At 48.9% G+C, this 59,144-nt stretch overlaps 3 protein-coding genes and 1 long non-coding RNA gene across 7 annotated transcripts; 3 read left to right on the top strand and 1 right to left on the bottom strand.

Annotated features, from left to right (window-relative positions):
- The first annotated feature begins 336 nt into the window (after window positions 1-336).
- On the top strand, window positions 337-789 carry LOC147363764 (histone H3.3A-like). The gene has a single exon (XM_086328210.1). It carries the CDS (start codon window positions 352-354, stop codon window positions 760-762), a length of 411 nt encoding a protein of 136 aa, XP_086184336.1. The 5' UTR covers window positions 337-351; the 3' UTR covers window positions 763-789.
- Window positions 790-3,420: 2,631 nt separating this feature from the next.
- On the top strand, window positions 3,421-7,979 carry ITPRIPL1 (ITPRIP like 1). Of its 3 annotated transcripts, XM_086328208.1 has the most exons (3): window positions 3,421-3,624; window positions 3,813-3,916; window positions 4,760-7,979. In XM_086328208.1, the coding sequence occupies exon 3, from the start codon at window positions 4,774-4,776 to the stop codon at window positions 6,415-6,417; it is 1,644 nt and encodes a 547-aa protein (XP_086184334.1). In that variant the 5' UTR covers window positions 3,421-3,624; window positions 3,813-3,916; window positions 4,760-4,773; the 3' UTR covers window positions 6,418-7,979. The 3 variants fall into 3 exon arrangements, with proteins under 3 accessions (XP_086184334.1, XP_086184335.1, XP_086184333.1); XM_086328209.1 differs by lacking the exon at window positions 3,813-3,916; XM_086328207.1 differs by lacking the exon at window positions 3,421-3,624 and having other exon boundaries at window positions 3,639-3,916.
- A 3,621-nt stretch (window positions 7,980-11,600) lies between these two features.
- On the top strand, window positions 11,601-45,220 carry NCAPH (non-SMC condensin I complex subunit H). 2 transcript variants are annotated; one of them, XM_086328206.1, is made up of 18 exons: window positions 11,601-11,688; window positions 19,819-20,038; window positions 20,172-20,262; window positions 20,954-21,046; window positions 21,371-21,509; window positions 21,995-22,119; window positions 29,085-29,274; window positions 30,677-30,768; window positions 31,560-31,765; window positions 35,794-35,942; window positions 36,469-36,572; window positions 36,881-37,003; window positions 39,676-39,786; window positions 41,005-41,178; window positions 41,835-41,948; window positions 42,283-42,371; window positions 42,810-42,885; window positions 44,724-45,220. In XM_086328206.1, exons 1-18 carry the CDS (start codon window positions 11,670-11,672, stop codon window positions 44,781-44,783), a joined length of 2,175 nt encoding a protein of 724 aa, XP_086184332.1. In that variant the 5' UTR covers window positions 11,601-11,669; the 3' UTR covers window positions 44,784-45,220. The 2 variants fall into 2 exon arrangements, with proteins under 2 accessions (XP_086184332.1, XP_086184331.1); XM_086328205.1 differs by having other exon boundaries at window positions 19,795-20,038.
- Window positions 45,221-53,405: 8,185 nt separating this feature from the next.
- LOC147363761 (uncharacterized) lies at window positions 53,406-56,715 on the bottom strand. Its single transcript, XR_015137419.1, has 3 exons — window positions 56,546-56,715; window positions 55,380-55,513; window positions 53,406-53,954 (listed from the first exon to the last, which is right to left on the bottom strand). It is a non-coding gene; the product is annotated as an uncharacterized LOC147363761 (long non-coding RNA).
- Between the last annotated feature and the right edge of the window lie 2,429 nt (window positions 56,716-59,144).

Here is a 59,144-nt window from a genome sequence, read left to right as displayed (position 1 = left end):
ATCTATGGAATTCTCCAGGCAAGAATACTGGAGTGGGTTGCTATTCACTTCTCCAGGGGATCTTCCCAAAATAGGGATCAAACATGCATGTCTTGCATTGGCAGGGACTTCTTTACCATCTGAGCTACCAGGGAAGCTCTTAAATGGATTAGTAGGTCTCTAATTTGGAGTCTCTAATTTGGTATAACATCTAACTTCATTTCTGTGCAGACCATCAATTAGCAAATGTCTTCTAACCTGACAATCATTTTAAAAACAAACCCTGGCCGTCGCTCTCCAACACCAGCGCCGCCTCTACTCGCCGAGCTCCAGCCGAAGGAGAAGGGGGGTAAGTAAGGAGGTCTCTATATCATGGCTCGTACAAAGCAGACTGCCCGAAAATCGACCGGTGGTAAAGCACCGAGGAAGCAAGCAGCTACAAAAGCCACTCGCAAGAGTGCGCCCTCTACTGGAGGGGTGAAGAAACCTCATCGTTTCAGGCCTGGTACTGTGGCACTCCGTGAAATTAGTTGTTATCAGAAGTCCACTGAACTTCTGATTCGCAAACTTCCCTTCCAGCGTCTGGTGCGGGAAATTGCTCAGGACTTCAAAACAGATCTGCGCTTCCAGAGTGCAGCTATTGGTGCTTTGCAGGAGGCAAGTGAGGCTTATCTGGTTGGCCTTTTTGAAGACACCAACCTGTGTGCTATCCATGCCAAACGTGTAACAATTATGCCAAAAGACATCCAGCTAGCACGCCGCATACGTGGAGAACGTGCTTAAGAATCCACTATGATGGGAAACATTTCATTCTTTGAAAGAAAAAAAAATTATCTTCTTCCTGTTATTGGTAGTTCTGAACGTTAGATATTTTTTTTCTCATGGGGTCAAAAGGTACCTAAGTATATGACTGCAAGTGGAAAATAGGGGACAGAAATCAGGTATTGGCAGTTTTTCCATTTTCATTTGTGTGTGAATTTTTAATATAAATGTGGGGGCATAAAGCATTAAGGAAAGTCAAAATGTTTCAGTGAACAAGTTTCAGCAGTTCAACTTTATAACAATTATAAATAAACCTGTTAAATTTTTCTGGACAATGCCAGCATTTGGATTTTTTTAAAACAAGTAAATTTCTTATTGACTGCAACTAAGTGGTGTTTGTAGCATTTTTATCATACAGTAGATTCCACCCACTCACTATACTTTTCTGAGTTGCCCTACGTGCAAGTACATGTTTTTCATATTGTCTGTCTTCTGTGCTGTTCCTGTAAGTTTGCTATTAAAATACATTAAACTATAAAAAAAAAAAAACCCTTAGTTGATCATGAAAACACACCTTTAAACACATGACTTTAAAACCCATTGTTTTGCCCACTTTGAAATGTATTTTTTTTCACCCTGACATTGTCATGGCATCAGTTTTAAAATAATAATTTCATTATCACTGATTGATTGCACTGATGCTTAGTAGCAGGAGCCTGTGGTCTATTCTTCATCATGAAAGTTTGTAAAGAGTAACTTTGGAACTTCACTAATGGCCAGTGAGAAGAATCTTTCCCCCTCCACCATAAGTCAGTATTTTTGGAAGTACCGTCCAAGTTGTTTGACATCCCTTCTGCATAGGGACATTCTGCATCCCTAACCACTGGCTGCTGCTGCTGCTGCTGCTGCTAAGTCGCTTCAGTCGTGTCCGACTCTGTGCGACCCCCATAGATGGCAGCCCACCAGGCTTCCCCGTCCCTGGGATTCTCCAGCCAAGAACACTGGAGTGGGTTGCCATTTCCTTCTCTTTCCTCACTTTCCTGCGTGAAAGTGAAAAGTGAAAGTGAAGTTGCTCATTTGTGTCCGGCTCTTCGCAACCCCATGGACTGCAGCCTACCAGGCTCCTCCGTCCATGGGATTTTCTAGGCAAAAGTACTGGAGTGGGGTGCCATTGCCTTCTCCGAACCACTGGCTAGGAGGTGTGAAATTTATCCTTCAGCAGAAGGATTTCAATTGGTAATTATGGAGAGATTGTGAAATCTTCCTTTTCTCCTCGGACAGCCAACACAAGACAGAAAGGCTAAGATTCCTTCTTAGTCTCTAAAGATCCTTTTCTTTATTTTTAAAGAATTTTGGCCATGCTGTGAAGCATACAGGATCTAACCCCAACCAGGTATTGAACCTGTATCCCCTGCAGTGGAAGCGCAGAATCTCAACCACTGGACCACCCAGAAAGCCCCTAAAGATCCTTTCTAAAAAGCACATTCCGTTGGCATTTCTTAGCGAATCATAAGCTCGTCTGGTCTTGACACTTTGTAAAGTTCTCTTTCACCCACTCATCTCACCAGCTGAACTACCTGGTAGATTTAGGATACTTATTCCCAAGTGGCTAGTGAGTGGTGAGTAAGGCCTCCAGCCAAGTCTTTGGGTGAGGTCCGGGCCTTTCATGAGAGCTACTTTGATAAGAGAAAGGAGTTGTGGAAAGACACGCGAGTCTGGGTGTTGGCTGGGAGTGAGGCATATTAAGGAGGTTGACAACAAACCTCAGGTGCTGTACTGACTCAGGCTAGGAGCTGGGACCCCTTGCTGCAGTGCTTGCATCAACATCTCCTCTGGCAACAGAATACAAAGAAACTGTAAGTGACTAAAAATAACTACATGCATGTTGCAGTTGGGACAAATTACAAACAGCAAGACACAAAAAGACCAACAACCCAGCTGCCACTTCTGAGGTTCCCCAGCAAGTGCAGTGTCCTGGGCATGATTCCTGCACATGGTGCCACCAAGGGGATGGGCAGACCACCGGGCCACTACTCTCCCCAGAGCCCTGGACCTGCCCCTACCCTCATCCATTTAAAGAACCAGCTTGCCGCCACCCGCGCCGCTACCCCCTACCCCCATGGAAGGAGTAAGGGAACCTGTTACTTTTCTCTCTCCTGCTGCAGCAGAAGTCCCAATACAGCCTTGCCTAAATTTCTCATCTGGCCTCATCAATTTCTATTGATTAGAGTTCAAGGACCCAGGTTGGTAGCTACCATTTTGCGCAGAGCCAGCCGCAAGTGGAAATGCCAGACCCGCCCACCTTTCTTGCTTATGCCACCATCATCCTTACTGTAAGCATATTCTGAATTCCCATTAAGTATATTCTCCATTGAACCCCGCTGAGTGGGGTTGACAGCCGGCCCTGCAGTGCCCCCTAGCGCCACCTTAGGGAGGCTGACCGGCCAAGACGTGAGTGCCCCTCAGCAGCGAGTCTGGGGCCACAGCCCCTCCGCAGGGCCTGAGGAGCGGAGGCGGCGGACACAAAGCTCCGGTTTCGACGGCAAGGAGGATCCCTGGGCCCCACTCCCGCCGCAAGGTCGCTGGGCGGCCAGCCACTGGGTGGGCGGGGCTGGGCGGGGCTGGGCGGAGCCTGGACGGCGGGAGCGCCTAGTCGGGCTGGCGCCCTCGGAGCCGCCCGGGGCACGCTGGGGTCTCGAGGCCTGCGGCTCACGGGCGATCGGACACTCGGGCGAACACGATGCGCTCCCCGGGAGAGGGCAGCGGGACCACTCCTGCGGGCGGACTCGGCGAGGAACCCGGCGCCCCCGCCGCGCGGGGAAGAGGGCGGGGACCGTCAGGCCGCGCGGGCTCTTTAAGACCGTATCCGTGCTAACACCGACTGTGAGTAACCTGGCCCCGGGTCCCTGGAGAAACCGTGAGTTGGCTTGGAAAAAATAGACGGATGAGAGTTCAGATCTCTGGGCGTGGAATTTGGGGAAGTTATGAATGGCGGCCCGGGGCGGGGAAGGGGTGTGGGTGGTGGTGTACGACTTTGATCCAGACCCCAGGTACCTTGTAAATGTTAACAGGGCTCCTGGAGAGGGCGGTGAGACTAAGCAAGGACAAGTTCCAAAGGGAGGAGAGCCCACCACCTGGCTTCAGGGCCCACACGTTGTAGTCCTTCATGATCTCGGTAAGGCCTATAGCTTGTGAACAGGTGGGGTGGATTCAAGATCCAGGAAGCTTTAGGCCACTGCGGTGGGTGGAGAGCCAGAGGAATCCACCACTGTGGGCTCTTAGGAGGCCTAGGGCTTCTGGTTCTTCAGGAAGTTTCCTGGGCTGAGAGATGTAGCTGCGCCTGCCTTTGGGCCTGGCTCACCAATGGGGCATCCCGCAGCCCCCTAAGGATCTCAGAGAGCACAAGGGCAGGGCTGGAGAGGTGACTGGTGGCTCTGTGTCTCCTTGGCTCCCACTGGGGTTTGGTCTACCGGGCACTGGGGAAGAGGAGAGGCTGAGTGGTCTGATGACACAGGGTGTGCCGAATGAGGATTGTGAAGTCACAGAGGAAGTGGGGTGCTACAGCCGGGCCTGGGGCTGACCTGGGGCAAGAGGAGAAAAGGTGTTGCTCAGGCAGACCTGTGGAAGGGAGCCTCTGGGATCAGCGGGGCACACCTGGTGCCCACAGTGGACTGATGAGTCGGGTGAGGCCACCCTGGCCCAAGGGTCCCCCACCCCCTCCTCCTCAGGAACGCAGACAGTTCTGTGGTCCACATCCTGGAAACCTTAAACACCACCCACACCATGTGGAAGGAAAGCAGTTGAGACTGGGTGGCACATCTGGTTGCTCCCCGTTCCCCCCCCAGCCTCCTCCCGGGCTCACCGCCCTTGCTCTGCCTAGCCCCAGCTCTGTGAGCTTTCTGTTCCTCCTGAGTAGCTGGCCTCCAGGACGTGGGGTTCCGGGACTCCGGGGAGTGTGCGCCGGAGAGCAGAGGCGTCCTGAAGAGCACCACTGACTCCCACCCTCCTACTTCTCCAGATGCAGGGGCCTCCATGGCTGTGATAAGCCTTCTGTTCTTGGCAGTGATGTACGTTGTCCACCACCCCTTGCTGGTCAGTGACCGGATGGACTTGGACACACTAGCCAGAAGCCGGCAGCTGGAAAAGCGGATGAGCGAGGAGATGCGCCAGTTGGAGCTGGAGTTTGAAGAAAGGAAGCGAGCAGCAGAGGAGAAGCAGAAGGCGGAGAACTTCTGGAGAGGGGACACCTCCGGTGACCAGCTAGTGCTGGGGAAGAAGGACAGGGGGTGGCCATTCCAGGTGGACGGCCAGGAGGGCCCCCTGGGCTGGATGCTAGGAAATCTGTGGAATGCTGGCCTCTTTTGCATTTTTCTCATTTTTGAGCTCCTGCGACAGAACATGCAGCACGAGCCAGCCTTTGATTCCAGCAGCGACGACGATGAGGAGGAGGTCCGGGTGGTGCCCATCACCTCCTACAATTGGCTCACTGACTTCCCCTCCAGGGAGGCCCTGGAGTCCTTCCACAAACACCACGTCCAGAACGTCACCCGGGACCTGCCCTGCACCTGCGAGTTTGTGGAGAGCTTTGTGGATGACCTCATCGAGGCCTGTCGGGTGCTCAGCCGCCGAGAGGCTCACCCACAGCTGGAGGACTGCCTGGGCATCGGGGCAGCTTTCGAGAAATGGGGAACCCTTCATGAGACCCAGAAGTTTGACATCCTGGTGCCCATCATCCCCCCACAGGGCACAATGTTTGTGCTGGAGATGAGGGATCCGGCCCTCGGCCGCCGCTGTGGCTGCGTGCTGGTGGAGTCAGAATGCGTGTGCAAGCGCGAGAAGCTGCTGGGGGACGTGCTGTGCCTGGTGCACCACCACAGGGACCACTCGGCCCTTGTGGGTAAGTCTAACAGCTCCATCAAGGCGGCGCTCTGCACCGGCTCCCACCTGGATGTGTACAAGACTGTACAATGGTTCCGGAACATGGTGGGCAATGCCTGGGCCCTCGTGGCCCACAAGTATGACTTCAAGCTCAGCTTGCCACTGTCCACCACCTGCTGCAAGCTCAGGCTGGACTACCGCTCGGGCCGCTTCCTCTCCATCCGCCTGGTCCTGGGGGTGCAACGGGAAGACACCTTGGTCTACCTGGTGAGTCAGGCCCCTGACCAGGAACAGGTCACCAGTGTGGACTGGCCCGAGTCCTTTGCAGCCTGTGAGCACCTGTTCCTCAAGCTGGTCGGGCGTTTTGCTCCCGAGAACACCTGTCACCTCAAGTGCCTCCAGATCATTTTGAGTCTCCGGGACCTTCAGAGTTTACCCCAGGGAGCGTCCCGCCCCATCCTCACCTCTTACCACTTCAAGACAGCCCTCATGCACCTGTTACTGCGGCTCCCCCTCACAGACTGGCAACACGACATGCTCTCCCAGCGACTCCAGGACATCCTCTGGTTCCTGGGCCGAGGCCTCCAGCAGAGGTCTCTCCATCACTTCCTCATCGGTAACACCTTCCTGCCCCTGACCATCCCGATTCCCAAGACATTTCGGAATGCTGAGCCCGTCAATCTCTTCCAACACCTGGTGCTAAACCCCATGGCACATTCACAGGCGGTGGAAGAGTTCCACAACCTTCTGGCCCAGGTGAAAGCTCTGCCCTGTTCCTCGCTGGCCGGGGCACGTTGACTTGTATTCAGGCCATTAAAAAGGGGGAGACGGTATTTCTGATTCCTCAGGCAGCAAAAAGAGTTTTATTTCTCAGACACATCAGCAGTATATGTGACCTTCACCTTGCCAGTAGGGGGTTATGATCGATTAAGACACTTACGTATACATGAAGCGGTTATGAGGAGGGGTCCAGCCTGCAGGGGCTAATCTAGGGTGGATCTTTGAAGTTTTCTTCTCCTGACTTAACTTTCATCATGACCCAAAGAAGGCCCAGGGAAATGGATGTTATGGGATTGCCTTGCTGCTGAAGAGTTGAGATCTGGAGGGGACCTGTGAAGTTGGGGTGTGTAGCAACACTGGATGTGAAAGAACCAGAGAATACCTCCATTCCAGCTTATTCTGTGTGTGTGTGAATGACTCCACACACATCCCTTGTAAACTGGCTTCCTTACTGAACTCAGCCCAATTCACAGCCAAGCTGGTAGCACCCCATTTTACCCCAAATACTGTTATGGCAGCTTCTCGTTATTTTAGGATCAGAGTTTTCAGACCTTCATTATTTTAAGATGTTTATTTGCCATTTTCTTCATTTAGCCCTTTCTTCATGTTATGTGAAATATAATATAGCTGTTTTATGCATCTGAAAAAAACTCCAATGCTACCCAAATAACTTATTAGCATTGATTCACAAACAAATATTAAGTCGACAATGGCCTGTCCCATAATTGAGATGATGTGTATTCTAAAGTTAATGACATTGCCAACATCCGATGGCCAACTTCGGGCCTGGAAACATCAAAAAACCCTTAAGGACAGTCTCTTGGGAGGCTTGGAGATGAACAATTACTGTTTCTGAGGGGAGTCACTTATTTGTTAAATGGAAAGAAGGTTTAGCTACCACATGTAGCTGTGCTTCTTTTCAGTCTGGTAATGCCTTTGTATTCTCTCTTCAAAGATGACAAGGTATTATTTGAACTATGTTTGTGGGTTTGCAAAGTGGGGTCATTGCAATCCAGGCCCATTGCCAGGGCTGGACAGGAAGGGGCTCTGAAGCTGATCAGCTCTAACAAAGCCATGATTCCGGAGATGTGATTGGTATATTTCCCCGTCTTTCAAAACCCTGGGTATCCTGGGGAGGAGCATTAAGAAATGTGAGACTCTAGCTGTGGGTGTGGTTGTTTTGGAAATACCAGTGCTATTCCTAGCCAGCACGCCAGCACTGCCAGAACCGGGCCCCACGTTTACCTTGACCTTGGGTGGGGGGAGCTCTGGGAGGGTTAGATGCTGGCCACAGAGGCTTTGGTTATAGAATCCACACCCTCCTTTCCACAAAAATAAATGACAAGGGTCCCAGATGCTGATGCCAGCCAATATTTAGGGCCCCCACTGCTGCACAATAGCTGCTAGGTTCTGACGTTGTCTGTAGGTATCGGCCAGGTGCTGCTTTCAAGTTCAGATGCAGTGATGCTGGTTCTCTGCTGGTGGGATTCTGGTGTTTTAAAAACATCTATACGCTTTTGTTTAGAAAGTAATTTGCTGATGTTTTACTTCCAAATCAATAAAGGAGACTATTTTCTGTATCAACTGGAATCTGGTGCAGTAGCACACAGCAGATCAGCCTGTTTCTTTCATCCAGGGCCTCCTGGTCTTTCTCAGTGTATGTTGAGCCAGTCTGCCCTGTGGTTTCCCATCAGCGTGGCCAGTAGCCAGGAAAAAATAATTCAGAATCTTAAGGAACACCCAAGTTATATACTTTCAGGATGCCCACACCAAAATATTCAGCCACATTGAAAGGTCTTAATGTCTACAAGTAATATATATAAACTCCATAAGGCTTATGTCTGTCAGGTAGAAAGAAGGTGGATCTAGGACTGGGTGGTTTCTAGTCTAGGAGGAGACAAGGAAGAAAATGTGAAGTTACGAGTGGGCAGAAGAATACAAAGGGAATAGTCAGCAAAGCTTGGGTGCGGCAGAGTGTGTAAGAAAGAGTATAGGAAAAACAAGTAGTAATGAGAAGAGCAGAGCTGTTGTGCTCTGGGAATATTTCTACAATAAAAGGGGAAACTTCCAGATATTTAGGAAGCTACGTTTTATTCTCAAACAATATCTGGCTAGTACCCAGGATACAACAGCAGTTATAATAATGGGAATACTTAGTGTTCATTGAGCATTGCCAATGGCCCAGACACATCTGGTAATTCATTTAATCCTCACACTATAACCCCGTGAAGTGGGTGCTTTAACCCCCCGTCTTACCTAGGAGGAAGCTGAGACTCAGAAGGAATACACAGGGACTTTCCTGGTGGTCCAGTGAAGACCCAACGCTTTCAATGCAGGGGGCCTAGGTTCGATCCCTTGTCAGGGAACTAGATCCCACGTGCTGTGCCTAAGAGTTCACGTGCCACAACTAAAGATCGTGCATGCCACAACGAAGAACCCAAGTGCCACAGCCAAGTACATTTTTTTTTTTAAGAGGATACAACTTCTCCCAGTAACATAGCTCGTAAGTGGCAGAGGCTAAAGAAAGTACCCATCCTACCACCTTCCAGCATAGTCTTGGGAATAAATCAAGATGTAGGGTTTACAGAGTTTTGAAAAGCAAAAAGCACTATACTAATTTTAAGATAAAAGGTGGTATATTATTGTCTGGGAATTCTGGAAAATAGAAATTGTTGGTTCTTCGTTCAGTCTTTAGGTCAGGAATTTCATTCCACATAGAAAAAGGCATTTGCTCAGAGCCACTTCAGCTACGTGTTGAACCCCAGTGACTTGGTTTATATCAGGAAGTACATTATGTACATTATGATATGAGCCAGCTGCAGGCTGGAAGATCTGGGCAAATTTAAGCTGAAAGATTGCTTGTACAGGTAGCCAACTGACAACACTATTATTCCTCACCTAAACTAAGGCTGTTTGGCATTCGGTTTGAGGAAGCAGAATCTGGGTGAGGAGTGAAAAATAGGAAAGGGGAAATGGCTCCAGCACGGCTCTGGCCATGAGGGGTGGGGGAGGGGCCCCGGGACTTTCACTCTTGGAGACAGCAGAGCTGAGTTTTGCACACCACTGATGAATCCATCTCTTGGCACCCGCTGTAGTCCTAATGCCCCCAAACAAAGAAGGCATTCACAATGGGAGGTGCAAAGACCTGTCTGCAGCAGGCGGGCCTGGCTCAGAGATGCAGGGGGTGGAGTTGGCATTGCCTCCCTGCAAGTGGAGCCCCACGCAGTCTGCTTAGGAGGCTGCATTATAACCAGCGAACAGCTTTATGGGTCTGCTAGGAGCCTTCCTGCCACACATTCCAAGCCAGTTCTTCAGAGGCTCTAGGTTCAGTGTCACCTGCCAGCCTCCCAACCCCCCTGCTCTTAGATGTGCATGCACGGAATCCAGAGAATCACACTCATTCCCACTTCCTGTCACAAATGCACATAGAGAACGATAGCTGGGACCCTAGTGTAACCTGAGTCCATGTGCTCACAGGATCTTTTATCTAATTCCTCATAAAGCCTAGTGAAAGGGGGGTATTAGCATCACTGCTTTATAAATGGGGAAGAACATGTAGCCCAGAGGTTAAGATGCCCACCCCAGGATTTAAACTTGTCTTCCAACTTTGCTCATTCAATATGTATTTAAGCACTTGCTGTGTCCAGGGCTAGCACCAAGCTCTGGGAAAACAATGGTGAACAAAGGTATGCTTTGACCTCATGGAGATGACAGTCTATGGAGGAGACAGATACAAAAGAGTCACCCCAGCAGATGTAAAATTAACAAAGGTAGGGACTTCCCGGAAGTCCAGTGAATAAGAATCCGTGCCTTCACTGCAGGGGGCACGGGGTTCCATCCCTGGTCAGGGAACTAAGATCCTGCACATGGCACAGTGCAGCCGAAGAAAAACACGAAAACAAAATCCACAAGGGTGACAAGTTCTACTGATGCCTCCGGTAAGGACACTTGAGTGTATCAGGGAAGGCCTCCCTGAGGACGTGAGCTGAAACATGATGGGAGTTAACTGGGTGAAGATGAAGAAGAAAAGGATCCTGAACTTAGGAAACACCACCCTGGGCCCCAGGAGAAGGGGGTCTGAGCAGGTTTGTGGCTGCTGTGGACCAGCAGGAAGGAAACACGGATGGAAAGAGATGTAGTTTTGAAGAGACTTTTAGCAACTAAAGAGAGTCCAGCAATGGATTGAGCAGATAGAGTGAGGGAGAGGGAGGTGTCCAGGATGGCTCCTGGGTGCTGATTTGGGTTCCTGGGTAAACTTCTTTTCTTTGTTCTATCGAACACTGCCTTATACGAAAGATTTGAAGGTGGTCACTGGGAGCACAAGTTTGTGCAAAAGGTAAATCGGCCTAAAAAGTCGTTTTCAACGGGTAGTACTTTTTTTGGTTACCAAAATGACTGAAGGGCATTCAGTGTCAGGGACACTGAACAGTCCTACAGAGAGGGCAAGAGTGTCACATGCTAAGAACTGTTTCACCCTGAATGCCAATAGCACCCTTGCGAAGAGGCACTGTATAAAATGCAATGTGTTAAGAAATTATAGGATGCTCTAGGAACACTTGGGGGAACAGTCTTTTCTCCCATAATACAATTCTTTGGATGCAATGATGGAATGAACAGACAGGCAGCACAAAAACACCTGTCTCACTTCCAATCTTAACCTTACTTTTTTGACAGGGGATAAGATATCTAGGAATCTTTTCGCAAGAATATATATTAACGACAGTCTTCATTAAAGTACACACAATATTTTGCATCAGTTCTTCCCCCGCCTGTTAACGCTCTTCATTCCGGTGTCCGCTCCCTCTCACCTCCATCCCACATCCAGTCCATCACTTCCCGCCTCCTTAGTGGGTGTTCTGCTGCCCTCACAGCACAGGTCTCAATGGGAAAATCAACCTTCGTTTCCTTGGTCACCTGCCTCCTCCGTTAGTGAATTTCGTGAAATCAGAAGTGCCGCCCGCTCAGCTCCACGCTCGGTTCTTAGGACCCAGTTTCGCGTCTAGCGCTTGAAAGGATGGAGTCTCCATACTATTTCGGGGGGATGGCGTGCTCCACAGATCCACTACGGTCCACCCTCACGACTCGAGCCGCGAGCCCTCAACCCTGATTTCTCACTTCCACGCGCTGGGCGAACTCTCCGCGCGGAGGACTAAAGCGGTCTGCGCAGGCGCGCCTCTGGCCCCGCCCACGTTGGCGTCATCACGGCCGTTACGGCGACCTGGCGTCTCGGCGCGCAATTTAAAACCAGCTCTGGCGACGCGGAGGACAAGATGAGACCTCCCTGCTCTGGTGAGGCTTTGTGGCGGGGGCTAGGCGGGAAGGGCGCGGTGCGAAGCGGTGCGAAGCGGGCGGGCCTGAGCGGGGAGTGCGGTTATTCTCGGCCTTGTCGCTGGTTTTGTTTTCCCGGGGCTGAGCGAGAGGCCGGCAGACTGGGAGAGGAGGGCCGGCGCGGGGTGGGCAGGCGGGCAGGTCCGGCCAATCAGGACGCGGCGTCGGCCCGGGCTGCACTTCCGGCTGTGAGCGGGATACCAGACGCCTTTTCCTCGGGCTCTTACACCTTGGGTGGTGTCTATTCGTTAAAAAAGAGATTTTCCCGGAGTGCACGTTTGTTCAGGGCCATTTGAAGTATGGAGGTTACCGCTATATGGTTATTACGCTTGCATTTATTTTTACATCCTTTCAACAAGTACCCAGTGTCCCCATTGGGCCAGACCCTCTCTCAGATGTAGAGATCGATTACAATAAATAACAAAATAGATAAGATCCCATCCTCTTAGAGCATGTGTTTTAGTTCGGAAGAGAGGAAACTAAATAGTTACAGATGAGGCTGAGTGCTCACTTTGAGAAGAGCAGAGTCGGGGGAGGAACTCAGAGATCTTTAAGCAGATTCTGGAAAACGAGTTCCAGGCAGAAGAAGCAAGCACACAAAAAGAGTAAGCAAGAAAGAGCCTTACACGGGCAAGGACCATGACATTGTAACTGAACATCGAGTGACGTCCGACCAGTAGGCAGGGGCTTTGTAGGTCTTGTGACCAGGTTTGGAAATTGAGAGTTACTTTTTTTGGACGTGGTAAGTGACTTACCCGGAGAAGGCAATGGCAAGCCACTCCAGTAGTCTTGCCTTGAAAATCCCATGGATGGAGGAGCCTGGTAGGCTGCAGCCCATGGGGTCGCTACGAGTCGGACGCGACTGAGCGACTTCACTTTCACTTTTTACTTTCACACAATGGAGAAGGCAATGGCAACCCACTCCAGTGTTCTTGCCTGGAGAATCCCAGGGACGGCAGAGCCTGGTGGGCTGCCGTCTATGGGGTCGCACAGAGTCGGACACGACTGAAGCGACTTAGCAGCAGCAGCAGCAGCAAGTGACTTACCTGAGTGGGTCAGGTGAAAGGGTCAATAATCACTTGGATAAGAGTTTGACACTGGGGGCAGTGATACAGACTGCTCAGGGAAGTGGCCTATGGACTGAGAAGTAAATTTGGTCATCATTACTGTATAGCTCCCAGCTCGTTGGTGGCTTAGATGGTAAAGAATCTGCCTGCAATGTAGGAGAGGCAGGTTAGATCCCTAGATCAGGAAGATCCCCTGGAGAAAAGAATGGCTACCCATTCCAGTATTCTTGCCTGGAGAATCCCATGGACAGAGGAGCCTGGCGGGCTACAGTCCCTGAGGTCACAAAGAGTCTAAGCTACACGACTGAGCGACCAACACTTTCACTTTCATTGTATAGCTGGCAAAACCATGGAAATAGGTGAGAACATCAGGAACACCCTGTAGAGAAAACACTTGGGACCAATGTTTAGAAGCTTGTTAGAAAAGGAAGAGCTGGAAAAACTCAGAAAAGCATGGTGGTATAGAAGCCAAGAAGCCTCTGAAATCTCAGAGGCAGGCACTCTCTCAGGTGGGATGAGGCCTGAAAAGTGACCATTGGGTTTGGCAACATGGAAGTTGTGGGTGATGATGACGAGACAGTTTTCATAAAGTGGTGGGCATGGGAGCCACACCAGAGGGGTTGAAAAATGAGTAGGAGGTGAGGAAGTGGATATACAAAGTAACTATCAGTTGAAAGAATGGATGTATAATGTTAAAGGGAAGGAGAGAAATTTGAGGAAAGACAATTCTGAGAAATAAGGTGTGGCTCAAATTTCCATTTTGAGTTTCCCTCTTGGACAGATTCCTCCTTTAGTGCTTTCTATATCTGTTTTTCTTCTCAGGTCCAACTTCCTTCCTTACATTGGTTGCAGTGCCCACATTCAAGTAGTCACAAGTCCTCTTGATTTAGCCTCTAAAAATGTCTATTGCATCCTTCCTATTTTTACTTTATTTTTCTTTTGTTTTGACCTCAGCTGAAGGTTCTGTTAATCATACCGTTTAGCTTGTGGGACGCTATCAGGGAAACTTATAAAGCTGTATTTTTAATTCTCTTTTATCCTCAATCATCATTGCTTTCCTTCTCTTACTTAGACAGCCTTTTAAATTTATATATTTATTTTATTTTTGGATGTGCTGGGTCTTTGTTGCTGCACAGGCTCTCTGTTCGCAGCGAGCAGGAGGTACTCTTTGTTGTGGCGCGTGGGCTCAGTAGCTGTGGCTCCTGGGCCCTAGAGCCAGGGCTCAGTGGTGTGGCACAGGGGCTTCACTGCCACTCTGGGCTTCACTTCGGCACTGGGATCCTCCCGAACCAGGGATCACACCTGTGTCCTCCATCAGCAGGCGGGTTCTTTACCACTGAGCCACCAGGGAAGCCCATGGCAGCCTTTCAGTGTTCGTTGTGTGTCACTAATGTGTTTTTATGAAACTAATGTGTTCTTATCTAACCTGTGTTATATTGTGGGAGTTTTTTCACATTACCAATTCTCAACCAGCCAAGGTATACATTCTTATTCTCATTTGGAGGATGAGGAAGCAAACCGTTAGAGCATTTACTTAAAATTTCTCCAGCTAGTAAGTGATGGAGCTGGAATTTGAAGCCAAGTCTTCTGATTCTTAAATCTGAAAACTGCCCCCAGGTTCCTTCAGCTCTCCCTTCCAGTGATCGTTTCTTGATCTACTCTCCTCGGCCGTGGCCATTCACTGTGTTGTCATACCTTGCTGCTGCTGCTGCTAAGTCGCTTCAGTCGTGTCTGACTCTGTGCGACCCCAGAGACGGCAGCCCACCAGGCTCCCCCGTCCCTGGGATTCTCCAGGCAAGAACACTGGAGTGGGGTTTATCATACCCTAGACCTTATCATTCGGAGAAGGCAGTGGCACCCCACTCCAACACTCTTGCCTGAAAAATCCCATGGACCGAGGAGCCTGTTGGGCTGCAGTCCATGGGGTCACTAAGAGTCGGACAAGACTCGGTGACTTCACTTTCACTTTCATGCATTGGAGAAGGAAATGGCAACCCACTCCAGTGTTCTTGCCTGGAGAATCCCAGGGACCGGGGAGCCTGGTGGGCTGCCGTCCGTGGGGTCGCACAGAGTCGGACACGACTGAACTGACTTAGCGGCGGCAGCAGCAGCAGCCCTTATCATTCTCAAGAACTGTGCCACTCTCATCCCAGTGCACCCTGCCTCTCCAACACTCCTGTCGCTCCAGCTTACTCCTCGTTCCCCAACTCCAACAGCCCTTTGAACCAGCAGACCTGTGTTCTGCTTTTCCCTGTCTCTCACCTCTCTCACGCCCTTGTTCCCCTCCTACATAGCTTACATTCCGTGGTCAATCAGTGTAATCACTTCCTTTCTTAATGCCCGTAACCCCTTACCCTCTTCTTGCCTCTTTACACTTGCTTGTGACAAAGTCACAACTCTGATTAATCCCTACTCTGCCCCACCTGCCTTGCACCCTTCATCTCACGGGGACCCTACAGATGCCCAGCAGTCACGCTGTATTCCCTGCTGCACCCAGCGTCCTTTTAGATGATGGTTTTCCTTGTTCCTGGCACTCTGGGAAAGCTGCTCTTGTCAGTAACTTCTAGGCTGCTAAATCTAACGGTCAGTTCTCCGTCCTCACTTAATTGACCTGTCAGGCGCATCTGATGTAGTGCCCTACTCCTTCCTCCCCTGAAATATTCTCTTCACCTGACTTGTAGAATACCACCCTCTCCTCCACTTGTCATACATTACCCATCTCTTCACTGATTCCTTGTGGTTCCCTTCTCTTTAAACTGTGAAGTATTCTAGGACTTAGCCTTTTGCTTTTTTCTAACTGTCCTCCTGTTTTTCGTCTTCTCATCCCCCGTAGCTTTGAGTATCCTCTCTGTGCTTACAACATCCACATATATATTAATATATCCAGCCCAAAACTTTTCCCTAAACTCTACATTTAAGTATCTGACTCTCAACCCCCATTGAATGACTAGTAAGCCTCTGAAGCCCAGCAGGCACCAGACTGAGCCCCAACCTTGCCTCCTTTCTCCACAGATATGCTTCTTCTCTAGTCTTACTCTCTCCAGCCCTGGTAACTCCCTTCCATCAGTTGTTTAGAGCAGTGTTGTCGTTACCCTTCATTCTTTTGTTTCCTCTCATGCCCTACATTTAATCCACCAGGAAATCATCTTGGCTCTACTTGGAGACTATATCTTGTCTGACCTCTGCCTACCACCTCCACGGGCTTCCCTGGTGGCTCAGACGGTAAAGAATCTGCCTGCAATGAGGAAGGCCTGAGTTAGATTCCTGAGTCCGGAAGATCCCCTGGAGAAGCAAATGGAAACCCACTCCGGTATTCTTACCTGGAAAATCCCATGGACAGAGGAGCCTGGCGGGCTACAGTCTATAGGGTTGCAAAGAGTTGGATACATTTGAGCAGCTACACTTTCTTTCTTTCTATTTTTTCTTTCTTGCTTTCTCTATTTCTACCACCTCCACCATCCCCTCTCTGGTCTGAGCCACCAGCATCTGTTGTCCTGGGGTTGGTGGTTGTTTAGTCGCTCAGTTGTGCCTGACTCTTACAGCCCCATGGACTATAGCCCACCAGGCTCCTCTGTCCATGGGATTTCCCAGGTAAGAATACTGGAGTGGCTTGCCATTTCCTTCTCCAGGGGATCTTCCCGACCCAGGAATCAAACTCGTGTCTGCTGAGGAAGGCTTTCTTATCTCTCCTTGCTATTCTTTGGAACTCTGCATTCAAATGGGTATATCTTTCCTTTTCTCCTTTGCTTTTTGCTTCTCTTCTTTTCACAGCTATTTGTAAGGCCTCCTCAGACAGCCATTTTGCTTTTTTGCCTTTCTTTTTCTTGGGGATGGTCTTGATCCCTGTCTCCTGTACAATGTTACGAACCTCCGTCCGTAGTTCATCAGGCACTCTATCAGATCTAGTCCCTTAAATCTATTTCTCATTTCCACTGTATAATCATAAGGGATTTGATTTAGGTCATACCTGAATGGTCTAGTGGTTTTCCCCACTTTCTTCAATTTAAGTCTGAGTTTGGCAACAAGGAGTTCATGATCTGAGCCACAGTCATCTCCCAATCTTGTTTTTGCTGACTGTATAGAGCTTCTCCATCTTTGGCTGCAAAGAATATAATCAGTCTGATTTCGGTGTTGACCATTTGGTGATGTCCATGTGTAGAGTCTTCTCTTGTGTTGGAAGAGGGTGTTTGCTATGACCAGTGCGTTCTCTTGGCAAAATTCTATTAGCCTTTGCCCTGCTTCACTCCGTACTCCAAGGCCAAATTTGCCTGTTCTCCAGGTGTTTCTTGACTTCCTACTTTTGCATTCCAGTCCCCTATAATGAAAAGGACATCTTTTTTGGGTGTTAGTTCTAAAAGGTCTTGTAGGTCTTCATTGAACCATTCAACTTCAGCTTCTTCAGTGTAACTGGTCAGGGCATAGACTTGGATTACCATGATATTGAATGGTTTGCCTTGGAAACGAACAGAGATCATTCTGTCGTTTTTGAGACTGCATCATTTTGGACTCTTTTGTTGACTATGATGGCTACTCCATTTCTTCTAAGGGATTCCTGCCCACAGTAGTAGATATAGTGGTCATCTGAGTTAAATTCACCCATTCCAGTCCATCTTAATTCGCTGATTCCTAGAATGTTGACGTTCACTCTTGCCATCTCCTGTTTGACCACTTCCAATTTGCCTTGATTCATGGACCTAACATTCCAGATTCCTATGCAATATTGCTCTTGACAGCGTCGGACCTTGCTTCTATCACCAGTCACATCTACAACTGGGTGTTGTTTTTGCTTTGGCTCCGTCTCTTCATTCTTTCTGGAGTTATTTCTCCACTGATCTCCAGTAGCATATTGGGCACCTACTGACCTGGGGAGTTCTCTTTCAGTGTCCTATTTTTCGCCTTTTCATACTGTTCATGGGGTTTTGAACTCAAGGCAAGAATATTGAAGTGGTTTGCCATTCCCTTCTCCAGTGAACCACATTCTGTCAGACCTCTCCACCATGACCCACCCGTCTTGGGTGGCCCCACATGGCATGGCTTCGTTTCATTGAGTGAGACAAGGCTGTGGTCCGAGTGATCAGATTGGCTACTTTTCTGTAATTGTGGTTTCAGTCTGTCTGCCCTCTGATGCCCTCTCTCAGCGCCTGCCATCTTACTGGGGTTTCTCTTACCTTGGACGTTGGGTATCTCTTCATGGCTGCTCCAGCAAAGCACAGCTGCTGCTCCTTACCTTGGATGTGGGGTAGCTCCTCTTGGCCACCGCCCCTGACCTTGGATATGGGGGAGCTCCTCTCAGCTGCCACCCCTGACCTCGGACATGGGGAGCTCCTCTCGGCCGCCACCCCTGACCTCGGACGTGGGGGAGCTCCTCTCGGCCGCCGCCCCTGACCTTGGATGTAGGGGAGCTCCTCTCGGCCGCCACCCCTGACCTCGGACGTGGGGGAGCTCCTCTCAGCCGCTGCCCCTGACCTTGGACGTGGGGGAGCTCCTCTTGGGCCCTTTGCCACTGGGCCAGCAGGGGAGCCCCCTGGCTCTTGGTAGTTCCCTGCTAATTGGTCTTCCTGCTCGTCCTTTCAGTCTGTTTTCAACAGAACAGCCATAGGGTCTTCACGAAGCATAAGTTAGATCACTTAATGTCTTTTCTAAGCATGTTCGATCACTTCCCTTCTCATGAAGGCCCAAGCCTTTACAGTGGCCCATAAGTAGGGCTCATACACCCCTACCCGTCGTCCCAGCCTTACTCTGTTGGGTGCTCCTGAGCCACCAGGCCTCGCAAATCTGACACCCCGTGACCTCTCTCACTTCCCCCACATCCCTCTTGCACCACACTGGCCCCCGGGTGTGCCAGGCATGTACCTGCCTCTGTACTCGCTGTTCCCCCGGCTTCCACGTGACCTCCCACAGACATCCACATGGTCTTGATTCTGATGTGATGTTCTCGCTGAAACATTTCTTGACCACTGTATTAAAAATGACCTCCCACCTCCATTCCCCAGTCCTGTTCCCTTTCCATGCTTTACTTTTCTCCAGAGCTTGTATCTCCATCTAACATGCCATCCATTTTCTAACTTCCTGTTATGAAAATGTTCAAACACACCAGGGACATGGAAAGAGTAAGACAGTAGAGTCTCACACTCACAACCTAAACCCAACAGTTGTTAACACTTTGCCACATTTACTTTTCTTCCCTGTCACATGCATACTTCATTGCAGGGGGCACAAGTTCAGTCCCTGGTCAGGGAACTAAGATCCTACATGCCCAGAGAAAAGAGACATTTTTCCCTCTGCAGTTAGTAAGTAATCTTTGGGTGACTCTATTTATTTTACATATTTGTATTGTTTTTTCTGTCTCCCTGCTGGGATTAGAACCCACTCTGTCTGACACGATAGCCCGTACCTCACCCTTATCTCAGCATCTCGTCTTCTCTATCTTGCCTGGCATTATGGTTGAACATGTCTGTTGTTCTGCTAGTTTGTGGGCTTCTCAGAGGCAGTGACTTTTTCTTAACCACCTTTATATCCCATATGGTGCTTTAGGTTCACAGTAACTGCACAGTGGGTATTTGTCCAGACTGGCAGGAAGCATCAGAAACCCCTCACTCGCCAAGTAACTCGAACTATAGAGGTTGTGTGTGTGTGTGTGTGTGTGTGTGTGTTAAGTAGTGTCTGACTCTTTGAGACTCCATGGGATGTAGCCCGCCAGGCTCCTCTGTCCATGGGATTTCCCAAGTAAGAAGACTGGAGTGGCTTACCATTTCCTTCTCCAGGGTTCTTCCCAGCTCAGGGATTGAACCCACGTCTCCTGCACTGACAGGCAGATTCTTTACCACTGCACCACCTGAAGCCCATAGAGGTTGTACCACAGAATATTAGAATTGGGAAAGATCTTGGTGGGAGATGCTCAGTGAGTGTCCGCCCTGCGACAGGCTGCGGCCCCCCTTTAGACATGGGGAGTGTCCTGCTGAAGGTTTCCTGAGCCAGTGTTTCGTTCCCTCGCCCTTAGCCACAATGAAGAACTCTCCTTCAGGGCCCCGTGGACGCTACCACAGCACTGCCTCACCTGCAGAGTGGGCGTTCCCCACGGCCCTGCCCCGGAAGGCCCCTCTCAACACTCCTGGCACCCCAGTCCTTGAAGACTTCCCTCAGAATGATGATGAGAAGGAGAAGCTGCAGCGGAGGCGCTCCAGGGTCTTTGACCTGCAGTTCAGCACAGACTCCCCACGTTTGCTGGCCTCCCCCTCCGGCAGGTGAGTGGGCACTGGGCCGCCTCGTTGTGGCAGCCACTGCATCATGGGTCATGCGGGTTTGCATCACCACAGTACCTCATGGTTTCTAGGTCTGGATTCTCAACAGCGCCCATTTCATTTGTTTTTCCTTTAGGAATGTTGAAATTTCAGCGACAATGCCCAAGTTTACAAACACACAGATTACTGAACATTACTCCACCTGTATCAAACTGTCTACTGAAAATGTGAGTGTCGGCTGGATTAATCAGTAAAGATTTCGCAGCCTGGTCGGAGAGGAGGTCTAGCCTTGGTTCTGTAGAGAGTGCACGGTCGGTGATGGTGCACTTACACTTTCAGTGACTCTTCCATGCTGGTGTTTTCAGTGTGGTTTTACTGTTTCTTAGAGACCATGGCCACCCCTGTGACAAGTTGCCTGACCCCTCTAGTGTGACTAGAGAGGCAGCATACTAGAGTTAGTAGTGTAGTTCTGGAGCTAAACAGTAGATAGATCCCAGGCTTGTGGACTCGTTGTGAGTCCTAGAATTGGCCTGAGTTGAAATTCTGTCTCGGCCACTTACACACTGCGTGGCCTTGGCAAGGCACCCAGCCGTTGTGCCCCAGGGTCCTGCTCTGTGAAATGAGAGTGAGCTATCCCTGACACAGAGATGCTCTGAGGGGCACTGAGCCCCTCTGTCAGCACCTAGAACAGGGCGTGCGCACAGGGACACTCGGGAGTTGTGCCGTCACTGCAGACCTCGAGAAGGAAGAAGTGCACACAGGGACTTGGCTGCAGCACCAGGTGTGGGTGGGGTTCGATGTCTGTGTTGAGATGTGGGCTATTCCTGTTGCAAACTTAGCTTCCCCTTGTCAAGGCAGCGTTGTTTACATGAGCCTAGGCTCTAAATGACAGGCCTTTCTGCAATTTTCTGTTTTCAGAAAATCACCACCAAGAATGCTTTCGGCCTGCACTTGATTGATTTTATGTCAGAGATTCTTAAACAGAAAGATGCCGAACCGACCAACTTTAAAGTAAGAAGGATGTCCACCTACTCTTGCATCTGAGTGAATGCTGATGATGACTAATATTTAACACAGCACAATAATTGGATTCTACAAATACACGCGAGGCTTCCTTGTTTAGGACACTTTATTACCTACTTTACTTTCTTTCCTAAACTGATGAAGAGCTGATATCTTTCCATTATGTTCTGTTTATTCCCTATCAGTTTTAGGGGGATCTTTGTCATTTTTTTCTTAAGGGCAAGTAAATATTTGATGCAGATTGCTGTGTTTTGCCTGTTCAGCTGCTCCTTTCTCTGATCCGCACGTGTACCCCTCTGCTTGTTTGACCAGGTAGCTGCCGGCACTTTGGATGCCAGCACCAAGATCTATGCTGTGCGGGTAGATGCCGTGCATGCCGACGTATACAAAGTCCTAGGGGGGCTGGGCAAGGACGCGCCACCTCCGGAAGAAGCAGAGGACCATGGTGCAGGTATACGGGCTGGGATCTGAATATAAGGGACTTTTCAAAGGACATAGCAGGTAGTTGTTCAAGTAACATACTGGAATGAAGTCACAGGAAATCAGTTCCCATTTTATTGAAGACATGGACTTTTTTCAGAATTGTATTTCAGAAGATAATCAAACACTAGATTTGCTTGTTTGTTTTGGAAAAGAGAAGGGCCTTATAAAAGCTTTTGAATTTTATTTAGACAAGATTGAGTAAACATCACCAACTAGGGAGCTTCTGATTTGGGGGGATGTGTCTTTGGAAATTGACTTGTATCAGAAGCCAGATACTTAATTTAGTAGCTTGGTTTCTCCCTCCCCTGAGGATTAGATGTGCCTGCTGCTTTGAGGGGATGGTGTGTATTGCAGTGATGATCACTCTTTAGAGTTTGAAGAGCTTGTGTTGATAGATTCAGTCACATGCTCCAAAGCAGCCCCTACAGTGCACAGTCTTACTCCTTCTCACAGATGGAAGTGCAACTGAAACAGGAACAGCCAAGAAGGCCCCAAAGCCAAGGAAGAAGCACTCGTGCAAAACCATCGAGCAGAATGTAAACAACCTCAATGTTTCCAGCGCTGATCGAAAGTGCGAGGTGAGGAACTGTGTGCCCAGTGTGGTCTCTGACTAATTCAGAACCTCAGAGGTGGAAGTGCTGGTATGTGCTTGTTCGGGCCTCAGGGTAGTAAAACATTCAGCTGGTCTCTCTGCATTGTCATCCTTCAGCTTTTCAGTGAAGACTGAAGAGGGCCGGTCCCTGTTTTCCCCCGTTTTCAGAATGATTGAGTACATTTGCGGTGTGTCTGCGGGCACATCTTGCTGCCTAGGCCTGTGATAGCCCGTTCAGTCCTCACAGCACCCTTGCTCCAGTTTATGAGGAGCTAATTGAGGTGCATGAAGCTAAGCGGCCTGCCTCCAGAGTCCTTGCTGTAAACAACCTTACATGATTTAGCAAATCCAAGGAATCTGCTTACAGGAATGATTCCGGAGGCTTCTTTATAAATTAGCAGTTAATTTAAAGCAAACAGATATTTCTACAAATTTAAAAACAATTTTGTTAATGAAAACAATTTCAGTGAACATTCTTGTACATATTTGCATTCTTGTGGGAATATATTTGTAAAAAAAAAAATTCTGAGACACGGAATTTCTGTTGCCCTTAGAAATGGTTGTATCAATTTACTCCCCCACCAACAATGGGCTCAGTTATTTCTCTTATCTGCACAACATTAGCAAATGGTGATTAATGTCACGAGAGTGGAATTGATCTCCAAGAGAACAAGTGTACATGGAAAAAGGACTAGGGCCCTGGGGTACCCCTATCTTAAGAGTTCAGAAAGCTGACTAAGAAACGTCCAGTGGCTGGGGGAAAACTAGGAGAATGTGGTGTTGAAATGAGAGTTTCAGGGAGGGGGGGAAATGGTCAACTGTGTCAAATATGGCGGCCTTAGGCCTTGGTGAGCTTGGAGAAGGGGCCCTGGGGAGGTGCAGCCCAGGCCTCCAAGGAAGGGGTGCCCCCTGGCTGAGTTTGAAGGAGGGGCCTGGGGCTCAGGACCCAGACCTCTGAGGAGGGCGTCCCTGCTGGTGCTGGTGTCTCTTCCTGGCTCTGGATAAGGTTGGTTCTGTGAGCGTCAGTATGAAGCGCAAGTGAAGTTCGGCTGCTGCCGCAGGTGGGCCTGCTGCTGCTGGAACGGGCCGTCACTGCTGCCTGACACTCCCAGGAACCGGAGTCCTGCAGAAAGAAGCGGTCCCTTCTCCTTCCAGCCCTACCAGCTCCCTCTAGTGCCTCCTTTTGGTGGAGCCCAGTAGGGAGCTGCTGACACAACTGAGATGTGGCCTCTGACCCAGCATCACATGGCAGAGCATAGATGGTAGGCTTGGAGCTGAGTGGCAATAGCTTAATAACTGGCAGAGAGCCAGAGTCTTGTAATACCCACTTTCAAGAAGATTCTGTTGGTCAGGGGACAGGGAGAAAGCAAACATGAAAAATGTCACCTGTTGGGAAATTTAGGTGAAAGGTAAACAGAGATTCTTATGACTACTTCAACATCCTTGTAGGTTTGAAAATTTTTTCGTAAAAAATTGGGAGAGGAAAACAAGTGGGGAGAGAGGAACAGTTTTGCTGTAAATTGGGGCAGAGTAGTAGAATGGCAAATGCAGGGAAAGTAAGGTCCAGAGTTTGTGTGGGGTTTTTTTGTTTTCTTTCCTAAACAATGATGTAGTATTTATTGACATGGGAATATTTGCAGAATATATTCTTTTTTTATTTTTAAAAACTGTCTTTCAGGTATAATTTATTTACAATGTTATATAGTTTTGAGTGTACAATATAGTGATTCAAAATTTTCATAGGTTATACTCTAAAGTTACTGTAAAATATTGGCTGTATTCCTTGTGCTGGGCATTATGTTCTTAGAGCTTATTTATTTTGTACACAGTAGTTTAAACCTCTTAGTCCTCCACCTCTCACGTCCCTCCCTCCTCTCCACTGGTAAACACTAGTTTGTTCACTATGTCTTTGAGTCTGTTTCTATTTTGTTGTATACATGCTTTGTTTTATTTTCTAGATTTCATATATAAGTGATAACATATAGTATTTGTCTATGACTGGCTTATTTCACTAAGCGTAATAACCTCCAGGTCCAGCCACGTTGTTGCAAATGGCAAATCATCTTTTTTTTTTTAATGGCTGAGTAGTATTCCATTGTGTGTGTGTGTGTGTGTGTGTGTGTGAGTAAATGTGTATATACACACATGCATATACACACACACACATACACAGCATCTTCTTTATCCATTCATCTGTTGATGGATACTTAAGTAAATAATTATTGTAAATTAATTATTGTAAAATAATTAAAGTAAATAACTATTGTAAATAATGCCACGATGAACATTGAGATGCATGTACTATATACCTTTTGAAGTCAGTGTTTTCCTTTTCTTCAGATGTATACCCAGGAGTGGAATTACTGGATTATATGGTAGTCCTGTTTTTAGTTTAATGAGGAACCTCTATACTGTTCTCCATAGTGGCTGCTAATTTCCCTACATACAGTCTCACCAACCGTATACAAGGGTTTCCTTTTCTCCACAAAGTATTTGTTATTTGTGGTCTTTTTAACGGTAGCGATTCTGACAGGTGTGAGGTGGTACTTCGTTGTTCTGGTTTCCGTTTCTCCGATGGTTGGTAGTGTTGCACATCTTTTCATGTGTCTGTCTGGCATCTGTATGTCTTCTCTGGGAAAATGTCTGTTTACATCTTCTGCACAGTTTTTGATAAAGTTTTGTTTTTCTGATTACTTAATTGTATGAGCTATTTATATATTTTGGATTTTAACCCCTTATCAGTCATATCACTTGCAATTATTTCCTCCCATTCAGTAGACTGTGTCTTCATTTTGTCAGTGGTTTCCTTTGCTGTGCAAAGCTTTTAAGTTTAACTGGGTCTCATTTGTTTATTTTTGCTTTTGTTTCCTTTGTCTTAGGAGACAGATCCAAAAAATAATGTTATGATTTATATGAAAGAGTGTCTGCCTCTGTTTTCTTCTAGGAGTTTCGTGGTTTCCAGTCTTACATTTAGGTCTTCAGTCCATTTTGTTTATCTTTGTGTAGGTGTTAGAGAGTGTTCTGACTTCATTCTTTTGTATGTAGCTGTCCAGTTTTCCCAGCACCACTTATTAAAGAGACTGCCTTCTCCTCATTGTTTATTCTTGCTCCCTTTGTCATAGATTAATAGACCATAAGTGCATGTGTTCATTTCTGGGCTTTTTATCATGTTCCATTGATCTCTGTGTCTTGTCTTTTTCTTTTTAAATTTTATTTTACTTTCGGCTGCAGTGGGTCTTTGCAGTGGGTCAGAAGGCTGAGCGTGGGCTTTGTCTAGCTGTGGCGAGAGGCAGCTACTCCAGTTGCAGTGGTGGGCTTCCCATTGCAGCCTGCTGCTGGACATGGGCTTTCTCTGGTTGTGGCGAGAGTTGCAGCACGTGGGCTTCCCATTGCAGCCTGCTGCTGGATGTGGGCTCCGGGGCCCGTTGGCTCCAGTAGTTGCGGCATGCAGGCTCAGTAGCCCCATGGCATGTGGAATCTTCCCAGATCAGGGATTGAACCCATGTGCCCTGCATTGGCAGGCAGATTCTTAACCACTGGCATACCTGTGAAGTCCCCATGGGTCTGTTTTTTGTGCCAATACCATAGTGTTTTGATTTTTGTAGTTTTGTAGTATACTCTGGGAGCATGAATTCCGTTCTTTCTCAGGATTGTTTTGGCTATTCGGGGTCTTTTGTGTTTCCATACGAATTTTATAATTCTGTGTTCTTATTCTGCGAAAAATACCCTTTTTAAAAAAATGGGAGAATTAGCAGCGTGTTTACTTGTTGATGGCACCCATCTAGTGGAGAAAGAATTATTGATGATGCAGAAAAGGGAGGATAAATGTTAGGGTGGTGTTTGAGTGTGTGAAGAGGTCAAGGAGTGGACAGCTTGGATGGGGCTTGGCGGAGGAGCACAGTGGCTGATGAGCAATGGGGCTTGAGTGTGTGCACGTGGGCACATTCTGGATATCCTCTTCTGGCTGTGTCTCCCCTTCCACCCACTCCTGCCCCATCAGTGAAGTAAGCCAGGTCTTCGACTGACAGCGAGTGTAGAGGAGGAACGTGTTGGAGATTTGAGGAGAGAATTAGGTAGGAGAGACTCGTCCAGGAGGGTGTTGAGTGGAGGGACTAGGGAAACGTAGTCTGATGGCCAGTCAACACTTGGGTCTCCCTGAGATCTTCCTGGACCAGGGATGGAACTGGTGTCCCGGTGTTGGCAGTGGGTCTTAGCCACTGACCGCCAGGACAAGGGATGGAACTGGTGCCCCGGTGTTGGCAGTGGGTCTTAGCCACTGGCCGCCAGGGAAGTCCCTCACCACCATTCGTGCATGTGCTTTGGTGCTACACGGAATGTCCAACGGCGTGGCTGGACGTTCTCTTTTCCGGCCATCTTCTTTCTTCCCAGGTAAACCCAATTCTGGGGAGCCTGAGGACGCTTACACTGGCCTCTCCATTGTCCTAGAGAGAGCACAAGAGCGAGCAGTGCCGCTCCCTGCAAGCCTGCGGCTATCGGGCTGTGGTCTGTTTATGCAAGTGAATCAACAGGGTGTTGAAGAGACACTGAGATTCCCCCACGTCGGAAAGCCTTTTTTGCTCTGTAACCTCCAGTAAACTTGTAATAACTGAAAGAATGGAAGATAAAGAAGGAGGAGGGGATGCACACAAACCTAAAATTTAAAGTTTCAACAGAACTTCCAGCTTGTTGAACCCACATTCTCTGGATGGTGGCAGAAGATGGGGAAGCAGACGTTCTGTGGGTGGGTCTGGACCAACTGAGAACCCTTGTTTGCGTGTGAGCTGATCTGGTTTGGACAGATTCTACTGTGTGCAGAATTCTTGCTGCCACGGGGGGTCCAGCCTGCTTCTGTCCTAGTTCTTCAGGTCAGGACCGCACAGACAGACAATGTGAGGAAGGCCAGGGCTCCTACTCAGGAGACCGGAGTGGGTGGGGGTCAGAGTTTACGAAAGACGTGAGATTTGCCTTGGGCCATGAAGGGTGGGTAGGTGTTTGCCAGGTGGTGACAGGAAGGGGACTCTGGGCAGAAGCACAAGCAGAGGTCATGAAGCAGAGAAAGTTCTGGTTCCTTCAGCAGCTGGACAGTGTCCAAGTTGGACTGGAAGGGAGGATTTACTCCTGAAATGACTCTAGACTTCAACCTGCAGTCTGCTGTCTACCAAGGCCTGCTTTTACTGCTTCTCTCCCCTGCTGGGACCCTTATTTCAAAGAGTTCATTTTTCCAGACTGCATAGCCGGCAGTGATTCATTTTCCCATCCAGTCACTCAAAGATGTAAGTCAAATCTAATTCACATGAAAGAACCATTGTTCTCACACTGATGTGATCTAATTCTAGGCAGAAGTGAGGAAAGTTATCTTAGTGTTTTCAGCTGTTAATGTGGGTCGATGTGCAGATTTCGTGTGGACTCTTTGAAATGCTGAGTTTCGGTAACTACCTGCATAAGACTTTGGAGGTGTGGGATCCAGGAGGAAAACCATTGCTGTGGTGAGCCTGTGAGGAAGGGCATGGGAGTAGCACCTCTGGTATTTTAGGATAAGGCATAGGAGAGACCAGAGACAAGGGTTAACTCAGGCAGGGGTTATATTAATGGCAGTGAGGGTGGGAAGGACAAGGTAGGTGGTAGAGACGGGCCCACCAGGAAAGCCCACCAAGCCTTGTGCTGACTGGGTGAGGGGTGAGGAGGCAGAGCGCAGGGGTGCCGTGCGTGCTGTTCTGGGGCTTGCGTATCAGGAAGTGAGAGGAGAATCTCAGTTCTGGTGAGGTTGGGCTCAGGGTTGAGGGGGCCAGTAAAGAACCGGAGAGCCATGTCCATCCTCATAATTGAGGGTTCTGTCTGCAGAGTAGCCTTGTCCTAAGCTGTCAGGAAGACCTGTGAACCCAATATCCAGCCTCTTCCCTGTCACTGGCCTCCTGGAGAGTCCGAGGCGGCTCCTGCCCTCTGGCCACACATGCCTGTGCGCCTGTGCCTGGCCCCATTCTGCTGTGGGGCTTGATGACACATGGTTATGCCCCTCCTGCACCCTGACCTCAGCCTTGGGGGTCTTCTGACCACCTCTCCCCTGTGTAACCCAGCCATCCAACCCTGATGACTCTGCCTGTCCTTTGCCTGATCTCTTATTTGGGTTCTTTCTTCCACATCTTTGAAAATATTGTTGTTCAGAGGATTGATGGGATTCTGTGAATCCCTCACAGAAACTTTTTATAAATCAGCTGAGTTTGTTGTGATAGCATTCTACTAGAGATAGATGTTCAAAAAGTGACGGTGGACAGGCGTCCCTTGTGATCCAGGGGTTGAGAGTCTGCCTGTCAGTGCAGGGGACGTGAGTTCGATCCCTAGTCTGGGAAGGTTCCATATGCCGCGGAGCAGCTAAGCCCGTGCTCCATGACTACAGAGCCAGTGCTCTAGAGCTCTCCAGTCACCACCACTGAAACCCGCTCACCTAGAGCCCATGCTCCAGAACAAGAGAACCACTGCAATGAGAAGCCTGCGTGCAGCAATGAAGACCCAGCACAGCCAAATAAATAAAATCTTCACAGAGCCCACACATGACTGTGGAGAGACCAGCAGAAGGTCCCTGTCCGGGAATACTGTGGGCAAGCCTGCGTGCAGCAATGAAGACCCAGCACAGCCAAATAAATAAAATCTTCACAGAGCCCACACTTGACTGTGCAGAGACCAGCAGAAGGTCCCTGTCTGGGAATACTGTGGGCAAGCCCGCTGGCCAGGTGTCAGCTTCTCACCACTCACTGTGTGGCTTTCTCCCTCCGAGCACACGCAGCCCTCCTTTTGAAGCAGGGGGGGCGGTTTTACCTGGTCGGTTGATCATGTGCAGAGACATTCTGATCCCGTAGATGCAGCTGCGCACGAGCAGGGTCCAGTGAATGGGGTTTCCTGTTTCCTTTGGCTGCGTCCCGTAACTCTGGGGGTCCCCTCTGTTTCTGCACTCAGGTCGACCCCATGTTCCAGAAGACGGCAGCCTCGTTTGACGAGTGTAGCACAGCAGGTGTGTTTCTCTCCACCCTCCACTGCCCAGACTACAGGAGCGAGCTGCTCTTCCCCGCCGACATCCAGACCCTCTCCAGCGGGGAGCCTCCCGAGCTGCCGGATTTGGGCTGGGTGGAAATGACCGACTTAAAAGGTGAGTCCAGTGCCGGCTCTTACCAGAGCAGTTCAGTCATCAGAGAGGTTTCTGTATATAACCATGGCTAGCAAGCCCACTGTGCTCTTGTGTTGCTTATTTACCCAGAAGGTTCCTCTGGAAAGACAAAGTGGGCTCTTTTTTTTTCAGGAGAAACTCACTTTTGGCTTCTCTGCAGCATGGAGTCTTGAACAGTAGTAGCCAGTGCTCATGGCTTATGTGTCCTAAGGCCTTCTGGTGCCCTGTGGGCCGCTGGTTCTCTGGAGGATGAGAGTTTGGACTTGGGAAAGGGGCTGTAAGAGACTTGCTGCACCAGAGGCCTTGTGTTCACGTGTTATTAACCCAGGGGACCCTGAGGAGAAAAGGGCTGTATGAACTGTCTTCAGAATCCCCCATGGTGGTCTGAGAACAGATCTGTCCTGCCGTCAGTCCCCTATACTGGCTTAGCAGTGGTTTCCGCAGCCCCCTGCCGCCCATCCAGCCTGTCCCCTCCCACTGCTGGGGGTCCTCTGAGGATGTGGTGGGCAGTGTGAAGGCCAGGCACTAGCGTGGGACAATTTTGTGGTACATGGAATTTATCCTCCCCTCTGCAGGACCACACCGATATTATGGTGCACATCCTCCTCCTGTCCTTGTCTAGAATTTGCTAAGAATTACTGGTTAGTACTAACAGTTGTCCAGGGGTGTGCACTCAAGTGGGGCTCTAATCCTGTGAGGTGGGTAATCTGTACCTAGTTTGGTCGTTGTTCAGTCACTAAGTCATGTTCAACTCCTTTGGGACCCCACGAGCTGCAGCCTGTCAGGCTTCTCTGTTCATGGAATTCTCCAGGCAAGAATACTGGAATGGGTAGCCATTCCCTTCTCCAGGGGTCTTCCTGACCCAGGGATCAAACCCACGTCTCCTGCATTGCAGGCAGATTCCTTACCTCTGAGCCATTAAGGAAGCCCGTACCAAGTTTATTTTGGGCTACAGTAAGTGCCACTGCACAATTGTCTGTGCAGTTAGTACGCTTTAAGGATGGGTTTTTGGTTTCCCAGCTCCAGCATGGGACACAGAGTCCATTCCAGAGTCAAAAAGTCTGTGCTTCAGGCTTCTGCTCTGGTGTTTTCCCGATTCATGGAACACCAGTGTGGAGCCTACCTCTGCCACTGGTGTGAGCCTGAGCACACGTCCTCTCCTGGGAGAGCGGTCAGCACACAGGTGGGTGGCCGGCCAGCCTCTGTCCGAGGACAGGAGGTGGCTGCACCGTGGCTGCGCCTCCCCCTCCATGGGGCTGCTCCCTGTCCGAGGACAGGAGGTGGCTGCGCCTCCCCCTCCCCGCGGCTGCTCCATCATCTCCAGGGGCTGAGGCACGTCTCCAGCCTGCTCTGATCCTTCTTTGTGATCTTCCTGTCCTCCCAGCGGCCCTGCAGCAGTGTGCGGAAGATCGCCAAATCTGCCCTTCCCTGGCCGGCTTCCAGTTCACTAAATGGGACAGTGAAGCACATAATGAGGTGTGGTCAATTTCTGGACTTCTAAGGGCCCTGGGCATTTCTCCAGCAGCTCGTGGTTTCAGTGAGATGGCCTGAGATGAGTTCTGCCCAGTGGGAACCAAAACTGTGGCATCATTTTTATTTAGCTGGCAGTAGTACAGAAAGTGTTTGCTTTGGCTCCTCTGTAGGGACTGAACACTGGGGCAGGGCTGGGAGTGGGGCTGTGCGCTGCCCTCTGCAGGCCCGTTAAACAGCTGGGAGTACCGTGTGGGGATCAGCTTCGTGTTTCTTCCTGTCTTCCCCCCAGGGGAAGGCAGTCCTTCCATTCCTGGGTGCACAGTCTTATCAGATTTACTCTCAAACATGGCTGTCCCAGTGGCTTCTGGTCTCAGGCTGCTGTCAAGCTCAAGGAATTTCCTGCTCGTCAGAGTTGAGTCCCTTGGCACAGAGTTTCCTGAGAAATTGTCATGTGTGAAGTTTTCCTCTATTTTTAGCCTGGCCCCCTTTAGTCTACTTACTACAACCTCCAAAATAAATGGTCTCCATGGAAAACTGTTTAAACATGGGGTTAAAGGATGCAGATTCCGGTTTTGTGTTTTACAAAATGTGCCTGACCACAATCCAGCTCCATCCTGTGCGCACAATATAAACTTCCTCAGCGCTCTGCTGTTGAGAGAACGCTGGCTCCGCGGAGGCGGGCGTGGGGAGGAAGGCACCTCCAGTGGGGCGGTCTCCCCGCAGTGGCGGGGTGGTGATGGGAGTGGGCTGGTGATGGGGATGTGGGGGACTGGGGAGCTCTCTGTCTCTTCCAGTCAGTGTCGGCCCTGGTGGACAAGTTTAAGAAGAAGGATCAGGTGTTTGACCTCGATGCTGAGGTGGAGGACAGTGACTGCGAGGACTTCCCCAACGGGCCCCTGGAGGATGACTTCGATGCCAATGATGAAGCAGACCAGACTGAAGCTGGGGATCGCACCGAGCTCAGGAGCTGGAAGGAGCCCTGCCAGGTTCAAAGCTGCCAGTAAGGCGCTCAGGGCCTCGGGAAGTGTTCCCATAGCAGTTCTCCCAGACGTCCTGCTGGGACAGTCCAATTTTGTCTCTGTGGTCTGCTAGGCTGGTGTGTCTTGTTACACAGGCTGAGCCATTCTGACTCACGATGGAATCAATCTGCCTTGGAATACCGGCTCAGCCACTTGCTGGTCATAAGCCTGACATTTCAGGAGTCGATAAGCATGAGACTACGACATAAAAAGCTGGGCTATAGTAGCTCCTTTAGTGGCGGCTGTCATCACCACTTCCATTTTGGTAGCACGGACTGTGCTGCCTTTCAAGCCCCTGGACGTGGTCTGGCTTTTGGCTGAATCACTCCATCTCAGTTGTAGGCAGAAAACAGGCTTATGTATTGATTACTGAGAAAACGTGGGCCCGACCTAAAGGGCAGAGGGGTCTGAGCAGAGTTGGTTATCAGATTGGTAGACTGGGGATGAGCAAAGCAAGGGAAACTAAGGCAGCAGGTAAAATTGAGCATATGAGATTTAGGAGATGGTAGAATTGGTCTCTGATAATTTAGATTTTTGATTACTCTAGTAAGCGTCATAGGAAAATCTGGACTTGCTTTATCTTTATTATGTGTACTTACTAAATTAGGTTATGTTAATTTTGAGTGTGATCTGGAAGCAGGATCCCACAGTCCTGCTGTGTGAGGGCCTCTAACGGTCTTAAATGGGCCTGGGTATACCAGATTCCATGAGACTAGAACAGACAGACCTTCTGATGGCCCTGTGCCCATAGCAGCAGTTTGGCAAGTCGGGTCAGGGACAGCCCAGCTGGTTCAGAGTGGGTGAAACTGTACAAGTTGTCCAGCGTAATTCCCACCAAGGCAAAATTCCTTCAAGAGCCTTACTGAGTGTCCAGGCTGAGAGTGCTTTCTGGACTCACTTTGTTTGCCCGCATGGGGAATGATGAGGTCGACAGTGCCTCTTCAAATCTGAGAAGTCAGGGGGCTGTGTGGACTTCAAGGAAAAATTACCTCTGCCCCCCAGACCCTTTATAAACCGCCTCTCCTGGCGTGTGCTATTACCAACCTGTGGTTTTGTCCCTGTTCCCATCCTGTCTTCCGAGAAGTGAGCACTGGTAGGCAGATTGATGGGATGAGCTCTTTTAATGTCATTTTCAAAGGTCAGGGAAGAGCTGTCACTGTGTAAACAGTGAGGTGGCATCTGGGGAACTGAGGTAGCAGGGTTTTCCTCACTTCCGTTGTTATAACCATATAACCCATAGATGGTTATTTTGAACACATCTTGAACAAAAGTCTCCATTTCTCACCCCAGTTGGACAGAATAAAAGTTTAGACTCCATCCTGCCAAGTGCCTGCGTTAGGGGCACAGGGCTTAGGTTCTAGTCCAGGGTCTCGTCTGCCTTGAAATGCCTGCCCCTGGTCTGGTGCTGGCCTTTCCTGGGAGCTCAGCAAGTGTGTGAACTGAACTAGGCCCGACCCTGCCGCGGATGGCTGGGAGATGTGGGGCAAGCGGCCTCATCTTTGGGGTCTTTGTTTTCTCACCTGTAAAGTGAGTGATTGGGACCTGATGATAATATTAATAGTATTGTAGTATCTGATGTTTCCTGAGCTCCTGATTATTCTGATTGTGCCAGATACTCTGCCGGGTTCCTTACCTGCATATTTGACGTAATTTATATAATATATAAAAGTAATGTCTTAATCCTTACAACAACCCTATAGGTCCTGTTACCCCATTTTACAGGTGAGGAAACGGGTTCAGAGAGGGTAAATAAAGGTGGAGCTGGGGAGTTACCCAGCACCCTTGACCAATCTGGCCGTATGTGATGACCTATAGGTGGAAGGCTCCACCCTGGGGCACTAACTCAGGAGTGTCTAAGGCCAGGAATGCCTCATAACTTTCCCAGAGCTGCTGGGGCTTGTGCAGTACGCAGGGCTGAAAACACAGTACTGAACTGCAGGGTCTTTAAGAGCTTCTCTAGTTCAAGGTGGGGTGGAGCGATGCCGAATTAGAAACACCAGTGCTTGCAGGAAGCCCTGTGTGACTGGTCCCTGGATGGCAGCCCTTTGACCGCCGTGCACGTCGTACATTAGTAAGGAGGTGACCGAGAAAGCGCTTCGTGACCTAGGGCTGCTCAGTTGCCCTCCATCTTCTGCAGCTGCGGGGCCGTGTACGCTCTCTGATCTCCTGGGTGCGTGCACTCACTGTGGTTAAAGGCCTCGCCCGTGGTCCAGCCCAGACCACAGCCTGCTCTGTGCTTGAAAGACTGAGGCCTTCTGCTGCATGCTGGCTGAGGTGCTAGGAGACGGTTGAGAGGAGACCTTCAACCTGCAGGTGTTCGTGCAGCACGACTGAGCTGGTGCTAAATTGAAGGAAGGACTGTGGTTGCGGTAGGCTGGGGTGGGGGTAGGAGAAATAAACACTTCCTCCAAAGGGGATGAAAGAAGCCTGACAGAGGGGTAGACTGGATCAGGCTGGTTGTTGAGTGGGGGAGTCAGGTGCCTGCCACATAGTACTGTGTTGTATTGAAAGAATTATTAAAAGCCTCCAGGGCCTCATCCAGTTCTGGCCCTCAGAAGAAGTCCGACTCTCAGAAGATAGGAGTCAAGCTCTTTATAGCTTTACCTCTAAGTTCCCAACAAACTGCCAGCTCAGCTGCCAGCATTTTGACAGACGAGGACCCGAGAATTTGAGTGGGGATGCTCCCAAAGCCACCTTCTCTCTCGCCCTGGGAGAAATACAGCAGAGTGCAGTGCAGTTATTACTTAACATAGGAAGGCAGTTACAGACTAGAAGTGGGGATTTTTTAGTGTATTTTAATTTTAAAAATTGTTTTCATTACACCTTAAATGTACAGGTACAGTTTACTGGATAAAATTTTAAAAAAAGATTCCATAGATGAAAGCAAAGTCCTTTTAAAGCTTTTATCTTATACCATAAGGTTTGATATAAAGGGGATTTATAGGTACGGCTCAGTACAGGTGAAAAGGTCGTCATTGTCTTTACCTTTAGAGGGCAGTACAGCAGCGCTAACAGGCTTTCTGACCTGGCAGGGCCTGTGGGTGAAACCTACCCGACACGTTTTAGTTACCTTGCAGAAAGGGCGAAACACCAGTCCAAAACTGCCATGCTGGATGGGCCAGTTAGACCCTTCATACACAGCAAGAAATACAATGTAGATGGTTTAACAGATAGGTTATTGTCCCCCAGTCATGTGGGAGACATAAATTAGTTGTTTTCACTTTCAGTAGGAACTACAGCAGTGTTAGCGGAGCCCTCGTTTATGGGAAGATGGTGAGCAAGAACTGTGACAGTCGTGTCATGTGGCCGGAAGCCTTGTGTGTAGAAAGACCCTGAGGCTGGGCTTCAGGGAATGGTGTCCAGTCCCCAGCTCTGGCATTTTACTAGCCATGTAGTCTTATACAAAAACTCAGTTTCTTTCTGTTTTCTTATCTCTCAAGTGGGTAAACTTGGATTTTATGAAGCACTTTGAAATATCCGAAGTACTTGCATAGATATGATCGTGTTGTTACAAAATGAAGAGAAGCAAAAGCACTGACTGAGTAAACTAAAGGATTACTAGTCATGTGTTTCGGAGAAGGCAATGGCAGCCCACTCCAGTACTGTTGCCCGGAAAATCCCATGGATGGAGGAGCCTGGTAGGCTGCAGTCCATGGGGTCGCTAAGAGTCGGACACGACTAAGCAACTTCACTTTCACTTTTCACTTTCACGCATTGGAGAAGGAAATGGCAACCCACTCCAGTGTTCTTGCCTGGAGAATCCCAGGGACGGGGGAGCCTGGTGGGCTGACGTCTATGGGTCGCACAGAGTCGGACACGACTGAAGCGACTTAGCAGTAGCAGCAGTGATGTGTTTATGTTGGGCTTACTCTTAGCATTGTTGCTCATTTGTGGAAAAGTAGTGTCTTCAGCTGGGTTGTATTCTGCTTTATGTGTAAATACACGATTGTATTGTCTATATCGACACACATATGACTGTACATATAAAAATGGATCTTATGCATTGCAGAGACGAAGTGATTCCCCTCGGGGACGGAGACATTTGGACCTTGTGTCCCCTTCTGTCCATGAAACCTGGAGAGTATTCCTACTTTAGCCCCCGCACCATGTCAATGTGGGCTGGCCCGGATCACTGGCGCTTTAGACCTCGACTTAAACGTATGTACTTCTAGACAGAACTGTTAAGAAGAGAAAGTGCAGATAACCAGCCAGTCTGCCTTTCAGCTCAGGATGGGAAAATGCCCATCAGTCTTGTACCTCCCAACAAGCTGTAGGAAATACACAAGATAAGCAGCCTCCTGGTTGGACAGGCAGTTGACCTGGCCCGGGATGAGGGATCAGTTAAGACTGAAGCCTCTAAGTGGGAAGGTCTGGAGGTGCCGAGTGAGTGACTGCATGGGTGCACGCTGCAGCCCCCTGAGGGGCTCCGCCAGCATTGTGACTTTTGTATTCTCTCTTTGAAAAGAAGTGATTAATTAGCGTACCTTTTATTGAGTGTTCTCAGCAGAAACAGAGATCGTAAGGATAAATATTGGGTATAAGATTTGCCTTTCCTAGTGCTGCTCCGACGCTCCGATACAAGTGCACTCTCGCGGTCAGTAGGGCTGTCAGGCAGAGTCGCAGGATGGGCAAATGAATGGGCCCGAGAGGCGAGCAGTGCTGACACGTGACTTCGTTTCTGCAGGTGACACTGCTTCACAATCAGAGCACAGAAAGAAGAGCTCAAAGGACTTTAAAATTGACTTTGACGATGATATTGACTTTGATGTACATTTTCGAAAAACAAAGGTTTGTGCTAGATTTATTATCCTTTGTGCTTTCACAAATTCTTTGCACTCCTCTTCCCCTTTCATCTGTGCTTTTTAAGAATTCATATAAATTTAACTCTTAGAGTAAATGGATAGTTTCATTCTTCCTCAGTCCCTGAAGGAATTGAAAGAGTCCCAGACTCAGTGGCAGAGAGACTCACAATGAATAATGTCTCACAGAATCACTCCTTTACACAGAAAGGGGAAGACTGTTGCAGCTGTATGTATATAGACCATTTTTATTAAAGATGCATAAAAACTACTTTTCTTTTTCTTTAAAATCAATAGGCTGTTACTGTTCTGACCAAGTTCACATTGGAGAACCAGAATTGGAGAGCCACCACCCTTCCTACAGATTTCCAGTATGAGACGGAAAATCTGGTCCAGCTGCATCTCAAACCAGGCACCAGGGTAAAGCTGCTCTTTGGTTCCCTGAGGTCATGCTGTCGTTGCACCCCTTCTTAGCCTCAGAGGTATCAGTGGCCAGTAGTGTGACCGTTGGTGCCTCTGAGGAAGAGCGTGTGAGGTGGGACTCGTCTGAGCCCAAGGCAGTTGCCAGGAGATGGCGTGGGGAGGGCAGAGCTGGAGGGTAATGCTGGCAGGACAGATGAAGTGCCTCACCTGCCTCGAACGCCGGACACTCTGGCCTACCTCCTCACGGGCAAGGGGGATGAACAGCGCTTTGTCCAGGTTTTACATGGCGTTGGTTACTCCTTGATTCTTTGATTCTCATTAGAGTTGTGGATTCAGAAGCCAGGTGCTCTCTCCAGCTCTCACAGCCTCCCCACGATCACGCCATACGCTCAAGCCTCCTGTGATGTGCGGGGGGTGCAGCTGCCAGTCCTCGGGCCCCCAGTGCTGCACAGCCTGCCTGCATTCCTTCCATGCCTATTCAGACGAGCGCTCTGGCTGCGCCGGTGTGCACCGCAGTCGCTGTTCGCTTCATTTGCCCGTGGCCCCCGGTGATGCTAAGCAGCAAGCCTGCACTCCTGTTGCCGGGGTAACCAGGCAGTGGGTCGTGCTCAGTCCCTTTTACCCGGACCCTCTGCTCATTTGCATTCCTGGTTGTTTTCATCTTTGCTGTCAAGTCTACAAACAGTTGATAGTTTCCTCTGCCTTATTTTACCTGTCTCTCCACAAGTCTTAATGATACATATACAGTTCCCTGAATTCACTCATATTGCACATTCTGTTCTTATAATTTAACACTGGTCATTTTCTTTCTAATCAGTACTGTTCAGTTAACAGAAATGCTCTTAAAAATGTGGAAAGAATGAATATGTTATATGTCAGTTAAACCTCAATTTAAAATAATGCAGAAGGAGAGACAGTCGCAGTAGCAGAAGCAGCCACGGCCACAGTCAGTGTCAGACACGCAGCTGTTTGCTCGAGTCAGAAACCAGAGCCCTGAGGTGGAGGGGCAGAGCCAGGCTGCTGGGGGGCGGAAGGAAGACAGCGAGACACCCCACCAAACTGACCCAGCCTCAGCCGCTTTCCTAGCCACAAGCCACAAGCCACCTCCTCCTCTCTCAAGCCATATGAACATTGAAGGGTGTGGCTTAGGTGGTAATTTGCATTTTCAGATGTGAAAATGGTTAAAACAAGGTCATTGCATCACTGCACTCCAGGAATTGTCTTTTTTGTATTTTGTGTGTTTTTTCCCATCATTGTTTCTTAGAGAGGAAAGAATTCTTGCTTCTGATTATCCACAGGAACAAATTTCCCTTCATGTTTATCAGGGCAGGCAGGCAGAAGCCCAGGATTCCTCACCTCTTCTTTCCAGGAGAGCAACACTAGAAAAGTGACTATTAAATAGCAGAAAGTAGACACCAAATGATTATTAAGCAAACACCCAATCTGGATAAAGACTATACAGGTCAACCACCCATTCTCTTTAATATCTTAAAGAGCAATGTTAATAGCAGCCAGGGAATACATGAGGGGTCTCACATACCCTTCCTGAAACATTTCTAATAGACTATGGACAATTTAGAGTGTGTTGAGAGTATTCCACACAGGGAGGGATTTAGAAATCATCATATGAAGAAAAGTGGGAGAAAGTGGGTAATTCTTAATAAAAATCTGTTGTTTATTTTTGGATTTGTATTATAAAAACATTGAGGTTTGGGGGCTACTTTTGGAGTATATAATTATATTATGTTATACTAAAATATTCAGTGTGCTTCTGTAAACTGTACACACCTTTAATCTCATGTCCTCCACCCCAGAGACACACCCTAGATGAAGATCAGTGCCCTAAAGGCCTGAAAATCTGGAGGGCTGTGGTGGACAGGCACTCCCAGGAGAGGAGGCAGACTTGTTCTGTGAGACCCCTTGAAGGTGGTTCTTGGCCCTTGGGTGTGGTGCAGAAAGGAGGGCTGCTGGGGAGCAGTCACGGCCCAGGAGTGGGACTGGCTGCTTGAGAGTTACAACAGGGAGTGAGTGTTCTGTCAAAACTAGTCAATAAGCAGCCACAAGTAGACTTCGTTTCAGATAGGCGTAGGTGGTTTTGTTTTTAGTGAAGGAACATGTTTTCAAATAAATTTGTGGGCAGACCTAATTGTGGCTTGGCTGCTTCTGCATCTTTGGGATAGCTGGCAGCTAGGAGCCCTGCTGCCCTGGGCTTTCTCTAGAGTGGAGTTGGGCGGTGAGTTAGAAGTGGACTGGGTGAGGTGATTTTCCAGGACCCTAATGTTCTGGGATGTGCATTGTTGGAACTAAGGTCATCTCCCCAGCCTAGTCTGCTGCTACTGTTAAGTCGCTTCAGTCGTGTCCGACTCTGCGATCCCATAGACGGAAGCCCACCAGGCTCCCCCGTCCCTGGGATTCTCCAGGCAAGAGTACTGGAGTGGGTTTCCATTTCCTTCTCCAATGCATGAAAGTGAAAAGTGAAAGGGAAGTCTCTCAGTCGTGTCCGACTCTTAGCGACCCCATGGACTGCAGCCTACCAGGCTCCTCCGTCCATGGGATTTTCCAGGCAAGAGTACTGGAGTGGGGTGCCATTGCCTTCTCCGAAGGCTAGCCTAGTCTACTAGCTGCTTTTCTAGAAATTGCTCTCTGAAGCTGTACTTTGCTCCATTCAGTTACTGAAGGTGGCCCAAGGTCAGAAGGCAGGGACCGAGCATTGTGAAGAAATTGGAAACTACGATTACAACAACCCTAACGACACCTCCAACTTCTGCCCTGGGTTACAGGTAAGCAGGGGCAAGCATTCTGTCCTCTTTTCGGCAGGGTCTCTGCCTCCCTTGTCCTTTCCTGTAGGCAGAAGGCTGCAGGACATTCTGATCCGGTAGGGGTCTGTGTGTGCTTGCCCTGCCCCAAGCTTCAGAACTGAGCAGAGCCGGGGAGCAGCCGGACCTCGGCCTGCCTCACGCTGAGCTCTGCACGCAGGAGAAAAGCGGACATAGTCCAGTCAACGTGTGGATGGAGTGTTCATCCTGTACAAAGCACTTAGCTTGGCTATTTTCAGATTTCAAAGGAAAAGAAACGCTCTTCCCACTCAGGAACTAAAGTTTTGGGTGGGGAGACAAAACGCATAGACGTGTGATGCCAGTGTGTTCTAACGGGGAAAAGGTATATGGAGTGGATCTCAGGAGACCACGTTATAGCCCTGATTGTGGTTCACACATTGTGAACCTGTACAAACTGCTCCCCCTCTTTAGATCTTGCTTAGACTAGATAATCTCAGAATCCCTTCTGTGACTCTCTGAATGAGATAGCCTGACAGAGGGGGAGATATTAGACCCCATGTGTTCCTGAGAATGAGGAGAGGAGAAAGAATAGGAAGAACAGTTTATTTACTGTACTTTCTTTCTTGGAAGAGAGTTAGCTTTTTATATTATATTTTTATTTATAGTTTTTTATATTATATTTATTATATTTTATATTATTTTTATATTTTTATTTATATATTACTTTTTATTTATATTTTAGTGAAAATCTAGTTGGCCACTTGACCAGTGCTCCTCAAACTTAGTGTACGTAAGAATCACTGGGAGAGCCTATTAAAAAACCACCTCCTAGGCCCCACCCAGAGATCTGGTCTGTTTCTGCTGGGCTCAGTCCAAGAATGTCTTTGTCACCAGCTCCCAGCAGGACCCCTGCCGCTGGCCAGCTGGCAGGTCAGGTCTCTGGGGTTTCAGGAATGCTTTCTGTAAAAGGAGATCCTAAACTGTTTAGAGACAAAGGACGCTGTGGTGATGACCGTGTTCCTTTGAACTCTCACTGCAGAGGTCTTAGTTAACAGATGCCTCCCTAGTACCGTCTTTGCACAACAGGAAGATGACTAGAGGACCTCGAAGCCCATGACCTCTCAGGTGCTCTGTTCTTGCTGGGTATGGGATCTGTTGCAAAGCTGTTTCTGAGCCCCTCACACAGCTCTGCCTAACTTGAAGAGCTATTTCCTTGCCCAGGCCGCTGACAGCGATTATGAAGAGTCTGATGACTTATTTGAGGGACCAGGTGGAACCCTTGGCCATTCTGACCATCCACCTGCGACCACACAAGACAGCAACGAGGCATCTGAGGCCCACGGGTTGGACATCACCACTTACAGGGAGTCAAATCTGGTAGCTGAGCCTCAGAAGGTAAAGACGAAGCCAGGAGTTACAGCCGATGTTGTTTGCCTGAGAGCTGCTTAATTTGCCTCTTACATGAGAATCGTATTAGTCTGAGCTTGATTTTTTTTTTTTTTTTTCCTTCTTGACTTTAACCCATTACTCTCTAAGTGGCTGATTCTTAAATAAGGCTGTAGAGAATGGGCTGATACCGATTATGTTTGTGTGGAACCAGCCGTCTCTCCAAAGATTGTGGTAAACCATATGACTAGGGACAAGCCTGCTGTGCACGCGCAGTACGCGAGTGAAGCCTGCAGAAAGAGAAGTGGGCTGGGTAAGGGCAGGTGTAGCTTTGGAAAATCTAGACCAGATTCAACTCACATAAAGTTAACATGTATCAAGCATCTGTTCCATACCAAAATGGCAGGCTTGGTGCTTTTATATATATTTGATTCACTTTTCTCTTTTACACTGCAATTCCAGGGTACCCTTAATGAAGACTGTACTTGATCAAAAAGAAATTATCAGTAGATTGAAATGAGGGACTCTATTTTAATACGTCCAAAGAAAGCTCAAACTTGGTAGTGTAAACTAGGTTTATTCATTATTTCATCTCCAGACTTTTTCAAAGAGCTGATGGTAAATGCTTCTTCTGCTTAGTTTTACTTGTCACATACCGTTCTCAGGTAAATAAAATTGAAATTCAGTATGCCAAGACTGCCAAAAAGATGGACATGAAGAAGCTGAAGCAGAGCATGTGGAGTCTGCTGACGGAGACCCCCAAGCAGGCAGATGCAGAGGTAACGGGTTTCTCTCTCTGGTGCTCGGCACCGAGGCGGGCGCGGCTCGTGTCTGTGCGCCAGCTTCAGTAGCGCCAACCTGAAAAGCAGTTGTTCAGCAATACAAGGACGACATCAGACCTCCGAAACGGAAGTGGACCAAGTGTGTGAACCGGCGGGTCACACGGAAGGTGGTACAGATGGATCTTTTTTCTTCCAAATGCACCAAAGAAATTGTTTCGGTTTCATTCCAATGCAGGCTTTCCTTTTTCGAGTTCCAGCTTCATAGGTTTACGTTGCTGTCAAAAAGTAAACTGGGCCCATTCTGATCCCGGAGTGTCCTTTCCTCTGTCAGGTAAACCACAGTGAGGATGGAGAAGCAGGACCCCTTGAGGAGGGGCCTGACAAGAAACTCAGCAGTCTCACAAAGGACCTGCAGAAGAGGTGTGTGCGTGCCGCAGATGGCCCTGCCCCCCGCCTCAGCGCTCCTCACCCCTGCCCTCCTCACCCCTGCCCTCCTCACCCCTCCCCTCCTCACCCCTCCCGCTCCTCCCCAAGTTGTTGGTGTAACAGAGCCCCCCTCCACACAGGACATGCCATTTTCACACTTCTTGCAGTTTTTCCATTCCTTCTCTGCATTGATAAATGAGTTAAGGTAGCCCACCTTTAAAAAAGGCATTTTTCTGTACCAGTGGCTGGAATAGAACAGGAAATATTTCCAAATAAGAAACTGGAAAAACCTGCTTCTAAAAGGCATCTGAAATATTTCTTTGTTTCCCATTAGTTTATTCACTAGGCATGTGTATTCATACTTGATGAAAGTGCCTTTGTTCCTGGAGTTGCAGTGACAGCTAAATACTTCCTGGCCTTTCTCTTTCACAGCCTGCCTCCCCTTATGGCTCAGAACCTCTCCATACCTCTGGCCTTTGCGTGCCTCCTACATTTAGCCAATGAGAAGGTAGGTAGACCTGGTAAGCATGGACTATTACAGTCTGCCTACAGGAGCTTTTTATGGGATAACTTAAGTGCAGTGACTTACATAGTACCTACCTTCAACCCAGAGCATTAACCAGATACTGAAAAATTGCTGAGAAAAAAGGCCAACATGTATGAGTAGAGATGAAAATTACGAGGAGGATCCCAGTGGGAAAATTTTAGATGTTGAAGTTGTGATCTGTCGGTTCCCAACTTGAAAACACGTAAGGTGCTTTTACATCACTGGGCGTCAAAGGCCAGATCCTTCCAGTGTGAAAGTCAGGACAGGTGGGCACCGTGGTGGAGAAAAGGGGAGCGAGGAGGCAGCAAGGAAACAGACGCTGAAGGAGAGCTGACTGAGCAGAGTGGCCGTGGGGCAGTCACTGCGGAGCTGGCCGGACCTGTCTTCCCAGTGGACGCTTCCAGGAGGCAGGCGCCCCAGTGAAGCAGCCGGCAAGCCTGGGCACTTGGTGCTGCCTGAAGTGTGGTGTCCTCTCGTGTGCCCAGGACACGGCTGGGCTGTAGCACAAGCCGTGATCTTCACCAGGGCTGGAGCTAGACGCCTTCATGGTGTCACTGCCAGCTTCCCTCGTGGACGTTGGTGCTGTGGGCTCCCCCTTGGGTGTGTTCTCCCAGCCCAGCCAGGCCCCCGAAACACAGTGCCACCCCCGAAGCTCAGAAGCACCCTGAGTCCAGATTCTGAAGGTGTGAGCGACTCCACCACTGAGCCAGCTGGAGGGTCAGCGCTGGCTAGGGCCTCGTGTCTGCTTGAGAGCGAGGCTTCATTACCCTCCCTCGACTCCCAGGCGGCCGGGGCCGGGCAGACAGTGCTGGGAAGCGCGAGCGACTGCAGGCTTCACTGGGTCCGCATGCTCTGCCACCGCTTCGCCCGCAGCAGCAGAGACAGCTTTGCTTGCTTTGCTATGATCAGATTTCTCCAAGGGGCCCTGGAGTGCTCAGCATTGGAAGAATCGGGAGGTGTTCCCAGACCAGCACCTGCTGGGCTGGCCTTTGGACTGTTTGAGGAGATCTCACTGGCAGCACTGGCTGACAGCTACCAGATAATCCCCAGGGATCCACGGTGACTCAGAGCTTAAGCGCCACCAAGACAGGTCTCACACCTTGTGCCAGAGCATGGCGCTGGTGCGGTCAGCCTCCTCCCAGCCTCTCATCCCATCTGGGCTCCTCACCAGCCCCTAGTCACGAGCTGCCCCTCGGCCGTCATGGGGGAGGCGAGGTGTGTGCTCTCCATCTTTCGCAGGGGAAGGTGTGCCTGGAAAGGGGTGTGTGGTCCGGGTACAGTTAGGCCTCCGTGTGCCAAGGGGCTGCTGACAGCTGTTTAGCCCTGGGGGGACAGCTGCCTAGGGTTGGTGGAAGATCCATGAGGTGGGAGGGTCCAAGAGGAAGTGGGAGGCAGAAAAAGGCCTGTGCAGAGATGGGAGAGAGAGAGCGGTGTCAGGGCATCACCCAGGGGGAGGTTTCGGGCAGGGCAGGAAGGCCACGCATGGATGGGGCTGACGTGCCTGTGCCGTGGCCCCTGGTGGGCTCCCTGTCGCTTCCCCCAGTCTCCCAGCTCAGCCGTTGGTCCTTTACAGAGATTGTCGCAGGAGCCAGGCTTGCATTTTGCTTTCCTTCCAGCAGTCGACAGAGCTTTGGAGCCAGCTTTTTCATGCAGGTTACAGTCGCTGTTGACAGTGTCACTTATAAGCACGGGGACAAGCCTGGTTCTTTGTGGTTACCACCTTTGTTACCTCCAAGTTTGGTTTCTGGTTCCTGTATCTTCTGTGCACTAGCGTTCACCTGTGTTTGATCTTCCTTCAGAATCTGAAGCTGGAAGGAACCAAGGATCTTTCGGATGTTCTGGTGTGGCAGGAGGACTGAGCTCGTGGGGCGCTCCTCACTCCCAGTGACCAGGATGCCCACACTTGGGGCTGAGATGCCAGGGGTTCGAGGCGAGGCTGCCATGACTGCCTTCTCCCAGCGCACCTTCTCCCCTTCACTGTCTGCGAACCAGCTCCCTGACCAACTCTGTCCTTGATCGAAATTTTCTGTTCTGTGGTGACCACCTAGGAGGGAAGAGAGGGCAAGGATACCGTCCCTGATTACGGAAACAGTGTCCACTCTTCGTACCCAAGTAGTTTGTCTCCTCCATTGCTCTGTTCTCCATACTTTATTCTTGTAGAAAAGAATTCCCCAGTAGGACTTGTCCTTGAATAGCTACCAAAACCTTGTATATAAAGCATATATACACCATATATATGCTTACGAGTGTGTATATAAGCTTAAAAATAAAATCCTTTGATAATTTGTTTTACAAACTAGCTGAATGCCCACTACATAAGTATCAGACCTGGTTTTAACACTTGTTTGGTATCAGGCAGGAAATTCTTAAGGGCTGAGGTGATCTGTCTTGTAGAATAGGGGTTTCAAGATTGGGTCCATTGAGGGGCTTCCCTGGGGGTCCAGTGGTTAAGAATCCACCTTGCAGCGTAAGGGACACTGGTTCAATTCCTGGTCCGGGAAGATCCCACATGCCGCAGGGCACTAAGCCTGTGCACCACAACTGCTGAGCTCCCAACCACAGCTGAAGCCTGCACACCCAGAGCCATGCTCCACAATGAGAAGCCGGGCACTGCAGTGACGAGTAGCCCCTGATTGCTGCAACTAGAGAAAAACCCAGTCCATCAACAAAGACCAGCACAGCCACAAGTAAAACAGATTTGCTTTAAAAAAAAAAAAAGATTGGTTCTCTTGGGCCTATAGTTCTGCTAGAGGGTGATAAGAGTAAAAATTTCCAACATTTACTAAGTGACTACTAAGTACTTTCTGTGGCTGACTTTTCAGCCTTTTCAGAATCCCCTGTGAGGAACATCCTGTTAAGTATTATCCCTCCCACTTTACAGAGGAGAGACAGGTACACGAAGAGAAAGTAACGCACGTGGGAGAAGACGGCCAACTGCCGAGACCTTGGCCTTGAGCCAGGAAGTCTGCTTTTAGATCTTTATTATTAGCTACTATGCTCCACGTGCTCATGTCACAGGCTCCATACTTGGAGATGTTGATCCAAATACTTGTATCCTTGGCAGGTCCTGGGTCTCTGCCAGAGCACCCTGTCACCATCCATGGGGTAAATAGCTTGGATGTTCGGTCAGAAGCAGTGAAGGATGTGCCTGGTGATTACTCCTGATAATAACTTGCTCCTAAACCCCAAAGCACACAAAACAAAAACCAGTCCCAGGATTTTCCTGGCAGTCCTGTGGTTAAGACTTCACCTTCTAATGCAGAGGGTGTGGGTTTGATCCCTGGTCGGGGAGCTGAGATCCCACATGCCTCATAACCAAGAAACCAAAACAAGATAGAAACAATATTGTTAACAAATTCAGTAAAGACTTTAAAAACGGTCCACATAAAAAATCTTAAGCCAATCCCGTCTCCCGAGGAATGTACTTTCCAAATTGTGTCCAAGATACCACCCAGGCTGCCGAATGGAGAGGTTTAGACCCGTGGACGTGCTTCAGGAGGAAAAGCAGTGCTGAGTGAGAATCCACACCCCATCCTGGGCCAAAGCCGCAGCACCTCTCTCCAGGTCTGGGGAGCGCCCGTCCTCTCACTGCGATCGCCAGCCAAGCCCCTCCTGTGTCCAGCACACATCTCTGTCGTGGGGCCTGGCCAGGGCCTGTCGTTCAGTTGCTAAGTTGTGTCTGACTCTGCAACCCCATGGATTGCAGCATGCCAAGCCTCCCTGTCCCTCACAGAGTTTGCCCAAGTTCATGTCCGTTGAATTGGTCTGCCAATAAAACTGGCAGGGGTGGTAACAGCTTCTTCAATGAATTCCTCTTCTCTCCACCCTGCTTCTTGCAAGCTTCTCCCCCTCCTTCACATGGTTGCTGTGCCAGGATTCATTTGGCCACTGGAGTTACTCTTCATGTGGGTTTCTCCCCCATGCAGGCTAATACACTGTTTTTCTTTGTTAATGTGTTTTTTTGTTAAAAAAAAAAAAAATCTCAGATCAAAAGAGCTGATGGGAAAGTTGGGCAACTGCATATAGAAATAAAAGCAAATATAAATAGGACCTAATCAAAAATTTGGGCTTCCCTGCTGGAAAGAATCTGCCTGCAGTGCAGGAGACCCTGGTTTGATCCCTGGATGGGGAAGATCCCCTGGAGAAGGAAATGGCAACCACTCGAGTATTCTTGTCTGTGGATAATTCCACGGACAGAGGAGCCTGGAGGGCTATAGTCCACAGGGTAGCAAAGAGTTGGACATGACTGAGCAACTAACACTTTCAATCAAAGGTTTATGAAATAAGACGTTGGGGTTGCATTTGTGTCCCTTTATAAGATTTTCAAAGGAATAAAATCCTCAAATCAGGGAGAAAAAAACCCTTACAGATTAAATGGGACCATATGGCATTTGTACCTGTCATCCCACAGGCCGTGGAGGGCCTCTCTCTTAGCGGGTTGATATCTTAATCCTGTTCATTCTCGATTAAACGTCTCTCCTTGTTTGTAATTTCACCGCCCCATCTTGGCAATGACAGTTCAGACTTTGTGCTGCTGCAGTGGGCAGTTGGGGGTGCATTTCCAATAAAGATAAACTTCCTTTGTTCTTTGGGGATGGTCGGTTGGAAGGTTTCCTTGTGGAGCTCAGTCTCCCAAATTTCCCTGCTTATCAGGAGGCTCTGGGGCAAACGTCATGATTTCTGAAAAGAAGCCCAGAGTATTTTTCATAACAGAAATCTTTTTCCTAGGGACAGTTTTCCTTGGATGAGAATGAGTGGAATTCACATACGACTGGGTTTCCCAAAGTGGGATCTGGTGACAGTTCCTCAGGAATTACAAATATTGCAGAAGCAGGGAGCAGAGGGACCAAGCCCTGGAGGGAAAGGAGATGAGGAGAGTCTGAGCTTGCAGAAAGAGCGATGAGGCAGGAACACAGGTCATGGGGAGACAGGAAGGCGGAAAGCTCCCATGTGCCAGGAGAGTAGGTTAGTGAGGAAAGAAGAAAAGACACGGAGGTGGACACACCGCTACAACGTGGGTGTCTTGGCCAAAACACAGCTGCTTCACTGTGTCAATATGGAGGCCTAGGATGGAAAAGAATACACTGGGAGGTTGGGATTGACCTATACTCACTGCTATATACAAAACAGACAACACGAACACCCTGTATACAATGTGTGTGTGTGTGCTGCCGTGTCCGACTCTGTGACCCCATGGACTGCAGTCCGCCAGGATCCTCTGTCCATGGGATTCTCCAGGCAAGAATACTGGTGTGGGTTGCCATTTCCTCCTCCAAGGGATCTTCCCAACCCAGGGATCAAACCTATGTCTCTTGTGTCTCCTGTGTAGGCGGATTCTCTTACCCTAGCACCACCCGCGAAGCCCAACTGTATATCATGGGGAACTCTATTCCACAGTCTGTAATAATACGTATATTTACAACTGATTCACTCTGCTGTACAGCAGAGATTAACACGTTATAAATCAATTATACTCCAACAAAAATTAATTTAAAAAGGGAAGCCCAGTTGGAAAACCATCTCTCTGTTCTTACAGATGAATGAGAGTGCTAACCTTATGGTACTGCCTCTGGGCCTCAGTCCCCCCTTATGTTAAAGTCAAGACGGGAGTTGTACCATCAGGAGACTAGTCAGGAGATAGAAATCCGATACATGAACACAGAAATTGTAGTAAGAACTGCTTACTGGGTGTAAAGAATTGTTGATACTGAAAGGGTAAGAAGAGAACTCATTCTAGGGTATCAGGTAAGTAAGTAGCAACTGCCAGAAGCAACCAGGCAAGGACTGGGAAAGCTATGGGCACAAAGAGAAAAACTTAAGAGACTTTGAACAGGAGTTCCACAGAGCGGAAACTGACCTGGGCTGACGGGGACGCAGTGAGGCTGGGTCTCAGTGTTGGGAAATCTACAAACTGCAGCCTCAGGAAGGAATAACTGCTGCTAGGGGTGGGGTGGGAGTCGCTGGGAACCCTCATAGGATGGGGAAGCAAGTGACGGGGCAGGTCACTTTTCCTGCAGCCCTGCAGCCTTCCTCACATGCCTCTCCTTGGCATCAACTGACAAGGAGCGGCTGGCAAGGTGGAAATGTGGTCTGCAGTGCGCTGGACGCAGCATCGCCCAAAAGAGAATAGGTGGTGGGTTTGGAGCTGAGGATGGTTACTTAAGGGACTTCCCAGGCGACGCCAGTGGTAAAGAACCCTCCTGGCAGTGCAGGAGACCTAAGAAACGGGAGTTCCGTCTCTGGGTTGGGAAGATCCTCTGGAGAAGGGCGTGGTAACCCACTCCAGTATTCTTTCCTGGAGAATTCCATGAACAGAGGAGCCTGGTGGGGTACAGTTCATAGAGTCTCAAAGAGTCGGACACGACTGAAGCTACTTAGTACGCACACACGCAATATTCCCAGAAACATTTTTTAAGAGAGCCTCTCTTCTATTTCCTCCTAACCACGGTTGAGACTGTGGGTGCAAGGTGAGCAGGAGGCAACCTTGAGCATGGAAGCCACATCCCAGGGATGCAGAAGATACAGACAGAGGGAATCCAAGTCCTTAGTGACCCCACAGCGGCCAGGTCAGTCCCCCACAGCCTATGATAGAATCCCTTTGATGTGAAAACAAAAGCACTGTGTTGAAACCACAGTGACGTGGCCCTTTCTGTTAGATGAAGCTGAGTCTCATCCTCTGACACAGATGCAGTCAGGCAGCTCACCCCTGAGGACACACCAAGAGCAGGCGAGGAGATGCGGGCCAGCAGGGAAAAGCAAGTCAAGGCAGCAAAGGGATCAAACAGCGGGGAATGAAAGATCTTATGAAGGGTTTGCAAGACTGTGGGGAAACTGGTTCTCTCTCCCCATTGCTGGGAGAAGTGGATGTTGCTGCAGCCTCTGTGGAGAACAATTGGGCAGTAGATATTTCATAACAAACATAGGCACCCTCCAACTCAACAATGACATTTCTAGATCTTTCTTTTAGAGACATACTCAACTAGGTACACAGAGAGGCTTGTAAAGAACATTCTTTACAGCATTAATTAATTAATTTAATTAATTAATTAAAATATCTAAATAGCTAAATGTCTACCATTGATGAAGTTATTAAATATAAATAAACAGCCATAATTAATTAAAAAATTAAAACTAGAACTACCATATCATCCAGTCATCCTTCTGGGTGTGTATCCCACAGAACTGAAAGCAAGCTCTCCAGGAGATATTCGCATATCCGTGTTCACTGCAGCATTATTCTCTACAGCCCAAAGGTGGAGGCACCCCAATATCCATCCATCTGGGATGGCCACACTGTAAGTTATCGCAGTTGCAGGGTGGAGGGAGTTGCCTGGGGCAGTGGGCTGAGATCCACAGGCAGGCCTCGAGTCTGCCAGCAGCTCGTTCTGGGATGTGGGCAAGTCGCTTCCTGTCGCTCCGGCCCTGGGCCCCTCATGTGTAAACACTGGGGTTGAATGGACCTCTTCCAGCTGGCCTGGTTTTCATCTGCTGAGAACAATGATTCCAGTGTGCCAGCTGGGCAGACGCACTCAGTCGGCCTCAGGAACTGCGGGGCTGGAGTGGCGCGGGGACGCTGATGTCAGATCACGGACGTCAGCACCCGCAGCTGGCTGAAAAGAACGTGCCCTCCAGGCGCGAGTTACAACGGACTGGTTATCTGAAAGGATACATGACGCTGGATGGGGGTCTCTTCTCTGCTTTTCTGCTTACAGTGAGGTCAACTGTGTGCCCCCTGCCCCCGGGTCCTGCCCCTGTGTCTCTCTGCTCAGCTGACCCTGGCTGGCCCCTCCCACAGGGCACTGAGAGTCCCAGGGCCTCCAAGCCTGGCTGGCGCTGGCCTCAACTTGGCCTCGTGGAGTCCAGCCTCCCACCACTTTGTCCTGTCTTCTTGCCCTCAAGCATGACCCCATCTCTCTGAATCCTGCTGTCCCTGGTTTCCACTCGGCCGCTCTGTCCTGGAGTGCACCCGGACCTCTCGAGCCCAGAGCCTGTGTGAGCCACCGGCTGGGGTCAACGCACCAAGTGGTGGGAGGGCTCCCCACAAGAACTCATCAAGGGCAGCCTCGCAGAAGAGAGGTGTTGGGGAAATACAATAAAAAGCACGATCTTCTCCAAATGCATTAAACTCCACAGAGGTAGCAGGAAAATGGTTTTATTATAGCCTAAGCACGAAGCCAGCAAAGGAAATCAAAACATCACCCCAAAATGTGCCTTTTGGCATAAACGTGCTTCAGAGTTGAAGGCAATGAAGAGGCAGAAGTGCAGAAAAGCTGCCTCTAAAAAAAAAAAAAAAAAAGAAAAGAAAAGCTGCCTCTATCCTCCCCCTCTTTCACTTAAAGGCAGGTTATAAATTCTCCTCTTACTGGAGGCAGACTCTTATCAGCCCAGAGACGGCACCAGAGGAATCCACAAGCAAAGCTCACTCCTTGTCCATTATCTCCTCCCGTATGTTTACCTTCCCATGTCTGGCTCCCTGGGAAGGCTTTCCTCTGTCCTGCTATCCTCCCACACGTTGACTGCTCTTTGTTGAGGATGCTCTATGAGCCAGAGTTCCAAGCCACCACCGTGAGTGACTTTTCTGTGGGTTTCTCCCGCAGCACGTGTAATATACCGTTTGTTTCTCTTTGTTACTCTGTCTTCCTTCCCATGCAGGGTGTGTGGGGGGTGACTAGGAAGAATCAAGGCCTCATGTGTGGTCAGTGTCTGCTCTCTCCTTTCATTAATTACCTGGGGGGACACTTGTATTAGGCAGGCAACTTGAGTTTGTCTCTGAGTGGCTAGAAGGGTGAAGGCAGGGCTGTTTTCATTAATTTTGACTAAAATGGTCCCTTGGGTAGAACTAGCACTTTACTGAGTAGAGTTTTCCTCTTACACAGAAACTAACAGAAAATAGATCAGCAGGAGAAAATGCATGCAATTTTAATTTTGTGTGTGTAGGCATTTCAGAGAAAAGGAGTGAAAACCCCAAAAGCAGGGAGACACTGGCGCTTATGCGCTTAATAAAGGGTGATAAACTGTGGAGAAATAACTAGACAGATGGGAAAGACTAGAGATCTCTTCAAGAAAATCAGAAATACCAAGGGAATATTTCATGCAAAGATGGGCTCGATAAAGGACAGAAATGGTATGGACCTAACAGAAGCACAAGATATTAAGAAGAGGTGGCAAGAATACACAGAAGAACTGTACAAAAAAGATTTTCACGACCCAGATAATCACGATGGTGTGATCACTCACCTAGAGCCAAACATCCTGGAATGTGAAGTCAAGTGGGCCTTAGAAAGCATCACTACAAACAAAGCTAGTGGAGGTGATGGAATTCCAGTTGAGCTATTTCAAATCCTGAAAGATGATGCTGTGAAAGTGCTGCACTCAATATGCCAGCAAATTTGGAAAACTCAGCAGTGGCCACAGGACTGGAAAAGGTCAGTTTTCATTCCAATCCCAAAGAAAGGCAATGCCAAAGAATGCTCAAACTACTGCACAATTGCACTCATCTCACACACTAGTAAAGTAATGCTCAAAATTCTCCAAGCCAGGCTTCAGCAATATGTGAACCGTGAACTTCCTGATGTTCAAGCTGGTTTTAGAAAAGGCAGAGGAACCAGAGATCAAATTGCCAACATCCGCTGGATCATCAAAAAAGCAAGAGTTCCAAAAAAACATCTATCTCTGCTTTATTGACTATGCCAAAGCCTTTGACTGTGTGGATCACAATAAACTGTGGAAAATTCTGAAAGAGATGGGAATACCAGACCACCTGACTTGCCTCTTAAGAAACCTATATGTAGGTCAGGAAGCAACAGTTAGAACTGGACATGGAACAACAGACTGGTTCCAAATAGGAAAAGGAGTATGTCAAGGCTGTATATTGTCACCCTGCTTATTTAACTTATATGCAGAGTACATCATGAGAAATGCTGGACTGGAAGAAACACAAGCTGGAATCAAGATTGTCAGGAGAAATATCAATAACCTCAGATATGCAGATGACACCACCCTTAGGGCAGAAAGTGAAGAAGAACTAAAGAGCCTCTTGATGAAAGTGAAAGAGGATAGTGAAAAAGTTGGCTTAAGGCTCAACATTCAGAAAATGAAGATCATGGCATCTGGTCCCATCACTTTGTTAGGGGAAGCACACTGATTGAAACCACCCACCCCGGCCAGGCACCATAGTAACCATTTGCATGAGTTATTTTATGGCAGGAGATCCTGATAAAGAATATGGAACTAACAAGCCACCACCAACCAGAAGAGTTCGGGAAAGGTCTAAAGGAGACACCGCGCGTCCGTCCACTTCCCAGCATCCCTCTCGCCAGCACCCATCTTGGCTGAGCGATGCGCGCACCACCAGGAAAGACTCTGAATTAGAATGATTGGCCAAAGACCACCTGGAAACTAATCCCATCACCATAAAACCCGACATTGCGAGCCACGTGGCAGAGCAGTTCTCCTGGGTTCCCTTACCCTACTGCTCTCCACTCGGGTGCCCTTTCCCAATAAAATCTCTTTCTTGGTCAGCATGTGTCCCCTTGGACAATTCTTTTCCAAGTGTTAGACAAGAGCCCGGTCTTGGGGCCCTGTAGGGGTCCCCCCATTCCTACAACAACTGGCGACCACGAAGGGACACCCCCATTTTTACTGGGGCTGACATCCAGACCGCTCGGGGTACTCCAGGACCAGCTTGCCTGCCAACGGATCTGACCCAGCAGCCGCGACTGGGACTCGTTTGTCCCTGGTCTCCTCCTGACGCGGACAACTGGCCAGGGTGCCCCGACCGGGTAAGGAACCAGAGATTCTGTTGTTTGTCTCACCCCTCCTTTCAATCTATCCCATCCTATTTTTCTAGTCCCCCGGTCCTGGACGCAGGAGTCTGTCTGGTCGAAGGGCCTCAGCCTGAGCTGAGGATTGGAGACTGATCACCTCCTCTTGGCAGAGAACTCGAATTCTGGTTCTGATTTCTGGTAGAGCCAAGTTCCAGTCCTCCCTTCTCTGGAGGCCCAGGGAAAAGTCCTGTAACGCGTGGGTATCTGTAGGTGGCAGGAGACGTCTGTAAGGCCACCCCTTTTTTTCTTTTCCCTCCCCTTTTTTTGTTTTTCCTCTTTCTCTCCCCCACTCTTACACCTTTTGTCTCTTCCCACTCCTTCTCTCTCAACCTGGCCTCTTTTCCTCTCTGTGAAGACCAAGTTATTTCCATTCACTCTGTCTGTCGATACTTGGGCCTGAAGTTCTGGGTCTTTGCAAGAGATTTTCTGAGAGGCTACACTCTCTGCTCCCTATCAAGTGTGCTTTTTTGTTCTTGGGGAGACAGTCGGGCGTTAGAAGCTCTCCATTGGGTGCCCTGTTTCTATAAATTCAGCCATTTAATTGAGCATTTGGCTGAGTGCTTCCATGTGGAAGTGATTGATGGGGTTCAGTATAGTCGCACCTGGTCTTGAGTGAAAATTAACACCCTAGACACATCCTTAGGGGTTAATTCACCTTTCAGGACCAGTCCTACAGCACCGTTGATTGTGCTTACTACTGAACATTTCCTTTGGTGCATATACAATCAGGCAATTTGGGACCAGGAGAGAGCTTACAATCTCTCTAGAGTCAGATATAGGGGCATCCACCCCAATACTGGTCCCCTGAGAATGAGATATAAACTATACTGTCACTAAAATGGGAAATAAGCCTAGCTTCCCTTTAGACACCCCGCTGGGTTGTCTTTTGGCCCACTGGGAGGGATACCAACTGGAAGGGCTAAAAAAGAAAAAACTTATCAAATACTGTACTCAACACTGGCCTACTTACTCCCTGGAAGGAGGGGGAAAATGGCCTCAGTCAGGATCACTTGGATACAACACCATTTTACAGCTCAGTCTATACTGCAAACGCGAGGGTAAATACAAGGAAGTTCCCTATGTCCAGGCCTTTATGGCCCTCTACCAGGATTCCGGGAAAAAGGGAAAACATAAGCTTGAGGACTTTGATAAATGCTCTTCCAAAATCCTTTTAGCAAGGTCTGAAACAGAAGATCCCCTTGACCTTCTCTTGACCTCCTCTGCTTCAGCAGAGAAGTCATGGGGAATGGAAGGTAAGACACACCTGGGAGTCACGAGCTCGGACCTGGAAGTCAGGAGGCTAGGCCTGGGAGTCACGAGCTTGGACCCCGGAAGTCAAGGACCCGGACTCCTCCATATGCTCCCTCCCCAATGGCGTTATGACCAGGAAGTAAGCTTTGTCTCACAGAAGGAAAGCTCATCCTCAGACAAAATCTGCCCCCTAAGAGAGGTACCAGACGGGGAGGGGGGAACTATGCACGTTCATGTTCCGTTCTCTATGCAAGACATTACCCAATGCAAGGAACGATTGGGCTCATATTCCGAGAACCCCCAGAAATTTAAGGATGAATTTGAGCTTCTTAGCCTTAACTTCTCCCTCACCTGGAGGGATATAATGGTCATCCTCACCTGGTATTGTAATCATGAGGAAAAAGCTCGAATCGTAGATCAGGCTAGAAAATTGGCTGATGAAAGACAGCGGGTAGATGTCAGTCTGGCCCCTGCCGAAGAGGCAATCCCCTCTACAAAGCCAGACTGGAATCCTAAAACAAGGGCAGGAAAGGAATCCTTAAGACACCTCATTACTTGCCTACTACAGGGAATGACCCAGGGTGTCCAAAAGGTTGTTAATTATAATGAGATAAAAGAGGTTACACAGGAAGAACATGAAAATCCAGCTGTTTTTTGGGGCTGACTCACAGAAGCCTTTAAAAACTTTACCAAGACAGATCTAAAAAGTATGGAAGGAAGGGGCCTGTTGGCCCATTCCTTCATAACCCAGGCAGCCCCAGACATAAGGAGAAAATTACAAAAACTAGGAAAATTTCCCAATTTCTGATTTGGTGGAGGAGGCAAATAGGGTGTTTTGAACAGGGACCAGGAGCAGGAAGCAAAAAGGGAGCAAAAGGAAGCCTGAAAAGATAGGAGAATAGAGAGGCAGACCCAGGCCTTGGCCCAACAACAGGCTAAAATCCTGGCTTTGATTCATACTGCCACTACGCGAGAGTCTGGGAGAGACCAAGGAAGGAAAAAGGATCTTAACAATCCACCGCGGTTGAGACACACCCAGTGTGCCTAGTGCAAAGAGGGTGGGCATTGGAAAAGGGATTGCCCATATCGCCCTAAGGGAAGGTATATGGAGACCCCTAAACCTGCTCCCTCTGTATTAGTCCTGGGCGATCGGGACTGACGGTGCCCAGAGGCTCGAGAAACCCCCGCGAATGGTGAGGTCCAGATCACTCCTCCCTACCCTTGGGTGACTCTACAAATACAAGGTAAGGATGTGAACTTTCTTTTAGACATGGGGGCTGCCTTCTCTGTTCTTCCTTTCCGATTAGGACCTTTAGACTCCCAGACTAAAATGGTGATAGTGGTAGATGGAAAACCCCAAAGCCGAAATTTTACTAAGCCCCTCCATTGTAAGGTGGGCAATTGGCAAGGAACCCACCCCTTCTTATACATCCCTGGTTGCCCTGCTCCCCTACTGGGGAGAGACCTTTGCCGCCTCCAGACCAGAGTGACTTGGGGAAAGCTAAAAGCCGATAATTTCCTTTGCCTAGTGTCTGAATATTTACAGTCAGATGTAGAAAAGGAAGTCTGTCCCTTTCTTAGATGAGGTCAATCCCCAGGTGTGGGATGTCTCCAGCCCTGGTCTAGCCATAAATGTTCCACCAGTAAAGATTCTTCTGAGGCCAAATGCTCCCTACCCCTGGAAAAGACAATATCCCTTAAAAGCAGAAGCTCTTGAAGGTCTTAGACCATTAGTTAATAAATACCGAGATACTGGAATTCTAATCACCTGTGAGTTTCCCTGCAATACTCCAATCTTGCCTGTTAAAGAACCAGATGGATCTTATCGATTCGTCCAGGATCTAAGAGCTGTTGATGAAGCTGTGGTTCCCATCCACCCCACAGTCCCAAACCTGTACACCCTCCTATCCCAAGTCCCAGGAAATGCTAAGTACTTCTCAGTCTTGGATCCTAAAGATGCCTTCTTCTGCATTCCTCTCCATCCTGAATCCCAAAAACTCTTTGCTTTTGAGTGGCGGGACTTGGAAACAAGGGAGGCCATACAACTCTGCTGGACTCAACTACCACAAGGGTTTAGGGACAGCCCTCATATTTTCGGGACTTCCTTGGGGAGAGAACTAAGGGAATTAACTTTAACAAGCAGCAATCTAATACAATATGTGGATGACTTGCTCATAGCTAGTCCAGACTTTACCAGCTCTCAAATGGACACTATTAAAACTAAATTTCCTGTATGAAAAGGGTTATCAAGTATCCCCCAAGAAAGCTCAGATTAGCTTAACCCAAGTAAAATACCTTGGATTTATAATTATGGAAGGAAAAAGAATGCTTGACCCCCAGAGGAAATCCCTCATTTTAAATACTCCGTACCGCCCCCCCAACCCCCGCCTCAAAAAAAACCACTTAGGGGATTTTTAGGAATGACTGGGTTTTGCAGGATCTGGATTCCTAATTATGGCAATCTGGCCCGACCCCTATATGAAAAGTTAAGAGGGAAAGAGGAAGAGCCACTCGACTGGGATGAGACCTGCAAGGTGGCCTTTAATGCCCTAAAAGAGTCTATCACTACAGCCCCAGCTTTAGGCCTCCCAAACCTGGAAAAGCCTTTCAAGCTTTATGTTTCTGAAAGGATAGGAACTGCTCTTGGGATGTTAGGACAAATGATGGGGCCTATATTACAACCCGTGGCTTATCTCTCAAAACAACTAGATGAGGTGGCCAGAGGGTGGCCCACTTGCCTCCGGCAGCAGCGGCCACCGCTCTTATGGTTAAGGAGGCATCTAAGCTGACCTGGGTCAGCCACCACAGTGTAACGCCTCACCAGGTGCATACAGTCTTGGAAACTAAAAGGGATAGGTGGGTGACGGGGGGAAGGATCACCCAATACCAAGCCCTCCTCCTTGACACTCCAGAAATAAAGTTGAGGGTCTGTCAGACTTTAAATCCAGCCACCTTACTGCCAGATCCCCCTACTTCCCCTTTGGATCACCAGTGCATGCAAATCACAGTCGAGTTATACTCTACTCGCCCGGACCTATCAGAGACACCTTTATCTGACCCAGAGGACAAATGGTACCCAGATGGCAGTCGTTTTGTAGAAAAGGGAGAGAGGAAAGCAGGATATGCTGTAGTGAGCCTGGAAGAAACTAAGGAAAGCAGGTCTCTTCCCCCAGACACCTCAGCCCAGAAAGCTGAACTTTTTGCCCTGACAAGAGCTTTGGAATTAGGGGAAGGAAAGAGGATTAATGTGTATACGGACTCTAAGTATGCTTTCCTCATCCTGCAGGCCCATGCAGCAATTTGGAAAGAAAGAGGGATGCTCAGTGCTCGAAGCTCTCCTATTAAACACAAAGAGCTCATTCTCAGGCTCCTGGAAGCATCAGACTTCCTGCTAAATTAGCTACCATCCACTGCAAGGGTCACCAAAAGGGGCAAGAGGAGGCCCAGAGAAACAGAAAAGCTGATCAGGAGGCAAAACGAGCTGCTAGGGAAGCTACCCCTGTCACTGCTATCTGCCCCCTTTTCCCCAAGGAAACTCTGACTCCAGATTATACCCCAGAGGAGCATTCCCAATATGCTGAGCAGGGCTGGGAGATTCAGTCACATGGGTGGTTTCTGACTGATCAGGCCCAAGTAATACTCCCTGACTCTCAGGTTTGGAAAATTGTTAACTCCTGACATAAAAGTACCCATTTTGGAAGAGATAATCTGGAAATCTTGCTCAAGCCTATTCTCTACCATCCCCAGTTGGCTAAGGTTGTTAGGTCACACAGAATTGTGATACCTGTCTAAGAAATAATCCAAAAACCAGACCCTTGCCACCTCCTCTAATTAAACCTGTCCAACATCGGGGATCATACCCAGGAGAGGACTGTCAGGTGGATTTTACAGCCATGCCAAAGACCCAAGGGTTTTCTTATTTGCTAGTCTTTATTGACACGTTCACAGGATGGATTGAAGCATTCCCTACTAAGACAGAGAGAGCCACAGAAGTCTGTAAAGCTCTGCTGAAGGAGATAGTACCTAGGTTTGGGTTGCCTCCATCACTTCAGAGTGACAATGGGCCCTCATTTACAGCCACGATATCCCAGAACCTGGCTGCATGCTTAGGCATAAAATACCGCTTCCACTCATCCTGGAGGC

This window comes from Bos grunniens, chromosome 11, assembly GCF_055505025.1.
Source record: "Bos grunniens cultivar Pamir isolate PY7600 chromosome 11, Bosgru_T2T1.0, whole genome shotgun sequence".
Taxonomy (NCBI): domain Eukaryota; kingdom Metazoa; phylum Chordata; class Mammalia; order Artiodactyla; family Bovidae; genus Bos; species Bos grunniens.
The sequence above is the reverse complement of the archived record's forward strand: the minus strand, read 5'-3'. Positions and strand labels throughout refer to the sequence as shown.

Excerpts from the sequence above, each read along its gene's own strand:
- LOC147363764 (XM_086328210.1), top strand. The coding sequence starts at position 352 with ATGGCTCGTACAAAGCAGACTGCCCGAAAATCGACCGGTGGTAAAGCA.
- NCAPH (XM_086328205.1), top strand. Across the intron at positions 21,047-21,370 it reads CCGAACCGACCAACTTTAAA|GTAGCTGCCGGCACTTTGGA; the intron begins GTAAGAAGGATG and ends TTGTTTGACCAG. Across the intron at positions 31,766-35,793 it reads TGCCAGGTTCAAAGCTGCCA|AGACGAAGTGATTCCCCTCG; the intron begins GTAAGGCGCTCA and ends TATGCATTGCAG.
- ITPRIPL1 (XM_086328207.1), top strand. The coding sequence starts at position 3,730 with ATGGCGGCCCGGGGCGGGGAAGGGGTGTGGGTGGTGGTGTACGACTTT. Across the intron at positions 3,917-4,759 it reads TGTAGTCCTTCATGATCTCG|ATGCAGGGGCCTCCATGGCT; the intron begins GTAAGGCCTATA and ends CTACTTCTCCAG.